At 40.9% G+C, this 60,948-nt stretch overlaps 14 pseudogenes; 7 read left to right on the forward strand and 7 right to left on the reverse strand.

The window, feature by feature from the left end:
• Window positions 1-31,147: 31,147 nt before the first annotated feature.
• On the reverse strand, window positions 31,148-31,266 carry LOC149701547 (5S ribosomal RNA; annotated as a pseudogene).
• Window positions 31,267-31,627: 361 nt separating this feature from the next.
• On the reverse strand, window positions 31,628-31,746 carry LOC149701548 (5S ribosomal RNA; annotated as a pseudogene).
• Window positions 31,747-32,329: 583 nt separating this feature from the next.
• On the reverse strand, window positions 32,330-32,432 carry LOC149701549 (5S ribosomal RNA; annotated as a pseudogene).
• A 133-nt stretch (window positions 32,433-32,565) lies between these two features.
• On the reverse strand, window positions 32,566-32,684 carry LOC149701550 (5S ribosomal RNA; annotated as a pseudogene).
• Window positions 32,685-32,822: 138 nt separating this feature from the next.
• LOC149701551 (5S ribosomal RNA) lies at window positions 32,823-32,941 on the reverse strand (annotated as a pseudogene).
• Window positions 32,942-33,303: 362 nt separating this feature from the next.
• Window positions 33,304-33,422, reverse strand: LOC149701552 (5S ribosomal RNA; annotated as a pseudogene).
• A 123-nt stretch (window positions 33,423-33,545) lies between these two features.
• Window positions 33,546-33,648, reverse strand: LOC149701553 (5S ribosomal RNA; annotated as a pseudogene).
• A 3,965-nt stretch (window positions 33,649-37,613) lies between these two features.
• On the forward strand, window positions 37,614-37,716 carry LOC149701554 (5S ribosomal RNA; annotated as a pseudogene).
• A 123-nt stretch (window positions 37,717-37,839) lies between these two features.
• Window positions 37,840-37,958, forward strand: LOC149701555 (5S ribosomal RNA; annotated as a pseudogene).
• A 362-nt stretch (window positions 37,959-38,320) lies between these two features.
• Window positions 38,321-38,439, forward strand: LOC149701556 (5S ribosomal RNA; annotated as a pseudogene).
• Window positions 38,440-38,577: 138 nt separating this feature from the next.
• Window positions 38,578-38,696, forward strand: LOC149701557 (5S ribosomal RNA; annotated as a pseudogene).
• Window positions 38,697-38,829: 133 nt separating this feature from the next.
• On the forward strand, window positions 38,830-38,932 carry LOC149701558 (5S ribosomal RNA; annotated as a pseudogene).
• A 583-nt stretch (window positions 38,933-39,515) lies between these two features.
• LOC149701559 (5S ribosomal RNA) lies at window positions 39,516-39,634 on the forward strand (annotated as a pseudogene).
• A 361-nt stretch (window positions 39,635-39,995) lies between these two features.
• LOC149701560 (5S ribosomal RNA) lies at window positions 39,996-40,114 on the forward strand (annotated as a pseudogene).
• The last annotated feature ends 20,834 nt before the right edge of the window (window positions 40,115-60,948 follow it).

The following is a 60,948-nucleotide window of genomic DNA, read 5'->3' on the forward strand; positions in this document are numbered from 1 at the left end:
AAATTAAAAACGTTTCACGAAGGCTTGTCCCGTAGCTAAGGCTAGGCAAGCGCTGAAATGGAATGTTACATTTACCTATTTTTTTATTATATTTTTTGCCTTCAATAATCCGTGAGGTGTTTATGTAAAGGATAAAATAGATTAAAAGTAAAATAAGAGTAATTAAAATCGTTATGTTTAGATTTACAGGGAATCTAAGCTGTCAGTCGGAATTTTTGCTTAATTCTCTTATGGCATGTTTTATCTTTATTTCGAGCGTAATTAGAGTCCAAAATAAATATTTTTTTAAAAACATTGTAGAGGAAATTAGGTTAAACGCGTTTCTGATACTCGAAAAACTATCAGTGAATATACATTATTAAATTTAACAACGACGTCTGTATCTACTGCTTGGCCGTTAAAGCCTCCAAAACCCACTTAGTACCCCATACAATTGCACAAGGTTTAAAACTTTCTGCCGTTTACGGATGTTTTTAATAAGTCGATTAAATGTCTGACTTTTAAAGCAACTTCAACTCTGCATGCGAGAACTTCACTCTGCATGCGAGAACTTCCCTCTCTATAAGGGGTGTAGTTCAGCCTAAAAGAACTACACTTCCTGTATTGGGATATGGTTCTGCATGTAAGAACTATCCTCGTTTCAAGTGGCTAAATTAATTTACCCACTTCTCTATATATTTCCCAAGAAAATTCCAAAGATATTACCCAAGAACATTCCAAAGATATTTCCCAAGAGAATTCCAAAGATATTTCCCAAGATAATTCCAAAGATATTTCCCAAGAAGATTCCAAAGATATTTCCCAAGAAAATTCCAAAGATATTTCCCAAGGAAATTCCAAAGATATTTCCCAAGAAAAATCCAAAGATATTTCCCAAGGAAATTCCAAAGATATTTCCCAAGAACATTCCAAAGATATTTCCCAAGGAAATTCCAAAGATATTTCCCAAGAACATTCCAAAGATATTTCCCAAGAAAATTCCAAAGATATTTCCCAAGAAAATTCCAAAGATATTTCCCAAGAAAATTCCAAAGATATTTCCCAAGAAAATTACAAAGATATTTCGCAAGGAAATTCCAAAGATATTTCCCAAGAAAATTCCAAAGATATTTCCCAAGAGAATTCCAAAGATATTTCCCAAGATAATTCCAAAGATATTTCCCAAGAAGATTCCAAAGATATTTCCCAAGAAAATTCCAAAGATATTTCCCAAGGAAATTCCAAAGATATTTCCCAAGAAAAATCCAAAGATATTTCCCAAGGAAATTCCAAAGATATTTCCCAAGAAAATTCCAAAGATATTTCCCAAGAAAATTCCAAAGATATTTCCCAAGAAAATTCCAAAGATATTTCCCAAGAAAATTCCAAAGATATTTCCCAAGAAAATTACAAAGATATTTCGCAAGGAAATTCCAAAGATATTTCCCAAGAAAATTCCAAAGATATTTCCAAAGTAATTTCCAAAGAAAAAGAGGCCAATATTCCCCAATTTCCTAAAGAACGCCTTAAGGATTTCCAAAGAAATTTCCCAAGGAATTTTCTTAAGAGTTCTTAAGAAGATTTTTGTAAGGGAATTAAGCTAAACGTAAACAAACAACCCGTCCAAAGGAAATGCATTAGACTATGCTTTGCAGGCCCATAACTCTGTGTCTACTAGAGATACGGGGATGTCGTTAGGATATGTTATAGTCCAAATTGTCCCCCATCTAACCATACTAAAAACTTTGGGCTACGACAAACAGGGGCCGAGTACTTAAGCAAAACGTAACGAAACAAACCCCCTCCATAGGAAATGCATTAGACTATACTTTGCAGGCTCGTAACTCGGTTTCTACTGGAGATACGGGGATGTCCTTTGAGTATGTTATAGTCCAATTTGTCCCTCATCTAACCATACTAAAAATATTGAGCTACGACAAACAGGGGCCAAGTAATTAAGCTAAACGTAAACAAACAACCCGTCCATAGGACATGCATTAGACTATATTTTGCAGGCCCATAACTCTGTGTCTACTAGAGATACGGAGATGTCCTTAGGATATAATATAGTCCAAATTGTCCCCCATCTAACCATACTAAAAACATTGAGCTACGACAAACAGGGGCCGAGATATTAAGCAAAATGTTCGTCAACTTTGGTATCGTCTCACTTATTTTTATTATGTTACTTATGATTTTTGCACTAAACTTTGGAGGCTCATAACTTTTGTTCTACAAGAGGTACTGGGATCTCCTTTGGATATGTTATAGTACTCTTTGCTCCCCATACAAGGATACTTTAAACTTGAGGCTACCTCAATATCGTCGTCAACTTATTTTTTGTCTCACTTATTGTTAGAAGGTTACTTTTGATTTTTGAAAATAAACTTTGCAGGCTCGTAACTCTGGTTCTACCAGAGATACGGGGATGTAAATAATGTGACCTTGACACAAATGTTCGGATAATTATAAAGGTCTTTGCATGTTCCAAGCAAAAAAAAAAGCTTCGCGGTTTCGAACCTGTGGCCTTCCGGGAGTGAGGCGGATGCGATAACCGCTACACTAAAGATATGTTATTATTTTTAATCGAAAGAACAGGGTCAAGTAATTAAGCAATACGTGAACAAACAAACCCCTCCATAGAAAATGCATTAGACTATACTTTGCAAGGCCCATAACTCTGTGTCTACTAGACATACCGGGATGTCCTTAGGATATGTTATAGTCCAATTTGTCATTCATCTAACCATACTAAAAACTTTGGGCTACGACAAACAGGGGCCGAGTACTTAAGCGAAACGTAAAGAAACAAACCCCCTCCATAGGAAATGAGTTAGACTATACTTTGCAGGCTCGTAACTCTGTTTCCACTGGAGATACGGGGATGTCCTTTGAGTATGTTATAGTCCAATTTGTCCCCCATCTAACCATACTAAAAACATTGAGCTACGAAAAACAGGGGCCGAGTAACCCTTACAAAAATCTTCTTAAGAGTTCTAAAGGAATTTCTTTGGAACCCTACGGAGCCCTTGGGATCATTTTCCAAAGAAACTATTTCCAAAGACTTCCATGGAATTTCCTAAAGAATTCTTGAGATAAATTTCCAAAGAATGGCTTGGGATTATTTTCTAAAGAAAATCTTTAGGAATTCTAAAGATAAATTTCCTAAGAAGGTCTAGGGATTATTTTCTAAAGAAATTCTTTAGGAATTCTAAAGATAAATTTCCTAAGAAGGTCTAGGGATTATTTTCTAAAGAAATTCTTTAGGTATTCTAGAGATAAATTTCCAAAGAATGTCTTGGGATTATTTTCTAAAGAAATTCGTTAGGAATTCTAAAGATAAATTTCCTAAGAAGGTCTAGGGATTATTTTCTAAAGAAATTCTTTAGGAATTCTGGAGATAAATTTCCAAAGAATGTCTTGGGACTATTTTCTAAAGAAATTCTTTAGGAATTCTAAAGATGAATTTCCTAAGAAGGTCTAGGGACTATTTTCTAAAGAAATTCTTTAGGAATTCTAGAGATAAATTTCCTAAGAGGGTCTTGGGATTATTTTCGAAAGAAATTCTTTAGGAATTCTAGAGATAAATTTCCAAAGAATGTCTTGGGATTACTTTCTAAAGAAACTCTTTTGGAAGACTAGAGATAAATTTCCAAAGAATTTCTTGGTATTATTTTGTAACGAAATTATTTAGGAATTCTAGGGATAAATTTCCAAAGTAGGTCTAGGGGTTGTTTTCCAAAGAAGTTCTTTAGAAATGCTTGAGATAAATTTCCAAAGAATGTCTAGGGAATATTTTCCAACGAAATTCTTTAGAATTCTTCAGATCAATTTCCAAAGAAGGTCCATGGTTTATTTCCAAAAGAAATTCGTTAGCATTATTGAGATAAATGTCCAATGAAGCTCTAGGGTTGGTTTTCCAGAGAAGATCTAGGGTTTATCTTCCAACGAAATTCGTTTGGAATTCAAGAGATGAATTTCAAAGGGCCAGATATATTGCAATTATGCTTTACATATAATTATCGCAAAATATTTTTACCCAAATTGTTTAGCTAAAGTTTTCCTAGATAGACATTAACTTGATGGTTAAAAAAATTAAAAACGTTTCACGAAGGCTTGTCCCGTAGCTAAGGCTAGGCAAGCGCTGAAATGGAATGTTACATTTACCTATTTTTTTATTATATTTTTTGCCTTCAATAATCCGTGAGGTGTTTATGTAAAGGATAAAATAGATTAAAAGTAAAATAGGAGTAATTAAAATCGTTATGTTTAGATTTACAGGGAATCTAAGCTGTCAGTCGGAATTTTTGCTTAATTCTCTTATGGCATGTTTTATCTTTATTTCGAGCGTAATTAGAGTCCAAAATAAATATTTTTTTAAAAACATTGTAGAGGAAATTAGGTTAAACGCGTTTCTGATACTCGAAAAACTATCAGTGAATATACATTATTAAATTTAACAACGACGTCTGTATCTACTGCTTGGCCGTTAAAGCCTCCAAAACCCACTTAGTACCCCATACAATTGCACAAGGTTTAAAACTTTCTGCCGTTTACGGATGTTTTTAATAAGTCGATTAAATGTCTGACTTTTAAAGCAACTTCAACTCTGCATGCAAGAACTTCACTCTGCATGCGAGAACTTCCCTCTCTATAAGGGGTGTAGTTCAGCGTAAAAGAACTACACTTCCTGTATTGGGATATGGTTCTGCATGTAAGAACTATCCTCGTTTCAAGTGGCTAAATTAATTTACCCACTTCTCTATATATTTCCCAAGAAAATTCCAAAGATATTACCCAAGAACATTCCAAAGATATTTCCCAAGAGAATTCCAAAGATATTTCCCAAGATAATTCCAAAGATATTTCCCAAGAAGATTCCAAAGATATTTCCCAAGAAAATTCCAAAGATATTTCCCAAGGAAATTCCAAAGATATTTCCCAAGAAAAATCCAAAGATATTTCCCAAGGAAATTCCAAAGATATTTCCCAAGAACATTCCAAAGATATTTCCCAAGGAAATTCCAAAGATATTTCCCAAGAACATTCCAAAGATATTTCCCAAGAAAATTCCAAAGATATTTCCCAAGAAAATTCCAAAGATATTTCCCAAGAAAATTCCAAAGATATTTCCCAAGAAAATTACAAAGATATTTCGCAAGGAAATTCCAAAGATATTTCCCAAGAAAATTCCAAAGATATTTCCAAAGTAATTTCCAAAGAAAAAGAGGCCAATATTCCCCAATTTCCTAAAGAACGCCTTAAGGATTTCCAAAGAAATTTCCCAAGGAATTTTCTTAAGAGTTCTTAAGAAGATTTTTGTAAGGTGCCATTAGCCCTCTCGGGACCGATGAGGTGTAGCTAGGTCCCTTCTGAACCCCTCTCTTAGGGACCATGGGGACGCTACGTGCAATTCAAATCAACTTGCACCATAGTAAGGCGGCCTCTGCGGTACTCTGCAGGAGGTTTGCTATAGAGGGTCTTGATCTGGCCCTCATACAAGAACCGTGGATTTGCCATGGCAAAATCCTCGGTCTTGACGCGGCGGGGTCATTATTCTATGACCAAACTGCTGCTAGACCTAGGGCGTGTATTTTGGTTCGGAGGGATCTTTGTTGTATCTCTCTACCGCTGTACACATCCCAGGACACGGCGGCCGTGAATCTAGTCCTGGCCACTGGGCATGCCAAGTTGACTATCACGGCTGCCTCCGCATACTTTGCCCACGACGCGGACTCTCTCCCGACAATTGAGGTGATCAATTTGGTCAATCAATGTGAAAAGAGAGGGGACAAACTAATCATTGGCTGCGATGCCAATGCTCATCACATCACGTGGGGCAGCTCTGACTGCAACAAGAGGGGTGATGATTTACTAGAATATTTAGTTGGTTGTAAACTCTATATTCTTAATCAAAACAATGAACCTACTTTTGTTACTTCTAATAGAAGGGAGGTCATTGACCTCACGCTAGCCACAGAAAACCTCGTGTCTTCCGTGTCTAACTGGCATGTGTCAAATGAACCGTCTCTGTCGGATCATAGGCACATCTGCTTTACTGTCGCGATTACTTCTGTCCCGGCGGGGACGGAGATACGCAACCCAAAACGGACTAATTGGGCCGGCTATAGGGAAGACCTAATCCTACGCTACGGAGGGGGTCACACTCTTAAACTTACTTCACCTAAGGATCTTGATCGGGCTGCTGGTGATTTACAGTGCTCCATCATGGAGTCGTTCCACCGGAACTGCCCACTTAAGACCGTCAACCGCTCGAGGCTTGTCCCTTGGTGGAACGCGGATCTCAGCCGGCTTCGTAAATACACGCGCAGGCTCTTTAACAAAGCCAAGCGCACGGGTGACTGGGCTGGATACAGGCAGTCCCTTAACGCCTACAACAGGGCCATTAGAGCTGCTAAGAAGGACTCCTGGCGGACCTTCTGTGAGCAAATCTCCAATGTCCCTGCCACGGCTAGGGTCATGAAGATTCTAGCGCACGACAGCACACATCGACTTAATGCTATTAAGCTACGGGAGGGTGTGTACACTAAATCTGGGGCTGAGACTCTCAAGCATATGCTGGAGGTCCATTTTCCTGATTCTACTTTTATTAATCCAACAAACCCTGACTCTCTCTACCCTGTCCTGCACAGGGCTAAGAGGGAAGACTGGCTTGTAGCCAGACAGGTTGTCACGATTCCCAAGCTTCGGTGGGCTGTCAACTGTTTTGAGCCCTACAAGTCTCCGGGACCCGATGGGGTCTTCCCTCTGCTTTTGCAGGAGGGCTTAGACCACATCGCCTCTCCGCTATGCAAGATCTACAGACTTTGCATTGCTCTCGGTCACATACCTCGTGACTGGAAACGCTCTAGGGTCATCTTTATTCCCAAGCCCGGGAAGGCTTCCTATCTCGAGGCGAAAGCATTTAGACCCATATGCCTGACCTCCTTCTTCCTCAAAATTCTGGAGAAGTTGGTGGACAGGTACATCAGAGACGAGGTACTTTCGATAACTCCTCTCTCTTCTTCACAATTTGCCTACCAAAAAGGCAAATCCACTGAGACGGCCCTTCACGGCCTTACGAATTGCCTGGATAGGGCATTCGAGTTTCAGGAAATTTCACTGGCTGTCTTCCTCGATATCGAGGGGGCCTTTGACAAAGTCTCTAGCTCGGTTATTACTGAAGCTGTTGAGAGATTTGGCATCAGCGCCACTCTTGGCCGCTGGATCAAGTCCATGCTTACCGACCGCGAGGTGTCGGCGTCCCTCCTTGGGGACTCTCTAGGGGTGACTACCAGCAGGGGCTGCCCTCAGGGTGGAGTGCTCTCCCCCCTGTTGTGGTGCCTGGTGGTGGACGAGCTCCTGGGGAGGCTCGGGGGTGCTGGGGGCTGTTGCTGCTTCGGGTATGCGGACGATGTAGCGATAGTCTTTACGGGGAAGTTCCCGGATACTGTTACCGCGCTTATGAGATCTGCTCTCTCTAGCGTGGAGCAATGGTGTCAGGCGGTTAACCTCACCGTTAATCCTGATAAAACTGTCCTTGTTCCTTTTACGAGGAAGAATACTAAGGATCTGTTCAATGATATCTCTTTCTTTGGCCAGGTCCTGACAAAGTCCTCCGAGGTGAAATACCTGGGGGTGACTTTTGATTGTAGACTCACATGGAAGCCGCATCTTGATCGGTGTATTAAGAAGGCCAAGATGCTCTTCTGGAGGACCAGGAGCTCTGTCGGCCAGACTTGGGGCCTCAACCCCAAGGCTGTACACTGGCTCTATACTGGGATCATCAGACCCATACTATCTTACGGGGCACTTGTCTGGTGGACAAGGGTCCGGCTTAAGACGGTGCAGGCTGCCCTGCGCAAGCTTCAAAGGCTTGCCTGCATTGGTGTTACGGGGGCCATGAGATCGACCCCAACTGCTTCCCTGGAGGTGCTCCTTGACATGCTTCCTCTTCATCTCTTCATTGAGGAGGAGGCTGTCATGGGAGCCTACAGGCTCAACATTAGTGGCTGTTGGGTTCCAAGACTTTGGGATTACAGCCATACGAAGCTCTTTCGGGAGTACGCCGCACTTGAGCCGTCGCTTACGATGTGCTCTGACAAAACCGTTACCAGTTTTGATTTCACTAAGCCATTCAGTATCCACTTCCCCAGTCGGGCAGAGTGGACTAACCTGCTGCCTCTTGGCACTGGGGGTGAAACCATTTGGTTCACCGATGGCTCCAAGACTGATTCCGGCGCTGGCGCCGGCTATTACTGTCAAACCACAAGGGTCGGCTTTTCTGCTTGCCTGGGCACCTTCGCTAGTGTGTTCCAGGCTGAAATTGCCGCGATCTGTTATTGCGCAGATTACTGTATTAACAAAGGGTATACCGGACGGACTGTGAGAATTTATTCTGACAGTCAGGCTGCCCTGAACGCTCTGAACCAGTGTCAGATTTCTTCTCAACTGGTGCGTAGCTGCCTCGACCTGCTAGCGCGACTGGCATCCTGCAACAGGGTTCTGCTGTACTGGGTGCCAGGGCATAGCGGTTATTATGGCAATGAGCAAGCCGATAGATTTGCGAAAAGGGGTGCGGAGGCCAAGCTCTTGGGGCCGGAGCCGGCCGTCCCCATCCCTTACAGGCACGTCAAACGGTGTCTGCATGACAGGTTGACTGTCATACAAAATCAGCTCTGGCACAGCATGGAGGGCCAGAGACAGACAAAGTTGTTTGTCGATGGTCCCTGCAGGTCTCGTGCTAGGGACCTAATTTCGCTCGGCAGATGGGATATTAGGCTGGCCACCGGTCTTTTGACCGGGCATTGCCGGCTTAATAGGCACCTCCATCTGATGGGTTTTGCCGACGACCCTCTCTGTAGGTCGTGTCAGGAGATGGAAGAAACATCCGCCCACGTACTTTGCGAGTGCGACTACTTCGCCTCGCTTAGATTAGAATATTTTGATTCACACACCCTGGAACCCTCGAGGGTCTCCTCTCTCACGGTGGAGCGAATTCTTCGCTACGCTGCAGCTACAGGCCTATTCAAGGCCTGATTACGAGGATGCACAATATGCCTTTGGCATCGGTGCTAGGGCGCGTACCCTCCTCATAAAAAAAAAAAAAAAAAAAAAAAAAAGGGAATTAAGCTAAACGTAAACAAACAACCCGTCCAAAGGAAATGCATTAGACTATGCTTTGCAGGCCCATAACTCTGTGTTTACTAGAGATACGGGGATGTCCTTAGGATATGTTATAGTCCAAATTGTCCCCCATCTAACCATACTAAAAACATTGAGCTACGACAAACAGGGGCCGAGATATTAAGCAAAATGTTCGTCAACTTTGGTATCGTCTCACTTATTTTTATTATGTTACTTATGATTTTTGCACTAAACTTTGGAGGCTCATAACTCTTGTTCTACAAGAGATACTGGGATCTCCTTTGGATATGTTATAGTACTCTTTGCTCCCCATACAAGGATACTTTAAACTTGAGGCTACCTCAATATCGTCGTCAACTTATTTTTTGTCTCACTTATTGTTAGAAGGTTACTTTTGATTTTTGAAAATAAAGTTTGCAGGCTCGTAACTCTGGTTCAACCAGAGATACGGGGATGTAAATAATGTGACCTTGACACAAATGTTCGGATAATTATAAAGGTCTTTGCATGTTCCAAGCAAAAAAAAAACTTCGCGGTTTCGAACCTGTGGCCTTCCGGGAGTGAGGCGGATGCGATAACCGCTACACTAAAGATATGTTATTATTTTTAACCGAAAGAACAGGTTCAAGTAATTAAGCAATACATGAACAAACAAACCCCTCCATAGAAAATGCATTAGACTATACTTTGCAGGCTCGTAACTCTGTTTCTACTGTAGATACGGCGAGGTCCTTTGAGTATGTTATATTCCAATTTGTCCCCCATCTAACCATACTAAAAACATTGAGCTACGAAAAACAGGGGCCGAGTAATTAAGCTAAACGTAAACAAACAACCCGTCCAAAGGAAATGCATTAGACTATGCTTTGCAGGCCCATAACTCTGTGTTTACTAGAGATACGGGGATGTCCTTAGGATATGTTATAGTCCAAATTGTCCCCCATCTAACCATACTAAAAACATTGAGCTACGACAAACAGGGGCCTAGATATTAAGCAAAATGTTCGTCAACTTTGGTATCGTCTCACTTATTTTTATTATGTTACTTATGATTTTTGCACTAAACTTTGGAGGCTCATAACTCTTGTTCTACAAGAGATACTGGGATCTCCTTTGGATATGTTATAGTACTCTTTGCTCCCCATACAAGGATACTTTAAACTTGAGGCTACCTCAATATCGTCGTCAACTTATTTTTTGTCTCACTTATTGTTAGAAGGTTACTTTTGATTTTTGAAAATAAAGTTTGCAGGCTCGTAACTCTGGTTCTACCAGAGATACGGGGATGTAAATAATGTGACCTTGACACAAATGTTCGGATAATTATAAAGGTCTTTGCATGTTCCAAGCAAAAAAAAAAAACTTCGCGGTTTCGAACCTGTGGCCTTCCGGGAGTGTGGCGGATGCGATAACCGTTACACTAAAGATATGTTATTATTTTTAATCGAAAGAACAGGGTCAAGTAATTAAGCAATACGTGAACAAACAAACCCCTCCATAGAAAATGCATTAGACTATATTTTGCAGGCCCATAACTCTGTGTCTACTAGAGATACCGGGATGTCCTTAGGATATGTTATAGTCCAATTTGTCCTTCATCTAAATATACTAAAAACTTTGGGCTACGACAAACAGGGGCCGAGTACTTAAGCAAAACGTATAGAAACAAACCCCCTCCATAGGAAATGAGTTAGACTATACTTTGCAGGCTCGTAACTCTGTTTCTGCTGGAGATACGGGGATGTCCTTTGAGTATTTTATAGTCCAATTTATCCACCATCTAACCATACTAAAAACATTGATCTACGAAAAACAGGGGCCGAGTAATTAAGCTAAACGTAAACAAACAACCCGTCCAAAGGAAATGCATTAGACTATGCTTTGCAGGCCCATAACTCTGTGTTTACTAGAGATACGGGGATGTCCTTAGGATATGTTATAGTCCAAATTGTCCCCCATCTAACCATACCATAAACATTGAGCTACGACAAACAGGGGCCGAGATATTAAGCAAAATGTTCGTCAACTTTGGTATCGTCTCACTTATTTTTATTATGTTACTTATGATTTTTGCACTAAACTTTGGAGGCTCATAACTCTTGTTCTACAAGAGATACTGGGATCTCCTTTGGATATGTTATAGTACTCTTTGCTCCCCATACAAGGATACTTTAAACTTGAGGCTACCTCAATATCGTCGTCAACTTATTTTTTGTCTCACTTATTGTTAGAAGGTTACTTTTGATTTTTGAAAATAAAGTTTGCAGGCTCGTAACTCTGGTTCTACCAGAGATACGGGGATGTAAATAATGTGACCTTGACACAGATGTTCGGATAATTATAAAGGTCTTTGCATGTTCCAAGCAAAAAAAAAAACTTCGCGGTTTCGAACCTGTGGCCTTCCGGGAGTGTGGCGGATGCGATAACCGTTACACTAAAGATATGTTATTATTTTTAATCGAAAGAACAGGGTCAAGTAATTAAGCAATACGTGAACAAACAAACCCCTCCATAGAAAATGCATTAGACTATATTTTGCAGGCCCATAACTCTGTGTCTACTAGAGATACCGGGATGTCCTTAGGATATGTTATAGTCCAATTTGTCCTTCATCTAAATATACTAAAAACTTTGGGCTACGACAAACAGGGGCCGAGTACTTAAGCAAAACGTAAAGAAACAAACCCCCTCCATAGGAAATGAGTTAGACTATACTTTGCAGGCTCGTAACTCTGTTTCTACTGGAGATACGGGGATGTCCTTTGAGTATTTTATAGTCCAATTTGTCCACCATCTAACCATACTAAAAACATTGATCTACGAAAAACAGGGGCCGAGTAATTAAGCTAAACGTAAACAAACAACCCGTCCAAAGGAAATGCATTAGACTATGCTTTGCAGGCCCATAACTCTGTGTTTACTAGAGATACGGGGATGTCCTTAGGATATGTTATAGTCCAAATTGTCCCCCATCTAACCATACTAAAAACATTGAGCTACGACAAACAGGGGCCTAGATATTAAGCAAAATGTTCGTCAACTTTGGTATCGTCTCACTTATTTTTATTATGTTACTTATGATTTTTGCACTAAACTTTGGAGGCTCATAACTCTTGTTCTACAAGAGATACTGGGATCTCCTTTGGATATGTTATAGTACTCTTTGCTCCCCATACAAGGATACTTTAAACTTGAGGCTACCTCAATATCGTCGTCAACTTATTTTTTGTCTCACTTATTGTTAGAAGGTTACTTTTGATTTTTGAAAATAAAGTTTGCAGGCTCGTAACTCTGGTTCTACCAGAGATACGGGGATGTAAATAATGTGACCTTGACACAAATGTTCGGATAATTATAAAGGTCTTTGCATGTTCCAAGCAAAAAAAAAAAGCTTCGCGGTTTCGAGCCTGTGGCCTTCCGGGAGTGAGGCGGATGCGATAACCGCTACACTAAAGATATGTTATTATTTTTAATCGAAAGAACAGGGTCAAGTAATTAAGCAATACGTGAACAAACAAACCCCTCCATAGAAAATGCATTAGACTATACTTTGCAAGGCCCATAACTCTGTGTCTACTAGACATACCGGGATGTCCTTAGGATATGTTATAGTCCAATTTGTCATTCATCTAACCATACTAAAAACTTTGGGCTACGACAAACAGGGGCCGAGTACTTAAGCAAAACGTAAAGAAACAAACCCCCTCCATAGGAAATGAGTTAGACTATACTTTGCAGGCTCGTAACTCTGTTTCTACTGGAGATACGGGGATGTCCTTTGAGTATTTTATAGTCCAATTTGTCCACCATCTAACCATACTAAAAACATTGAGCTACGACAAACAGGGGCCTAGATATTAAGCAAAATGTTCGTCAACTTTGGTATCGTCTCACTTATTTTTATTATGTTACTTATGATTTTTGCACTAAACTTTGGAGGCTCATAACTCTTGTTCTACAAGAGATACTGGGATCTCCTTTGGATATGTTATAGTACTCTTTGCTTCCCATACAAGGATACTTTAAACTTGAGGCTACCTCAATATCGTCGTCAACTTATATTTTGTCTCACTTATTGTTAGAAGGTTACTTTTGATTTTTGAAAATAAACTTTGCAGGCTCGTAACTCTGGTTCTACTGGAGATACGGGGATGTCCTTTGAGTATGTTATAGACCAATTTGTCCCCCATCTAGCCATACTAAGAATTAGGGCTACGACAAACAGTAGTCGAGTAATTAAGCTAATCGTAAACAAACAAACCCCTCCATAGGAAATACATTAGACTAAATTCTGGAGGCTCGTAACTCTGGTTCTACCAGAGATACGGGGATGTAAATAATGTGACCTTGACACAAATGTTCGGATAATTATAAAGGTCTTTGCATGTTCCAAGCAAAAAAAAACTTCGCGGTTTCGAACGTGTGGCCTTCCGAGAGTGAGGCGGATGCGATAACCGCTACACTAAAGATATGTTATTATTTTTAATCGAAAGAACAGGGTCAAGTAATTAAGCAATACGTGAACAAACAAACCCCTCCATAGAAAATGCATTAGACTATACTTTGCAGGCTCGTAACTCTGTTTCTACTGGAGATACGGGGATGTCCTTTGAGTATGTTATAGTCCAATTTGTCCCCCATCTAACCATACTAAAAACATTGAGCTACGACAAACAGGGGCCGAAAAAATTAAGCTAAACGTAAACAAACAACCCCTCCATAGAAAATGCATTAGACTATACTTTGCAAGGCCCATAACTCTGTGTCTACTAGAGATACCGGGATGTCCTTAGGATATGTTATGGTCCAATTTGTCATTCATCTAACCATACTAAAAACTTTGGGCTACGACAAACAGGGGCCGAGTACTTAAGCAAAACGTAAGTGAGACAAAATATAAGTTGACGACGATATTGAGGTAGCCTCAAGTTTAAAGTATCCTTGTATGGGAAGCAAAGAGTACTATAACATATCCAAAGGAGATCCCAGTATCTCTTGTAGAACAAGAGTTATGAGCCTCCAAAGTTTAGTGCAAAAATCATAAGTAACATAATAAAAATAAGTGAGACGATACCAAAGTTGACGAACATTTTGCTTAATATCTAGGCCCCTGTTTGTCGTAGCTCAATGTTTTTAGTATGGTTAGATGGTGGACAAATTGGACTATAAAATACTCAAAGGACATCCCCGTATCTCCAGTAGAAACAGAGTTACGAGCCTGCAAAGTATAGTCTAACTCATTTCCTATGGAGGGGGTTTGTTTCTTTACGTTTTGCTTAAGTACTCGGCCCCTGTTTGTCGTAGCCCAAAGTTTTTAGTATGGTTAGATGAATGACAAATTGGACTATAACATATCCTAAGGACATCCCGGTATGTCTAGTAGACACAGAGTTATGGGCCTTGCAAAGTATAGTCTAATGCATTTTCTATGGAGGGGTTTGTTTGTTCACGTATTGCTTAATTACTTGACCCTGTTCTTTCGATTAAAAATAATAACATATCTTTAGTGTAGCGGTTATCGCATCCGCCTCACTCCCGGAAGGCCACAGGCTCGAAACCGCGAAGCTTTTTTTTTTTGCTTGGAACATGCAAAGACCTTTATAATTATCCGAACATTTGTGTCAAGGTCACATTATTTACATCCCCGTATCTCTGGTAGAACCAGAGTTACGAGCCTGCAAACTTTATTTTCAAAAATCAAAAGTAACCTTCTAACAATAAGTGAGACAAAAAATAAGTTGACGACGATATTGAGGTAGCCTCAAGTTTAAAGTATCCTTGTATGGGGAGCAAAGAGTACTATAACATATCCAAAGGAGATCCCAGTATCTCTTGTAGAACAAGAGTTATGAGCCTCCAAAGTTTAGTGCAAAAATCATAAGTAACATAATAAAAATAAGTGAGACGATACCAAAGTTGACGAACATTTTGCTTAATATCTAGGCCCCTGTTTGTCGTAGCTCAATGTTTTTAGTATGGTTAGATGGGGGACAATTTGGACTATAACATATCCTAAGGACATCCCCGTATCTCTAGTAAACACAGAGTTATGGGCCTGCAAAGCATAGTCTAATGCATTTCCTTTGGACGGGTTGTTTGTTTACGTTTAGCTTAATTACTCGGCCCCTGTTTTTCGTAGATCAATGTTTTTAGTATGGTTAGATGGTGGACAAATTGGACTATAAAATACTCAAAGGACATCCCCGTATCTCCAGTAGAAACAGAGTTACGAGCCTGCAAAGTATAGTCTAACTCATTTCCTATGGAGGGGGTTTGTTTCTTTACGTTTTGCTTAAGTACTCGGCCCCTGTTTGTCGTAGCCCAAAGTTTTTAGTATATTTAGATGAAGGACAAATTGGACTATAACATATCCTAAGGACATCCCGGTATCTCTAGTAGACACAGAGTTATGGGCCTGCAAAATATAGTCTAATGCATTTTCTATGGAGGGGTTTGTTTGTTCACGTATTGCTTAATTACTTGACCCTGTTCTTTCGATTAAAAATAATAACATATCTTTAGTGTAACGGTTATCGCATCCGCCACACTCCCGGAAGGCCACAGGTTCGAAACCGCGAAGTTTTTTTTTTTGCTTGGAACATGCAAAGACCTTTATAATTATCCGAACATCTGTGTCAAGGTCACATTATTTACATCCCCGTATCTCTGGTAGAACCAGAGTTACGAGCCTGCAAACTTTATTTTCAAAAATCAAAAGTAACCTTCTAACAATAAGTGAGACAAAAAATAAGTTGACGACGATATTGAGGTAGCCTCAAGTTTAAAGTATCCTTGTATGGGGAGCAAAGAGTACTATAACATATCCAAAGGAGATCCCAGTATCTCTTGTAGAACAAGAGTTATGAGCCTCCAAAGTTTAGTGCAAAAATCATAAGTAACATAATAAAAATAAGTGAGACGATACCAAAGTTGACGAACATTTTGCTTAATATCTCGGCCCCTGTTTGTCGTAGCTCAATGTTTATGGTATGGTTAGATGGGGGACAATTTGGACTATAACATATCCTAAGGACATCCCCGTATCTCTAGTAAACACAGAGTTATGGGCCTGCAAAGCATAGTCTAATGCATTTCCTTTGGACGGGTTGTTTGTTTACGTTTAGCTTAATTACTCGGCCCCTGTTTTTCGTAGATCAATGTTTTTAGTATGGTTAGATGGTGGATAAATTGGACTATAAAATACTCAAAGGACATCCCCGTATCTCCAGCAGAAACAGAGTTACGAGCCTGCAAAGTATAGTCTAACTCATTTCCTATGGAGGGGGTTTGTTTCTATACGTTTTGCTTAAGTACTCGGCCCCTGTTTGTCGTAGCCCAAAGTTTTTAGTATATTTAGATGAAGGACAAATTGGACTATAACATATCCTAAGGACATCCCGGTATCTCTAGTAGACACAGAGTTATGGGCCTGCAAAATATAGTCTAATGCATTTTCTATGGAGGGGTTTGTTTGTTCACGTATTGCTTAATTACTTGACCCTGTTCTTTCGATTAAAAATAATAACATATCTTTAGTGTAACGGTTATCGCATCCGCCACACTCCCGGAAGGCCACAGGTTCGAAACCGCGAAGTTTTTTTTTTTTGCTTGGAACATGCAAAGACCTTTATAATTATCCGAACATTTGTGTCAAGGTCACATTATTTACATCCCCGTATCTCTGGTAGAACCAGAGTTACGAGCCTGCAAACTTTATTTTCAAAAATCAAAAGTAACCTTCTAACAATAAGTGAGACAAAAAATAAGTTGACGACGATATTGAGGTAGCCTCAAGTTTAAAGTATCCTTGTATGGGGAGCAAAGAGTACTATAACATATCCAAAGGAGATCCCAGTATCTCTTGTAGAACAAGAGTTATGAGCCTCCAAAGTTTAGTGCAAAAATCATAAGTAACATAATAAAAATAAGTGAGACGATACCAAAGTTGACGAACATTTTGCTTAATATCTAGGCCCCTGTTTGTCGTAGCTCAATGTTTTTAGTATGGTTAGATGGGGGACAATTTGGACTATAACATATCCTAAGGACATCCCCGTATCTCTAGTAAACACAGAGTTATGGGCCTGCAAAGCATAGTCTAATGCATTTCCTTTGGACGGGTTGTTTGTTTACGTTTAGCTTAATTCCCTTTTTTTTTTTTTTTTTTTTTTTATGAGGAGGGTACGCGCCCTAGCACCGATGCCAAAGGCATATTGTGCATCCTCGTAATCAGGCCTTGAATAGGCCTGTAGCTGCAGCGTAGCGAAGAATTCGCTCCACCGTGAGAGAGGAGACCCTCGAGGGTTCCAGGGTGTGTGAATCAAAATATTCTAATCTAAGCGAGGCGAAGTAGTCGCACTCGCAAAGTACGTGGGCGGATGTTTCTTCCATCTCCTGACACGACCTACAGAGAGGGTCGTCGGCAAAACCCATCAGATGGAGGTGCCTATTAAGCCGGCAATGCCCGGTCAAAAGACCGGTGGCCAGCCTAATATCCCATCTGCCGAGCGAAATTAGGTCCCTAGCACGAGACCTGCAGGGACCATCGACAAACAACTTTGTCTGTCTCTGGCCCTCCATGCTGTGCCAGAGCTGATTTTGTATGACAGTCAACCTGTCATGCAGACACCGTTTGACGTGCCTGTAAGGGATGGGGACGGCCGGCTCCGGCCCCAAGAGCTTGGCCTCCGCACCCCTTTTCGCAAATCTATCGGCTTGCTCATTGCCATAATAACCGCTATGCCCTGGCACCCAGTACAGCAGAACCCTGTTGCAGGATGCCAGTCGCGCTAGCAGGTCGAGGCAGCTACGCACCAGTTGAGAAGAAATCTGACACTGGTTCAGAGCGTTCAGGGCAGCCTGACTGTCAGAATAAATTCTCACAGTCCGTCCGGTATACCCTTTGTTAATACAGTAATCTGCGCAATAACAGATCGCGGCAATTTCAGCCTGGAACACACTAGCGAAGGTGCCCAGGCAAGCAGAAAAGCCGACCCTTGTGGTTTGACAGTAATAGCCGGCGCCAGCGCCGGAATCAGTCTTGGAGCCATCGGTGAACCAAATGGTTTCACCCCCAGTGCCAAGAGGCAGCAGGTTAGTCCACTCTGCCCGACTGGGGAAGTGGATACTGAATGGCTTAGTGAAATCAAAACTGGTAACGGTTTTGTCAGAGCACATCGTAAGCGACGGCTCAAGTGCGGCGTACTCCCGAAAGAGCTTCGTATGGCTGTAATCCCAAAGTCTTGGAACCCAACAGCCACTAATGTTGAGCCTGTAGGCTCCCATGACAGCCTCCTCCTCAATGAAGAGATGAAGAGGAAGCATGTCAAGGAGCACCTCCAGGGAAGCAGTTGGGGTCGATCTCATGGCCCCCGTAACACCAATGCAGGCAAGCCTTTGAAGCTTGCGCAGGGCAGCCTGCACCGTCTTAAGCCGGACCCTTGTCCACCAGACAAGTGCCCCGTAAGATAGTATGGGTCTGATGATCCCAGTATAGAGCCAGTGTACAGCCTTGGGGTTGAGGCCCCAAGTCTGGCCGACAGAGCTCCTGGTCCTCCAGAAGAGCATCTTGGCCTTCTTAATACACCGATCAAGATGCGGCTTCCATGTGAGTCTACAATCAAAAGTCACCCCCAGGTATTTCACCTCGGAGGACTTTGTCAGGACCTGGCCAAAGAAAGAGATATCATTGAACAGATCCTTAGTATTCTTCCTCGTAAAAGGAACAAGGACAGTTTTATCAGGATTAACGGTGAGGTTAACCGCCTGACACCATTGCTCCACGCTAGAGAGAGCAGATCTCATAAGCGCGGTAACAGTATCCGGGAACTTCCCCGTAAAGACTATCGCTACATCGTCCGCATACCCGAAGCAGCAACAGCCCCCAGCACCCCCGAGCCTCCCCAGGAGCTCGTCCACCACCAGGCACCACAACAGGGGGGAGAGCACTCCACCCTGAGGGCAGCCCCTGCTGGTAGTCACCCCTAGAGAGTCCCCAAGGAGGGACGCCGACACCTCGCGGTCGGTAAGCATGGACTTGATCCAGCGGCCAAGAGTGGCGCTGATGCCAAATCTCTCAACAGCTTCAGTAATAACCGAGCTAGAGACTTTGTCAAAGGCCCCCTCGATATCGAGGAAGACAGCCAGTGAAATTTCCTGAAACTCGAATGCCCTATCCAGGCAATTCGTAAGGCCGTGAAGGGCCGTCTCAGTGGATTTGCCTTTTTGGTAGGCAAATTGTGAAGAAGAGAGAGGAGTTATCGAAAGTACCTCGTCTCTGATGTACCTGTCCACCAACTTCTCCAGAATTTTGAGGAAGAAGGAGGTCAGGCATATGGGTCTAAATGCTTTCGCCTCGAGATAGGAAGCCTTCCCGGGCTTGGGAATAAAGATGACCCTAGAGCGTTTCCAGTCACGAGGTATGTGACCGAGAGCAATGCAAAGTCTGTAGATCTTGCATAGCGGAGAGGCGATGTGGTCTAAGCCCTCCTGCAAAAGCAGAGGGAAGACCCCATCGGGTCCCGGAGACTTGTAGGGCTCAAAACAGTTGACAGCCCACCGAAGCTTGGGAATCGTGACAACCTGTCTGGCTACAAGCCAGTCTTCCCTCTTAGCCCTGTGCAGGACAGGGTAGAGAGAGTCAGGGTTTGTTGGATTAATAAAAGTAGAATCAGGAAAATGGACCTCCAGCATATGCTTGAGAGTCTCAGCCCCAGATTTAGTGTACACACCCTCCCGTAGCTTAATAGCATTAAGTCGATGTGTGCTGTCGTGCGCTAGAATCTTCATGACCCTAGCCGTGGCAGGGACATTGGAGATTTGCTCACAGAAGGTCCGCCAGGAGTCCTTCTTAGCAGCTCTAATGGCCCTGTTGTAGGCGTTAAGGGACTGCCTGTATCCAGCCCAGTCACCCGTGCGCTTGGCTTTGTTAAAGAGCCTGCGCGTGTATTTACGAAGCCGGCTGAGATCCGCGTTCCACCAAGGGACAAGCCTCGAGCGGTTGACGGTCTTAAGTGGGCAGTTCCGGTGGAACGACTCCATGATGGAGCACTGTAAATCACCAGCAGCCCGATCAAGATCCTTAGGTGAAGTAAGTTTAAGAGTGTGACCCCCTCCGTAGCGTAGGATTAGGTCTTCCCTATAGCCGGCCCAATTAGTCCGTTTTGGGTTGCGTATCTCCGTCCCCGCCGGGACAGAAGTAATCGCGACAGTAAAGCAGATGTGCCTATGATCCGACAGAGACGGTTCATTTGACACATGCCAGTTAGACACGGAAGACACGAGGTTTTCTGTGGCTAGCGTGAGGTCAATGACCTCCCTTCTATTAGAAGTAACAAAAGTAGGTTCATTGTTTTGATTAAGAATATAGAGTTTACAACCAACTAAATATTCTAGTAAATCATCACCCCTCTTGTTGCAGTCAGAGCTGCCCCACGTGATGTGATGAGCATTGGCATCGCAGCCAATGATTAGTTTGTCCCCTCTCTTTTCACATTGATTGACCAAATTGATCACCTCAATTGTCGGGAGAGAGTCCGCGTCGTGGGCAAAGTATGCGGAGGCAGCCGTGATAGTCAACTTGGCATGCCCAGTGGCCAGGACTAGATTCACGGCCGCCGTGTCCTGGGATGTGTACAGCGGTAGAGAGATACAACAAAGATCCCTCCGAACCAAAATACACGCCCTAGGTCTAGCAGCAGTTTGGTCATAGAATAATGACCCCGCCGCGTCAAGACCGAGGATTTTGCCATGGCAAATCCACGGTTCTTGTATGAGGGCCAGATCAAGACCCTCTATAGCAAACCTCCTGCAGAGTACCGCAGAGGCCGCCTTACTATGGTGCAAGTTGATTTGAATTGCACGTAGCGTCCCCATGGTCCCTAAGAGAGGGGTTCAGAAGGGACCTAGCTACACCTCATCGGTCCCGAGAGGGCTAATGGCACCTTACAAAAATCTTCTTAAGAACTCTTAAGAAAATTCCTTGGGAAATTTCTTTGGAAATCCTTAAGGCGTTCTTTAGGAAATTGGGGAATATTGGCCTCTTTTTCTTTGGAAATTACTTTGGAAATATCTTTGGAATTTTCTTGGGAAATATCTTTGGAATTTCCTTGCGAAATATCTTTGTAATTTTCTTGGGAAATATCTTTGGAATTTTCTTGGGAAATATCTTTGGAATTTTCTTGGGAAATATCTTTGGAATTTTCTTGGGAAATATCTTTGGAATGTTCTTGGGAAATATCTTTGGAATTTCCTTGGGAAATATCTTTGGAATGTTCTTGGGAAATATCTTTGGAATTTCCTTGGGAAATATCTTTGGATTTTTCTTGGGAAATATCTTTGGAATTTCCTTGGGAAATATCTTTGGAATTTTCTTGGGAAATATCTTTGGAATCTTCAGAGAAAACCAGAGTTACGAGCCTGCAAAGTTTATTTTCAAAAATCAAAAGTAACCTTCTAACAATAAGTGAGACAAAAAATAAGTTGACGACGATATTGAGGTAGCCTCAAGTTTAAAGAATCCTTGTATGGGGAGCAAAGAGTACTATAACATATCCAAAGGAGATCCCAGTATCTCTTGTAGAACAAGAGTTATGAGCCTCCAAAGTTTAGTGCAAAAATCATAAGTAACATAATAAAAATAAGTGAGACGATACCAAAGTTGACGAACATTTTGCTTAATATCTCGGCCAATGTTTGTCGAAGCTCAATGTTTTTAGTATAATTAGATGGGGGACAATTTGGACTATAACATATCCTAAGGACATCCCCGTATCTCTAGTAGACACAGAGTTATGGGCCTGCAAAATATAGTCTACTGCATTTCCTATGGACGGGTTGTTTGTTTACGTTTAGCTTAATTACTCGGCTCCTGTTGGTCGTAGCTCAATAATTTTAGTATGGTTAGATGGGGGACAAATTGGACTATAAAATACTCAAAGGACATCCCTGTATCTCCAGTAGAAACAGAGTTAGGAGCCTGCAAAGTATAGTCTAATGCATTTTCTATGGAGGGGTTTGTTTTTTCACGTATTGCTTAATTACTTGACCCTGTTCTTTCGATTAAAAATAATAACATATCTTTAGTGTAGCGGTTATCGCATCCGCCTCACTCCCGGAAGGCCACAGGTTCGAAACCGCGAAGTTTTTTTTTATAATTATCCGAACATTTGTGTCAAGGTCACATTATTTACATCCCCGTATCTCTGGTAGAACCAGAGTTACGAGCCTCCAGAATTTAGTCTAATGTATTTCCTATGGAGGGGGTTTGTTTGTTTACGATTAGCTTAATTACTCGACTACTGTTTGTCGTAGCCCTAATACTTGGAATGGCTAGATGAAGGACAAATTGGTCTATAACATACTCAAAGGACATCCCCGTATCTCCAGTAGAAACAGAGTTACGAGCTTGCAAAATTTATTTTCAAAAATCAAAAGTAACCTTCTAACAATAAGTGAGACAAAAAATAAGTTGACGACGATATTGCGGTAGCCTCAAGTTTAAAGTATCCTTGTATGGGGAGCAAAGAGTACTATAACATATCCAAAGGAGATCCCAGTATCTCTTGTAGAACAAGAGTTATGAGCCTCCAAAGTTTAGTGCAAAAATCATAAGTAACATAATAAAAATAAGTGAGACGATACCAAAGTTGACGAACATTTTGCTTAATATCTCGGCTCTACGACAAACAGGGGCCGAACCACCAACCTATTGGTTAACAGCCGAACGCGCTAACCATTGCGCCACGGAAGCCCAAAAATTAAATGCTCGTCAGGTATTGTGTAAAAACCTTGACTTTTTACGTCACATCTGAGACCTCACAACACCGTTCCCGGATGGGCTCGAACCACTAACCTATTGGTTAACAGCCGAACGCGCTAACCATTGAGCCACGGAAGCTCAGAAATTAAATGGTTGTCACGTATTGTGGAAAAGTTATGACCTTTTACGCTACATCTGAGACCCCACAACACCTCTCCCGGGTGGGCTCGTACCACCAACCTTTCGATTAACAGCTGATCGCGCTAATCATTGCGCACGGAAGCCCAAAAATTCAATGTTCGACAGGTATTGTGGAAAAACTCTGACATTTTATGTTACATTTGAGACGTCACAACACCGCTCCCGGGAGGGCTCAAACCACCAGTCTTTTGAATAGCAGCTGAACGCGCTAATCATTGCGCCACGGAAGCCCAAAAATTAAATGGTCGTCATGTATTTTGGAAAAACCTTGACTTTTAACGTCACATCTGAGACGTCAATATACCGCTCCCGGATGGGCTCTAACCACCAACCTATTGGTTAACAGCTGAACGCGCTAACCATTGAGCCACGGAAGCTCAGAAATTAAATGGTTGTCACGTATTGTGGAAAAGTTTTGACTTTTTACGCTACATCTGAGACCCCACAACACCTCTCCCGGGTGGGCTCGAACCTTCAACCTTTCGATTAACAGCTGAACGCGCTAATCATTGCGTCACGGAAACCCAAAAATTAAATGTTCGTCAGGTATTGTGGAAAAACTCTGACATTTTACGTTACATCTGAGACCTCACAACACCGCTCCCGGATGGGGTCGAACCACCAACCTATTGGTTAACAGCCGAACGCGCTAACCATTGAGCCACGGAAGCCCAAAGTTAAATGCTCGTCAGGTATTGTGTAAAAAGCTTGACTTTTTACGTCACATCTGAGACCTCACAACACCGCTCCCGGATGGGCTCGAACCACCAACCTATTGGTTAACAGCCGAACGCGCTAACCATTGAGCCACGGAAGCTCAGAAATTAAATGGTTGTCACGTATTGTGGAAAAGTTTTGACTTTTTACGCTATATCTGAGACCCCACAACACCTCTCCCGGGTGGGCTCGAACCTTCAACCTTTCGATTAACAGCTGAACGCGCTAATCATTGCGCCACGGAAGCCCAAAAATTAAATGTTCGTCAGGTATTGTGAAAAACTCTGACATTTTACGTTACATCTGAGACCTCACAACACCGCATCCCGGATGGGCTCGAACCACAAATCTATTGGTTAACAGCCGAACGCGATAACCATTGAGCCACGGAAGCTCAGAAATTAAATGGTTGTCAGGTATTGTGGATATGTTATGACTTATTACGTTATATCTGATACCCTACAACACCTCTCCCGGTTGGCATCGAACCACCAACCTTTCGGTTAACAGCCGAACGAGCTAACCATTGCCCCAAGGAACCCCAAAAATTAAATGTTCGTCAGGTATTGTGGAAAAACCTTGAATTTTTACGTTACATTTGAGATCCCACAACACCGCTCCCGGGTGGGCTCGAACCACCAACCTATTGGTTAACAGCCGAACGCGCTAATCATTGAGCCACGGAAGCTCAGAAATTAAATGGTTGTCACGTGTTGTGGAAAAGTTTTGACTTTTTACGCTACATCTGAGACCCCACAACACCTCTCCCGGGGGGGCTCGTACCACCAACCTTTCGATTAACAGCTGAACGCGCTAACCATTGCGCCACGGAAGCCCAAAAATTCAATGTTCGACAGGTATTGTGGAAAAACTCTGACATTTTATGTTACATTTGAGACGTCACAACACCGCTCCCGGGAGGGCTCAAACCACCAGTTTTTTGAATAGCAGCTGAACGCGATAACCATTGCGCCACGGAAGCTCAGAAATTAAATGGTTGTCACGTATTGTGGAAAAGTTTTGACTTTTTACGCTACATCTGAGACGTCACAACACCGCTCCCGGATGGGCTCGAACCACCAACCTATTGGTTAACAGCCGAACGCGCTAACCATTGAGCCACGGAAGCCCAAAGTTAAATGCTCGTCAGGTATTGTGTAAAAACCTTGACTTTTTACGTCACATCTGAGACCTCACAACACCGCTCCCGGATGGGCTCGAACCACCAACCTATTGGTTAACAGCCGAACGCGCTAACCATTGAGCCACGGAAGCTCAGAAATTAAATGGTTGTCACGTATTGTGGAAAAGTTTTGACTTTTTACGCTACATCTGAGACCCCACAACACCCCTCCCGGGTGGGCTCGAACCTTCAACCTTTCGATTAACAGCTGAACGCGCTAATCATTGCGCCACGGAAGCCCAAAAATTAAATGTTCGTCAGGTATTGTGGAAAAACTCTGACATTTTACGTTACATCTGAGACCTCACAACACCGCTCCCGGATGGGCTCGAACCACCAACCTATTGGTTAACAGCCGAACGCGCTAACCATTGCGCCACGGAAGCCCAAAAATTAAATGGTCGTCAGGTGTTGTGGAAAAAACCTTGACTTTTTACGTCACATCTGAGACGTCACAACACCGCTCCCGGATGGGCTCGAGCCACACACCTAATGGTTAACAGCCGAACGCGCTAACCTTTGAGCCACGGAAGCTCAGAAATTAAATGGTTGTCAGGTATTGTGGATAAGTTATGACTTTTTACGTTACATCTTAGACCCTACAACACCTCTTCCGGTTGGGCTCGAACCACCAACCTTTCGGTTAACAGCCGAACGCGCTAACCATTGCGCCAAGGAAGCCCAAAAATTTAATGGTCGTCAGGTATTGTGGCAAAACTTTGGCTTTCTACGTTACATTTGAGATCCTACACCAACCGCTCCCGGGTGGGCTCGAACCACCAACCTATTGGTTAACAGCCGAACGCGCTAACCATTGAGCCACGGAAGCTCAGAAATTAAATGGTTGTCACGTATTGTGGATAAGTTTTGACTTTTTACGCTACATCTGAGACCCCACAACACCTCTTCCGGGTGCGCTTGAACCACCAGCCTTTCGATTAACAGTTGAACGCGCTAATAATAGCGCCACGGAAGCCCAAAAATTAAATGTTCGTCAGGTATTGTGGAAAAACTCTGACATTTTACGTTACATCTGAGACGTCACAACACCGCTCCCGGATGGGCTCGAACCACCAACCTTTCGGTTAACAGCTGAACGCGCTGACCATTGCGCCACGGAAGCCCAAAAATTAAATGGTCGTCAGTTATTGTGGAAAAATTTTGGCTTTCAACGTTACATTTGAGATCCCAAAACACCGCTCCCGGGTGGGCTCGAACCACCAACCTATTTGTTAGCAGCCGAATTCGCTAACCATTGAGCCACGGAAGCTCAGAATTTAAATGGTCGTCAGGTGTTGTGGAAAAAACCTTGACTTTTTACGTCACATCTGAGACGTCTCAACACCGCTCCCGGATGGGCTCGAACCACACACCTATTGGTTAACAGCCGAACGCGCTAACCTTTGAGCCACGGAAGCTCAGAAATTAAATGGTTGTCAGGTATTGTTGATAAGTTATGACTTTTTACGTTACATCTGAGACCCTACAACACCTCTCCCGGGTGGGCTCGAACCTTCAACCTTTCGATTAACAGCTGAACGCGCTAATCATTGCGCCACGGAAGCCCAAAAATTAAATGTTCGTCAGGTATTGTGGAAAAACTCTGACATTTTACGTTACAACTGAGACCTCACAACACCGCTCCCGGATGGGCTCGAACCACCAACCTATTGGTTAACAGCCGAACGCGCTAACCATTGCGCCACGGAAGCCCAAAATTTAAATGGTCGTCAGATGTTGTGGAAAAAACCTTGACTTTTTACGTCACATCTGAGACGTCACAACACCGCTCCCGGATGGGCTCGAACCACACACCTATTGGTTAACAGCCGAACGCGCTAACCTTTGAGCCACGGAAGCTCAGAAATTAAATGGTTGTCAGGTATTGTAGATAAGTTATGACTTTTTACGTTACATCTGAGACCCTACAACACCTCTTCCGGTTGGGCTCGAACCACCAACCTTTCGGTTAACAGCCGAACGCACTAACAATTGCGCCAAGGAAGCCCAAAAATTTAATGGTCGTCAGGTATTGTGGCAAAACTTTGGCTTTCTACGTTACATTTGAGATCCCACACCACCGCTTCCGGGTGGGCTCGAACCACCAACCTATTGGTTAACAGCCGAACGCGCTAACCATTGAGCCACGAAAGCTCAGAAATTAAATGGTTGTCACGTATTGTGGATAAGTTTTGACTTTTTACGCTACATCTGAGACCCCACAACACCTCTTCCGGGTGGGCTTGAACCACCAGCCTTTCGATTAACAGTTGAACGCGCTAATAATTGCGCCAAGGAAGCCCAAAAATTAAATGTTCGTCGGGTATTGTGGAAAAGCTCTGACATTTTACGTTACATCTGAGACGTCACAACACCGCTCCCGGATGGGCTCGAACCACCAACCTTTCGGTTAACAGCCGAACGCGCTAACCATTGCGCCAAGGAAGCCCAAAAATTAAATGTTCGTCAGGTATTGTGGAAAAACCTTGACTTTTTACGTCACTTCTGAGACCTGACAACACCGCTCCCGGATGGGCTCGAACCACCAACCTATTGGTTAACAGCCGAACGCGCTAACCATTGAGCCACGGAAGCTCAGAAATTAAATGGTCGTCACGTATTGTGGAAAAACTTTGGCTTTCTACGTTACATTTGAGATCCCACAACACCGCTCCCGGATGGGCTCGAACCACCAACCTATTGGTTAACAGCCGAACGCGCTAACCATTGCGCCACGGAAGCACAAAAGCTAAATGCCCGTCAGGTATTGTGCAAAAACCATGACTTTTTACGTCACATCTGAGACCTCACAACACCGCTCCCGGATGGGCTCGAACCACCAACCTATTGGTTAACAGCCGAACGCGCTAACCATTGCGCCACGGAAGCCCAGAAGTTAAATGCTCGTCAGGTATTGTGTAAAAACCTTGACTTTTTACGTCACATCTGAGACCTCACAACACCTCTCCCGGATGGGCTCGAACCACCAACCTATTGGTTAACAGCCGAACGCGCTAACCATTGCGCCACGGAAGCCCAAAAGTTAAATGCTCGTCAGGTATTGTGTAAAAACCTTGACTTTTTACGTCACATCTGAGACCTCACAACACCGCTCCCGGATGGGCTCGAACCACCAACCTATTGGTTAACAGCCGAACGCGCTAACCATTGCGCCACGGAAGCCCAAAAGTTAAACGCTCGTCAGGTTATATGTAAAAACCTTGATTTTTTACGTCACATCTGAGACCTCACAACACCGCTCCCGGATGGGGTCGAACCACCAACCTATTGGTTAACAGCCGAACGCGCTAACCATTGCGCCACGGAAGCCCAAAAGTTAAAGGCTCGTCAGGTATTGTGTAAAAACCTTGACTTTTTACGTCACATCTGAGACCTCACAACACCTATCCCGGATGGGCTCGAACCACCAACCTATTGGTTAACAGCCGAACGCGCTAACCATTGTGCCACGGAAGCCCAAAAGTTAAATGCTCGTCAGGTATTGTGTAAAAACCTTGACTTTTTACGTCACATCTGAGACCTCACAACACCGCTCCCGGATGGGCTCGAACCACCAACCTATTGGTTAACAGCCGAACGCGCTAACCATTGCGCCACGGAAGCCCAAAAGTTAAACGCTCGTCAGGTATTATGTAAAAACCTTGATTTTTTACGTCACATCTGAGACCTCACAACACCGCTCCCGGATGGGGTCGAACCACCACCCTATGGGTTAACAGCCGAACGCGCTAACCATTGCGCCACGGAAGCCAAAAAATTAAATGTTCGTCAGGGATTGTGGAAAAACTCTGACATTTTACGTTACATCTGAGACGTCACAACACCGCTCCCGGGAGGGCTCAACGATTTTGAAAATGTTATTAAAAATCGAGGTACATTTTTAATTATTGTTCAATCGAGATGAAATCACTTTCAATGAGTGTTTTATAGGGAATTAAGCTGAATTCGGTCAAACATTTCTCCAGAAAAAAATGCATTCAAAAGTGTACCGAAAAAATCGCATGTTTTTCTTCTTCAAGATACAAAATCCGTCACAACGATTTCTTATTGAAAAATTGAATTTTAACAGTTTTTTGAATGAATATCGTTACATTTGCTTGAATTAAAGCAAAAAGTATAAAAATAATGGTTTCAGTGGTTATATTTGAAAATAGTGAAGAAATACTCAAAATATGCTTCTTTGGCCGTGAAACGTCGATTTTGAAAATGTTATTAAAAATCGAGGTACATTTTTATTTATTGTTCAATCGAGATGAAATCACTTTTAATGAGTGTTTTATAGGGAATTAAGCTGAATTCGGTCAAAAATTTCTCCAGAAAAAAATGCATTCAAAAAAGTACCGAAAAAATCGCATGTTTTTCTTCTTCAAGATACAAAATCCGTGACAACGATTTCTTATTGAAAAATTTAATTTTAACAGTTTTTTGATTGAATATCGTTACATTTGCTTGAATTAAAGCAAAAAGTATAAAAATAATGGTTTCAGTGAATATATTTGAAAATAGTGAAGAAATACTCAAAATATGCTTCGTTGGCGGTGAAACGTCGATTTTGAAAATGTTATTAAAAATCGAGGTACATTTTTAATTATTGTTCAATCGAGATGAAATCACTTTTATTGAGTGTTTTAGAGGGAATTAAGCTGAATTCGGTCAAACATTTCTCCAGAAAAAAATGCATTTAAAAGTGTACCGAAAAAATCGCATGTTTTTTCTCTTCAAGATACAAAATCCGTGACAACGATTTCTTATTTAAAATTGAATTTTAACAGGTTGTTGAATGAATATCGTTACATTTGCTTGAATTAACGCAAAAATTACAAAAATAATGGTTTCAGTGGTTATATTTGAAAATAGTGAAGAAATACTCAAAATGTTTTTCTTTGGCCGAGTTACGTCGATTTTGAAAATGTTATTAAAAATCGAGGTACATTTTTATTTATTGTTCAATCGAGATGAAATCACTTTTAATGAGTGTTTTATAGGGAATTAAGCTGAATTCGGTCAAAAATTTCTCCAGAAAAAAATGCATTCAAAAAAGTACCGAAAAAATCGCATGTTTTTCTTCTTCAAGAGACAAAATCCGTGACAACGATTTCTTATTGAAAAATTTAATTTTAACAGTTTTTTGATTGAATATCGTTACATTTGCTTGAATTAAAGCAAAAAGTATAAAAATAATGGTTTCAGTGAACATATTTGAAAATAGTGAAGAAATACTCAAAATGTTTTTCTTTGGCCGAGTTACGTCGATTTTGAAAAGTTATTAAAAATCGAGGTACATTTTTATTTATTGTTCAATCGAGATGAAATCACTTTTAATGAGTGTTTTATAGGGAATTAAGCTGAATTCGGTCAAAAATTTCTCCAGAAAAAAATGCATTCAAAAAAGTACCGAAAAAATCGCATGTTTTTCTTCTTCAAGACACAAAATCCGTGAATACGATTTCTTATTGAAAATTGAATTTTAACAGTTTTTTGAATGAATATCGTTACATTGCTTGAATTAAAGCAAAAAGTATAAAAATAATGGATTCAATGAATAAATTTGAAAATAGAGAAGAACTACTCAAAATATGCTTCTTTGGCCGTGAAACGCCGATTTTGAAAATGTTATTAAAAATCGAGGTAAATTTTTAATTATGTTCAATCGAGATGAAATCACTTTTAATGAGTGTTTTATAGGGAATTAAGCTGAATTCGGTCAAACATTTCTCCAGAAAAAAATGCATTCAAAAGTGTACCGAAAAAATCGCATGTTTTTCTTCTTCAAGATACAAAATCCGTGACAACGATTTCTTATTGAAAAATTTAATTTTAACAGTTTTTTAATGAATATCGTTACATTTGCTTGAATTAAAGCAAAAGGTATAAAAATAATGGTTTCAGTGGTTATATTTGAAAATAGTGAAGAAATACTCAAAGTGGTCTCCCTCCCAAGGACTGACTGCGCTCGACGCTTCTTAACTTCGGTTATCGGACGAGAACCGGTGTATTCAGCGTGTTATGGCCGTTTCTCGAGAGTGCTAGTTAATAATTTGAATTAAATTAACTTTCATCTTTATAAAACAATAACAAAAAGAAGATATGTTTGCTTTTTTCGTATTTGGTGGAATTTGAAAGAGGAAACAAAAGTGAAAAACCAACGGCACGCAGTGTTCCTAAGTGGTCTCCCTCCCAAGTAGTGACTGCGCTCGACGCTGCTTAACTTCGGTTATCGGACGAGAACCGGTGTATTCACCGTGATATGGCCGTTGCCGAGAGTGCTAGTTAGTAATTTGAATTTAATTAACTTTCATCTTTATAAAACAATAACAAAATGAAGATATGTGTGCTTTTTTCAAATCGGGTGGAATTTAAAAGAGGAAACAAAAGTGAAAAACCAACGGCACGCAATATTCCCAAGTACTGACTGCGCTCGACGCTGCTAACGTCGGCGATCGGACGAGAACCGGTGTTCTCAGCGTGATATGGCCGTTGCCGAGAGTGCTAGTTAAAAATTCGAATTTAAATTAAGTGAGACAAATTAACCCTCATCTTTCTAAAACAATAACAAAATGAAGATATGTTTGCTTTTTTCATATCTATTGGAATTTAAAAGAGGAAAAAAAAAGTGAAAAAGCTAACGGCACGCAGTGTTCCTAAGTGGTCGCCCTCCCAAATACTGACTGCGCTCGACGCTGCTTAACTTCGGTTATCGTACGAGAACCGGTGTATTCAGCGTGTTATGGCCGTTGCCGATAGTGCTAGTTAATAATTTGAATTAAATTAACTTTCATCTTTATAAAACAATAACAAAAAGAAGATATGTGTGCTTTTTTCAATTCGGGTGGAATTTAAAAGAGGAAACAAAAGTGAAAAACCAACGGCACGCAGTATTCCCAAGTACTGACTGCGCTCGACGCTGCTACCAGGGCGATCGGACGAGAACCGGTGTTCTCAACGTGATATGGCCGTTGCCGAGAGTGCTAGTTAAAAATTCGAATTTAAATTAAGTGAGACAAATTAACCTTCATCTTTATAAAACATTAACAAAAAGAAAATATGTTTGCTTTTTTCATATCGGGTGGAATTTAAAAGAGGAAACAAAAGTGAAAAAGCCAACGGCACGCAGTATTCCCAAGTACTGACTGCGCTCGACGCTGCTAACGTCGGCGATCGGACGAGAACCGGTGTTCTCAGCGTGATATGGCCGTTGCCGAGAGTGCTAGTTAATAATTTGAATTAAATTAACTTTCATCTTTATAAAACAATAACAAAAAGAAGATATGTTTGCTTTTTTCATATCTGGTGGAATTTGAAAGAGGAAATAAAAGTGAAAAAGCCAACGGCACGCAGTATTCCCAAGTACTGTATGCGCTCGACGCTGCTTAACTTCGGTGATCGGACGAGAACCGGTGTTTTCAGCGTGATATGGCCGTTGCCGAGAGTGCTAGTTAATAATTCGAATTTAAATTAAGTGAGACAAATTAACCTTCATCATTTTAAAACAATAACAAAAAAACATGTTTGCTTTTTTCATATCTATTAAAATTTAAAAGAGGAAAAAAAGTGAATAAGCCAACGGCACGCAGTGTTCCTAAGTGGTCTCCCTCCCAAGTACTGACTGCGCTCGACGCTGCTTAACTTCGGTGATCGGACGAGAACCGCTGTATTCAGCGTGATATGGTCGTTGCCGAGAGTGCTAGTTAATAATTCGAATTTAAATTAAGTGAGACAAATTAACCTTCATCATTTTAAAACAATAACAAAATGAAAACATGTTTGCTTTTTTCATATCTATTAAAATTTAAAAGAGGAAAAAAAAAGTGAAAAAGCCAACGGCACGCAGTGTTCCTAAGTGGTCTCCCTCCCAAGTAGTGACTGCGCTCGACGCTGCTTAACATCGGTTATCGGACGAGAACCGCTGTATTCAGCGTGATATGGCCGTTGCCGAGAGTGCTGGTTAATAATTTTAATTTAATTAACTTTCATCTTTATAAAACAATAACAAAAAGAAGATATGTTTGCTTTTGTCATATCGGGTGGAATTTAAAAGAGGAAACAAAAGTGAAAAAGCCAACGGCACGCAGTATTCCCAAGTACTGACTGCGCTCGACGCTGCTAACGTCGGCGATCGGACGAGAACCGTTGTTCTCAGCGTGATATGGCCGTTGCCGAGAGTGCTAGATAATAATTCGAATTTAAATTAAGTGAGACAAATTAACCTTCATCTTTTTAAAACAATAACAAAAAGAAAATATGTTTGCTTTTTTCATATCTATTGGAATTTAAAAGAGGAAAAAAAAAGTGAAAAAGCTAACGGCACGCAGTGTTCCTAAGTGGTCGCCCTCCCAAATACTGACTGCGCACGACGCTGCTTAACTTCGGTTATCGTACGAGAACCGGTGTATTCAGCGTGTTATGGCCGTTGCCGATAGTGCTAGTTAATAATTTGATTTAAATTAACTTTCATCTTTATAAAACAATAACAGAAAGAAGATATGTTTGCTTTTTTTCATATCTGGTGGAATTTGAAAGAGGAAACAAAAGTGAAAAAGCCAACGGCACGCAGTATTCCCAAGTACTGTATGCGTTCGACGCTGCTTAACTTCGGTGATCGCACGAGAACCGGTGTTTTCAGCGTGATATGGCCGTTGCCGAGAGTGCTAGTTAATAATTCGAATTTAAATTAAGTGAGACAAATTAACCTTCATAATTTTAAAACAATAACAAAAAAAACATGTTTGCTTTTTTCATATCTATTAAAATTTAAAAGAGGAAAAAAAGTGAAAAACCCAACGGCACGCAGTGTTCCTTAGTGGTCTCCCTCCCAAGTTGTGACTGCGCTCGACGCTGCTTAACATCGGTTATCGGACGAGAACCGCTGTATTCAGCGTGATATGGCCGTTGCCGAGAGTGCTGGTTAATAATTTTAATTTAATTAACTTTCATCTTTATAAAACAATAACAAAAAGAAGATATGATTGCTTTTGTCATATCGGGTGGAATTTAAAAGAGGAAACAAAAGTGAAAAAGCCAACGGCACGCAGTATTCCCAAGTACTGACTGCGCTCGACGCTGCTAACGTCGGCGATCGGACGAGAACCGTTGTTCTCAGCGTGATATGGCCGTTGCCGAGAGTGCTAGATAATAATTCGAATTTAAATTAAGTGAGACAAATTAACCTTCATCTTTTTAAAACAATAACAAAAAGAAAATATGTTTGCTTTTTTAATATCTATTGGAATTTAAAAGAGGAAAAAAAAGTGAAAAAGCTAACGGCACGCAGTGTTCCTAAGTGGTCGCCATACTAAAAACATTGAGCTACGACAAACATTGGCCGAGATATTAAGCAAAATGTTCGTCAACTTTGGTATCGTCTCACTTATTTTTATTATGTTACTTATGATTTTTGCACTAAACTTTGGAGGCTCATAACTCTTGTTCTACAAGAGATACTGGAATCTCCTTTGGATATGTTATAGTACTCTTTGCTCCCCATACAAGGATACTTTAAACTTGAGGCTACCTCAATATCGTCGTCAACTTATTTTTTGTCTCACTTATTGTTAGAAGGTTACTTTTGATTTTTGAAAATAAACTTTGCAGGCTCGTAACTCTGGTTCTACCAGAGATACGGGGATGTAAATAATGTGACCTTGACACAAATGTTCGGATAATTATAAAGGTCTTTGCATGTTCCAAGCAAAAAAAAACTTCGCGGTTTCGAACCTGTGGCCTTCCGAGAGTGAGGCGGATGCGATAACCGCTACACTAAAGATATGTTATTATTTTTAATCGAAAGAACAGGGTCAAGTAATTAAGCAATACGTGAACAAACAAACCCCTCCATAGAAAATGCATTAGACTATACTTTGCAGGCTCGTAACTCTGTTTCTACTGGAGATACGGGGATGTCCTTTGAGTATGTTATAGTCCAATTTGTCCCCCATCTAACCATACTAAAAACATTGAGCTACGACCAACAGGGGCCGAGTAATTAAGCTAAACGTAAACAAACAACCCGTCCATAGGAAATGCAGTAGACTATATTTTGCAGGCCCATAACTCTGTGTCTACTAGAGATACGGGGATGTCCTTAGGATATGTTATAGTCCAAATTGTCCCCCATCTAACCATACTAAAAACATTGAGCTACGACAAACTCAAAGGACATCCCCGTATCTCCAATAGAAACAGAGTTACGAGCCTGCAAACTATAGTCTAATGCATTTCCTATGCAGGGGGTTTGTTTCGTTACGTTTTGCTTAAGTACTCGGCCCCTGTTTGTCGTAGCCCAACGTTTTTAGTATGGTTAGATGGGGGACAATTTGGACTATAACATATCCTAAGGACATCCCCGTATCTCTAGTAGACACAGAGTTATGGGCCTGCAAAGTATAGTCTAATGCATTTCCTATGGAGGGGTTTGTTTGTTTACGATTAGCTTAATTACTCGACTGCTGTTTGTCGTAGCTCAATGTTTTTAGTATGGTTAGATGGGGGACAAATTGGACTATAACATACTCAAAGGACATCCCCGTATCTCCAGTAGAAACAGAGTTACGAGCCTGCAAAGTATAGTCTAATGCATTTTCTATGGAGGGGTTTGTTTGTTCACGTATTGCTTAATTACTTGACCCTGTTCTTTCGATTAAAAATAATAACATATCTTTAGGGTAGCGGTTATCGCATCCGCCTCACTCTCGGAAGGCCACAGGTTCGAAACCGCGAAGTTTTTTTTTGCTTGGAACATGCAAAGACCTTTATAATTATCCGAACATTTGTGTCAAGGTCACATTATTTACATCCCCGTATCTCTGGTAGAACCAGAGTTACGTGCCTGCAAAGTTTATTTTCAAAAATCAAAAGTAACCTTCTAACAATAAGTGAGACAAAAAATAAGTTGACGACGATATTGAGGTAGCCTCAAGTTTAAAGAATCCTTGTATGGGGAGCAAAGAGTACTATAACATATCCAAAGGAGATCCCAGTATCTCTTGTAGAACAAGAGTTATGAGCCTCCAAAGTTTAGTGCAAAAATCATAAGTAACATAATAAAAATAAGTGAGACGATACCAAAGTTGACGAACATTTTGCTTAATATCTCGGCCAATGTTTGTCGAAGCTCAATGTTTTTAGTATAATTAGATGGGGGACAATTTGGACTATAACATATCCTAAGGACATCCCCGTATCTCTAGTAGACACAGAGTTATGGGCCTGCAAAATATAGTCTACTGCATTTCCTATGGACGGGTTGTTTGTTTACGTTTAGCTTAATGACTCGGCCCCTGTTGGTCGTAGCTCAATATTTTTAGTATGGTTAGATGGGGGACAAATTGGACTATAACATACTCAAAGGACATCCCCGTATCTCCAGTAGAAACAGAGTTAGGAGCCTGCAAAGTATAGTCTAATGCATTTTCTATGGAGGGGTTTGTTTTTTCACGTATTGCTTAATTACTTGACCCTGTTCTTTCGATTAAAAATAATAACATATCTTTAGGGTAGCGGTTATCGTATCCGCCTCACTCTCGGAAGGCCACAGGTTCGAAACCGCGAAGTTTTTTTTTTGCTTGGAACATGCAAAGACCTTTATAATTATCCGAACATTTGTGTCAAGGTCACATTATTTACATCCCCGTATCTCTGGTAGAACCAGAGTTACGTGCCTGCAAAGTTTATTTTCAAAAATCAAAGTAACCTTCTAACAATAAGTGAGACAAAAAATAAGTTGACGACGATATTGAGGTAGCCTCAAGTTTAAAGAATCCTTGTATGGGGAGCAAAGAGTACTATAACATATCCAAAGGAGATCCCAGTATCTCTTGTAGAACAAGAGTTATGAGCCTCCAAAGTTTAGTGCAAAAATCATAAGTAACATAATAAAAATAAGTGAGACGATACCAAAGTTGACGAACATTTTGCTTAATATCTCGGCCAATGTTTGTCGTAGCTCAATGTTTTTAGTATGGCGACCACTTAGGAACACTGCGTGCCGTTAGCTTTTTCACTTTTTTTTCCTCTTTTAAATTCCAATAGATATTAAAAAAGCAAACATATTTTCTTTTTGTTATTGTTTTAAAAAGATGAAGGTTAATTTGTCTCACTTAATTTAAATTCGAATTATTATCTAGCACTCTCGGCAACGGCCATATCACGCTGAGAACAACGGTTCTCGTCCGATCGCCGACGTTAGCAGCGTCGAGCGCAGTCAGTACTTGGGAATACTGCGTGCCGTTGGCTTTTTCACTTTTGTTTCCTCTTTTAAATTCCACCCGATATGACAAAAGCAATCATATCTTCTTTTTGTTATTGTTTTATAAAGATGAAAGTTAATTAAATTAAAATTATTAACCAGCACTCTCGGCAACGGCCATATCACGCTGAATACAGCGGTTCTCGTCCGATAACCGATGTTAAGCAGCGTCGAGCGCAGTCACAACTTGGGAGGGAGACCACTAAGGAACACTGCGTGCCGTTGGGTTTTTCACTTTTTTTCCTCTTTTAAATTTTAATAGATATGAAAAAAGCAAACATGTTTTTTTTGTTATTGTTTTAAAATTATGAAGGTTAATTTGTCTCACTTAATTTAAATTCGAATTATTAACTAGCACTCTCGGCAACGGCCATATCACGCTGAAAACACCGGTTCTCGTGCGATCACCGAAGTTAAGCAGCGTCGAACGCATACAGTACTTGGGAATACTGCGTGCCGTTGGCTTTTTCACTTTTGTTTCCTCTTTCAAATTCCACCAGATATGAAAAAAAGCAAACATATCTTCTTTCTGTTATTGTTTTATAAAGATGAAAGTTAATTTAAATCAAATTATTAACTAGCACTATCGGCAACGGCCATAACACGCTGAATACACCGGTTCTCGTACGATAACCGAAGTTAAGCAGCGTCGTGCGCAGTCAGTATTTGGGAGGGCGACCACTTAGGAACACTGCGTGCCGTTAGCTTTTTCACTTTTTTTTTCCTCTTTTAAATTCCAATAGATATGAAAAAAGCAAACATATTTTCTTTTTGTTATTGTTTTAAAAAGATGAAGGTTAATTTGTCTCACTTAATTTAAATTCGAATTATTATCTAGCACTCTCGGCAACGGCCATATCACGCTGAGAACAACGGTTCTCGTCCGATCGCCGACGTTAGCAGCGTCGAGCGCAGTCAGTACTTGGGAATACTGCGTGCCGTTGGCTTTTTCACTTTTGTTTCCTCTTTTAAATTCCACCCGATATGACAAAAGCAAACATATCTTCTTTTTGTTATTGTTTTATAAAGATGAAAGTTAATTAAATTAAAATTATTAACCAGCACTCTCGGCAACGGCCATATCACGCTGAATACAGCGGTTCTCGTCCGATAACCGATGTTAAGCAGCGTCGAGCGCAGTCACTACTTGGGAGGGAGACCACTTAGGAACACTGCGTGCCGTTGGCTTTTTCACTTTTTTTTTCCTCTTTTAAATTTTAATAGATATGAAAAAAGCAAACATGTTTTCATTTTGTTATTGTTTTAAAATGATGAAGGTTAATTTGTCTCACTTAATTTAAATTCGAATTATTAACTAGCACTCTCGGCAACGACCATATCACGCTGAATACAGCGGTTCTCGTCCGATCACCGAAGTTAAGCAGCGTCGAGCGCAGTCAGTACTTGGGAGGGAGACCACTTAGGAACACTGCGTGCCGTTGGCTTATTCACTTTTTTTCCTCTTTTAAATTTTAATAGATATGAAAAAAGCAAACATGTTTTTTTGTTATTGTTTTAAAATGATGAAGGTTAATTTGTCTCACTTAATTTAAATTCGAATTATTAACTAGCACTCTCGGCAACGGCCATATCACGCTGAAAACACCGGTTCTCGTCCGATCACCGAAGTTAAGCAGCGTCGAGCGCATACAGTACTTGGGAATACTGCGTGCCGTTGGCTTTTTCACTTTTATTTCCTCTTTCAAATTCCACCAGATATGAAAAAAGCAAACATATCTTCTTTTTGTTATTGTTTTATAAAGATGAAAGTTAATTTAATTCAAATTATTAACTAGCACTCTCGGCAACGGCCATATCACGCTGAGAACACCGGTTCTCGTCCGATCGCCGACGTTAGCAGCGTCGAGCGCAGTCAGTACTTGGGAATACTGCGTGCCGTTGGCTTTTTCACTTTTGTTTCCTCTTTTAAATTCCACCCGATATGAAAAAAGCAAACATATTTTCTTTTTGTTAATGTTTTATAAAGATGAAGGTTAATTTGTCTCACTTAATTTAAATTCGAATTTTTAACTAGCACTCTCGGCAACGGCCATATCACGTTGAGAACACCGGTTCTCGTCCGATCGCCCTGGTAGCAGCGTCGAGCGCAGTCAGTACTTGGGAATACTGCGTGCCGTTGGTTTTTCACTTTTGTTTCCTCTTTTAAATTCCACCCGAATTGAAAAAAGCACACATATCTTCTTTTTGTTATTGTTTTATAAAGATGAAAGTTAATTTAATTCAAATTATTAACTAGCACTATCGGCAACGGCCATAACACGCTGAATACACCGGTTCTCGTACGATAACCGAAGTTAAGCAGCGTCGAGCGCAGTCAGTATTTGGGAGGGCGACCACTTAGGAACACTGCGTGCCGTTAGCTTTTTCACTTTTTTTTTCCTCTTTTAAATTCCAATAGATATGAAAAAAGCAAACATATCTTCATTTTGTTATTGTTTTAGAAAGATGAGGGTTAATTTGTCTCACTTAATTTAAATTCGAATTTTTAACTAGCACTCTCGGCAACGGCCATATCACGCTGAGAACACCGGTTCTCGTCCGATCGCCGACGTTAGCAGCGTCGAGCGCAGTCAGTACTTGGGAATATTGCGTGCCGTTGGTTTTTCACTTTTGTTTCCTCTTTTAAATTCCACCCGATTTGAAAAAAGCACACATATCTTCATTTTGTTATTGTTTTATAAAGATGAAAGTTAATTAAATTCAAATTACTAACTAGCACTCTCGGCAACGGCCATATCACGGTGAATACACCGGTTCTCGTCCGATAACCGAAGTTAAGCAGCGTCGAGCGCAGTCACTACTTGGGAGGGAGACCACTTAGGAACACTGCGTGCCGTTGGTTTTTCACTTTTGTTTCCTCTTTCAAATTCCACCAAATACGAAAAAAGCAAACATATCTTCTTTTTGTTATTGTTTTATAAAGATGAAAGTTAATTTAATTCAAATTATTAACTAGCACTCTCGAGAAACGGCCATAACACGCTGAATACACCGGTTCTCGTCCGATAACCGAAGTTAAGAAGCGTCGAGCGCAGTCAGTCCTTGGGAGGGAGACCACTTTGAGTATTTCTTCACTATTTTCAAATATAACCACTGAAACCATTATTTTTATACCTTTTGCTTTAATTCAAGCAAATGTAACGATATTCATTAAAAAACTGTTAAAATTAAATTTTTCAATAAGAAATCGTTGTCACGGATTTTGTATCTTGAAGAAGAAAAACATGCGATTTTTTCGGTACACTTTTGAATGCATTTTTTTCTGGAGAAATGTTTGACCGAATTCAGCTTAATTCCCTATAAAACACCCATAAAAAGTGATTTCATCTCGATTGAACATAATTAAAAATTTACCTCGATTTTTAATAACATTTTCAAAATCGGCGTTTCACGGCCAAAGAAGCATATTTTGAGTAGTTCTTCTCTATTTTCAAATTTATTCATTGAATCCATTATTTTTATACTTTTTGCTTTAATTCAAGCAATGTAACGATATTCATTCAAAAAACTGTTAAAATTCAATTTTCAATAAGAAATCGTATTCACGGATTTTGTGTCTTGAAGAAGAAAAACATGCGATTTTTTCGGTACTTTTTTGAATGCATTTTTTTCTGGAGAAATTTTTGACCGAATTCAGCTTAATTCCCTATAAAACACTCATTAAAAGTGATTTCATCTCGATTGAACAATAAATAAAAATGTACCTCGATTTTTAATAACTTTTCAAAATCGACGTAACTCGGCCAAAGAAAAACATTTTGAGTATTTCTTCACTATTTTCAAATATGTTCACTGAAACCATTATTTTTATACTTTTTGCTTTAATTCAAGCAAATGTAACGATATTCAATCAAAAAACTGTTAAAATTAAATTTTTCAATAAGAAATCGTTGTCACGGATTTTGTCTCTTGAAGAAGAAAAACATGCGATTTTTTCGGTACTTTTTTGAATGCATTTTTTTCTGGAGAAATTTTTGACCGAATTCAGCTTAATTCCCTATAAAACACTCATTAAAAGTGATTTCATCTCGATTGAACAATAAATAAAAATGTACCTTGATTTTTAATAACATTTTCAAAATCGACGTAACTCGGCCAAAGAAAAACATTTTGAGTATTTCTTCACTATTTTCAAATATAACCACTGAAACCATTATTTTTGTAATTTTTGCGTTAATTCAAGCAAATGTAACGATATTCATTCAACAACCTGTTAAAATTCAATTTTAAATAAGAAATCGTTGTCACGGATTTTGTATCTTGAAGAGAAAAAACATGCGATTTTTTCGGTACACTTTTAAATGCATTTTTTTCTGGAGAAATGTTTGACCGAATTCAGCTTAATTCCCTCTAAAACACTCAATAAAAGTGATTTCATCTCGATTGAACAATAATTAAAAATGTACCTCGATTTTTAATAACATTTTCAAAATCGACGTTTCACCGCCAACGAAGCATATTTTGAGTATTTCTTCACTATTTACAAATATATTCACTGAAACCATTATTTTTATACTTTTTGCTTTAATTCAAGCAAATGTAACGATATTCAATCAAAAAACTGTTAAAATTAAATTTTTCAATAGGAAATCGTTGTCACGGATTTTGTATCTTGAAGAAGAAAAACATGCGATTTTTTCGGTACTTTTTTGAATGCATTTTTTTCTGGAGAAATTTTTGACCGAATTCTGTTTAATTCCCTATAAAACACTCATTGAAAGTGATTTCATCTCGATTGAACAATAATTAAAAATTTACCTCGATTTTTAATAACATTTTCAAAATCGACATTTCACGGCTAAAGAAGCATACTTTGAGTATTTCTTCACTATTTTCAAATATGTTCACTGAAACCATTATTTTTATACTTTTTGCTTTAATTCAAGCAAATGTAACGATATTCAATCAAAAAACTGTTAAAATTAAATTTTTCAATAAGAAATCGTTGTCACGGATTTTGTATCTTGAAGAAGAAAAACATGCGATTTTTTCGGTACTTTTTTGAATGCATTTTTTTCTGGAGAAATTTTTGACCGAATTCAGCTTAATTCCCTATAAAACACTCATTAAAAGTGATTTCATCTCGATTGAACAATAAATAAAAATGTACCTCGATTTTTAATAACATTTTCAAAATCGACGTAACTCGGCCAAAGAAAAACATTTTGAGTATTTCTTCACTATTTTCAAATATAACCACTGAAACCATTATTTTTGTAATTTTTGCGTTAATTCAAGCAAATGTAACGATATTCATTCAACAACCTGTTAAAATTCAATTTTAAATAAGAAATCGTTGTCACGGATTTTGTATCTTGAAGAGAAAAAACATGCGATTTTTTCGGTACACTTTTAAATGCATTTTTTTCTGGAGAAATGTTTGACCGAATTCAGCTTAATTCCCTCTAAAACACTCAATAAAAGTGATTTCATCTCGATTGAACAATAATTAAAAATGTACCTCGATTTTTAATAACATTTTCAAAATCGACGTTTCACCGCCAACGAAGCATATTTTGAGTATTTCTTCACTATTTTCAAATATATTCACTGAAACCATTATTTTTATACTTTTTGCTTTAATTCAAGCAAATGTAACGATATTCAATCAAAAAACTGTTAAAATTAAATTTTTCAATAAGAAATCGTTGTCACGGATTTTGTATCTTGAAGAAGAAAAACATGCGATTTTTTCGGTACTTTTTTGAATGCATTTTTTTCTGGAGAAATTTTTGACCGAATTCAGCTTAATTCCCTATAAAACACTCATTAAAAGTGATTTCATCTCGATTGAACAATAAATAAAAATGTACCTCGATTTTTAATAACATTTTCAAAATCGACGTTTCACGGCCAAAGAAGCATATTTTGAGTATTTCTTCACTATTTTCAAATATAACCACTGAAACCATTATTTTTATACTTTTTGCTTTAATTCAAGCAAATGTAACGATATTCATTCAAAAAACTGTTAAAATTCAATTTTTCAATAAGAAATCGTTGTGACGGATTTTGTATCTTGAAGAAGAAAAACATGCGATTTTTTCGGTACACTTTTGAATGCATTTTTTTCTGGAGAAATGTTTGACCGAATTCAGCTTAATTCCCTATAAAACACTCATTGAAAGTGATTTCATCTCGATTGAACAATAATTAAAAATGTACCTCGATTTTTAATAACATTTTCAAAATCGTTGAGCCCTCCCGGGAGCGGTGTTGTGACGTCTCAGATGTAACGTAAAATGTCAGAGTTTTTCCACAATCCCTGACGAACATTTAATTTTTTGGCTTCCGTGGCGCAATGGTTAGCGCGTTCGGCTGTTAACCCATAGGGTGGTGGTTCGACCCCATCCGGGAGCGGTGTTGTGAGGTCTCAGATGTGACGTAAAAAATCAAGGTTTTTACATAATACCTGACGAGCGTTTAACTTTTGGGCTTCCGTGGCGCAATGGTTAGCGCGTTCGGCTGTTAACCAATAGGTTGGTGGTTCGAGCCCATCCGGGAGCGGTGTTGTGAGGTCTCAGATGTGACGTAAAAAGTCAAGGTTTTTACACAATACCTGACGAGCATTTAACTTTTGGGCTTCCGTGGCACAATGGTTAGCGCGTTCGGCTGTTAACCAATAGGTTGGTGGTTCGAGCCCATCCGGGATAGGTGTTGTGAGGTCTCAGATGTGACGTAAAAAGTCAAGGTTTTTACACAATACCTGACGAGCCTTTAACTTTTGGGCTTCCGTGGCGCAATGGTTAGCGCGTTCGGCTGTTAACCAATAGGTTGGTGGTTCGACCCCATCCGGGAGCGGTGTTGTGAGGTCTCAGATGTGACGTAAAAAATCAAGGTTTTTACATATAACCTGACGAGCGTTTAACTTTTGGGCTTCCGTGGCGCAATGGTTAGCGCGTTCGGCTGTTAACCAATAGGTTGGTGGTTCGAGCCCATCCGGGAGCGGTGTTGTGAGGTCTCAGATGTGACGTAAAAAGTCAAGGTTTTTACACAATACCTGACGAGCATTTAACTTTTGGGCTTCCGTGGCGCAATGGTTAGCGCGTTCGGCTGTTAACCAATAGGTTGGTGGTTCGAGCCCATCCGGGAGAGGTGTTGTGAGGTCTCAGATGTGACGTAAAAAGTCAAGGTTTTTACACAATACCTGACGAGCATTTAACTTCTGGGCTTCCGTGGCGCAATGGTTAGCGCGTTCGGCTGTTAACCAATAGGTTGGTGGTTCGAGCCCATCCGGGAGCGGTGTTGTGAGGTCTCAGATGTGACGTAAAAAGTCATGGTTTTTGCACAATACCTGACGGGCATTTAGCTTTTGTGCTTCCGTGGCGCAATGGTTAGCGCGTTCGGCTGTTAACCAATAGGTTGGTGGTTCGAGCCCATCCGGGAGCGGTGTTGTGGGATCTCAAATGTAACGTAGAAAGCCAAAGTTTTTCCACAATACGTGACGACCATTTAATTTCTGAGCTTCCGTGGCTCAATGGTTAGCGCGTTCGGCTGTTAACCAATAGGTTGGTGGTTCGAGCCCATCCGGGAGCGGTGTTGTCAGGTCTCAGAAGTGACGTAAAAAGTCAAGGTTTTTCCACAATACCTGACGAACATTTAATTTTTGGGCTTCCTTGGCGCAATGGTTAGCGCGTTCGGCTGTTAACCGAAAGGTTGGTGGTTCGAGCCCATCCGGGAGCGGTGTTGTGACGTCTCAGATGTAACGTAAAATGTCAGAGCTTTTCCACAATACCCGACGAACATTTAATTTTTGGGCTTCCTTGGCGCAATTATTAGCGCGTTCAACTGTTAATCGAAAGGCTGGTGGTTCAAGCCCACCCGGAAGAGGTGTTGTGGGGTCTCAGATGTAGCGTAAAAAGTCAAAACTTATCCACAATACGTGACAACCATTTAATTTCTGAGCTTTCGTGGCTCAATGGTTAGCGCGTTCGGCTGTTAACCAATAGGTTGGTGGTTCGAGCCCACCCGGAAGCGGTGGTGTGGGATCTCAAATGTAACGTAGAAAGCCAAAGTTTTGCCACAATACCTGACGACCATTAAATTTTTGGGCTTCCTTGGCGCAATTGTTAGTGCGTTCGGCTGTTAACCGAAAGGTTGGTGGTTCGAGCCCAACCGGAAGAGGTGTTGTAGGGTCTCAGATGTAACGTAAAAAGTCATAACTTATCTACAATACCTGACAACCATTTAATTTCTGAGCTTCCGTGGCTCAAAGGTTAGCGCGTTCGGCTGTTAACCAATAGGTGTGTGGTTCGAGCCCATCCGGGAGCGGTGTTGTGACGTCTCAGATGTGACGTAAAAAGTCAAGGTTTTTTCCACAACATCTGACGACCATTTAAATTTTGGGCTTCCGTGGCGCAATGGTTAGCGCGTTCGGCTGTTAACCAATAGGTTGGTGGTTCGAGCCCATCCGGGAGCGGTGTTGTGAGGTCTCAGTTGTAACGTAAAATGTCAGAGTTTTTCCACAATACCTGACGAACATTTAATTTTTGGGCTTCCGTGGCGCAATGATTAGCGCGTTCAGCTGTTAATCGAAAGGTTGAAGGTTCGAGCCCACCCGGGAGAGGTGTTGTAGGGTCTCAGATGTAACGTAAAAAGTCATAACTTATCAACAATACCTGACAACCATTTAATTTCTGAGCTTCCGTGGCTCAAAGGTTAGCGCGTTCGGCTGTTAACCAATAGGTGTGTGGTTCGAGCCCATCCGGGAGCGGTGTTGAGACGTCTCAGATGTGACGTAAAAAGTCAAGGTTTTTTCCACAACACCTGACGACCATTTAAATTCTGAGCTTCCGTGGCTCAATGGTTAGCGAATTCGGCTGCTAACAAATAGGTTGGTGGTTCGAGCCCACCCGGGAGCGGTGTTTTGGGATCTCAAATGTAACGTTGAAAGCCAAAATTTTTCCACAATAACTGACGACCATTTAATTTTTGGGCTTCCGTGGCGCAATGGTCAGCGCGTTCAGCTGTTAACCGAAAGGTTGGTGGTTCGAGCCCATCCGGGAGCGGTGTTGTGACGTCTCAGATGTAACGTAAAATGTCAGAGTTTTTCCACAATACCTGACGAACATTTAATTTTTGGGCTTCCGTGGCGCTATTATTAGCGCGTTCAACTGTTAATCGAAAGGCTGGTGGTTCAAGCGCACCCGGAAGAGGTGTTGTGGGGTCTCAGATGTAGCGTAAAAAGTCAAAACTTATCCACAATACGTGACAACCATTTAATTTCTGAGCTTCCGTGGCTCAATGGTTAGCGCGTTCGGCTGTTAACCAATAGGTTGGTGGTTCGAGCCCACCCGGGAGCGGTTGGTGTAGGATCTCAAATGTAACGTAGAAAGCCAAAGTTTTGCCACAATACCTGACGACCATTAAATTTTTGGGCTTCCTTGGCGCAATGGTTAGCGCGTTCGGCTGTTAACCGAAAGGTTGGTGGTTCGAGCCCAACCGGAAGAGGTGTTGTAGGGTCTAAGATGTAACGTAAAAAGTCATAACTTATCCACAATACCTGACAACCATTTAATTTCTGAGCTTCCGTGGCTCAAAGGTTAGCGCGTTCGGCTGTTAACCAATAGGTGTGTGGCTCGAGCCCATCCGGGAGCGGTGTTGTGACGTCTCAGATGTGACGTAAAAAGTCAAGGTTTTTTCCACAACACCTGACGACCATTTAATTTTTGGGCTTCCGTGGCGCAATGGTTAGCGCGTTCGGCTGTTAACCAATAGGTTGGTGGTTCGAGCCCATCCGGGAGCGGTGTTGTGAGGTCTCAGATGTAACGTAAAATGTCAGAGTTTTTCCACAATACCTGACGAACATTTAATTTTTGGGCTTCCGTGGCGCAATGATTAGCGCGTTCAGCTGTTAATCGAAAGGTTGAAGGTTCGAGCCCACCCGGGAGGGGTGTTGTGGGGTCTCAGATGTAGCGTAAAAAGTCAAAACTTTTCCACAATACGTGACAACCATTTAATTTCTGAGCTTCCGTGGCTCAATGGTTAGCGCGTTCGGCTGTTAACCAATAGGTTGGTGGTTCGAGCCCATCCGGGAGCGGTGTTGTGAGGTCTCAGATGTGACGTAAAAAGTCAAGGTTTTTACACAATACCTGACGAGCATTTAACTTTGGGCTTCCGTGGCTCAATGGTTAGCGCGTTCGGCTGTTAACCAATAGGTTGGTGGTTCGAGCCCATCCGGGAGCGGTGTTGTGACGTCTCAGATGTAGCGTAAAAAGTCAAAACTTTTCCACAATACGTGACAACCATTTAATTTCTGAGCTTCCGTGGCGCAATGGTTATCGCGTTCAGCTGCTATTCAAAAAACTGGTGGTTTGAGCCCTCCCGGGAGCGGTGTTGTGACGTCTCAAATGTAACATAAAATGTCAGAGTTTTTCCACAATACCTGTCGAACATTGAATTTTTGGGCTTCCGTGGCGCAATGGTTAGCGCGTTCAGCTGTTAATCGAAAGGTTGGTGGTACGAGCCCCCCCGGGAGAGGTGTTGTGGGGTCTCAGATGTAGCGTAAAAAGTCAAAACTTTTCCACAACACGTGACAACCATTTAATTTCTGAGCTTCCGTGGCTCAATGATTAGCGCGTTCGGCTGTTAACCAATAGGTTGGTGGTTCGAGCCCACCCGGGAGCGGTGTTGTGGGATCTCAAATGTAACGTAAAAATTCAAGGTTTTTCCACAATACCTGACGAACATTTAATTTTTGGGGTTCCTTGGGGCAATGGTTAGCTCGTTCGGCTGTTAACCGAAAGGTTGGTGGTTCGATGCCAACCGGGAGAGGTGTTGTAGGGTATCAGATATAACGTAATAAGTCATAACATATCCACAATACCTGACAACCATTTAATTTCTGAGCTTCCGTGGCTCAATGGTTATCGCGTTCGGCTGTTAACCAATAGATTTGTGGTTCGAGCCCATCCGGGATGCGGTGTTGTGAGGTCTCAGATGTAACGTAAAATGTCAGAGTTTTTCACAATACCTGACGAACATTTAATTTTTGGGCTTCCGTGGCGCAATGATTAGCGCGTTCAGCTGTTAATCGAAAGGTTGAAGGTTCGAGCCCACCCGGGAGAGGTGTTGTGGGGTCTCAGATATAGCGTAAAAAGTCAAAACTTTTCCACAATACGTGACAACCATTTAATTTCTGAGCTTCCGTGGCTCAATGGTTAGCGCGTTCGGCTGTTAACCAATAGGTTGGTGGTTCGAGCCCATCCGGGAGCGGTGTTGTGAGGTCTCAGATGTGACGTAAAAAGTCAAGCTTTTTACACAATACCTGACGAGCATTTAACTTTGGGCTTCCGTGGCTCAATGGTTAGCGCGTTCGGCTGTTAACCAATAGGTTGGTGGTTCGACCCCATCCGGGAGCGGTGTTGTGAGGTCTCAGATGTAACGTAAAATGTCAGAGTTTTTCCACAATACCTGACGAACATTTAATTTTTGGGTTTCCGTGACGCAATGATTAGCGCGTTCAGCTGTTAATCGAAAGGTTGAAGGTTCGAGCCCACCCGGGAGAGGTGTTGTGGGGTCTCAGATGTAGCGTAAAAAGTCAAAACTTTTCCACAATACGTGACAACCATTTAATTTCTGAGCTTCCGTGGCTCAATGGTTAGCGCGTTCAGCTGTTAACCAATAGGTTGGTGGTTAGAGCCCATCCGGGAGCGGTATATTGACGTCTCAGATGTGACGTTAAAAGTCAAGGTTTTTCCAAAATACATGACGACCATTTAATTTTTGGGCTTCCGTGGCGCAATGATTAGCGCGTTCAGCTGCTATTCAAAAGACTGGTGGTTTGAGCCCTCCCGGGAGCGGTGTTGTGACGTCTCAAATGTAACATAAAATGTCAGAGTTTTTCCACAATACCTGTCGAACATTGAATTTTTGGGCTTCCGTGCGCAATGATTAGCGCGATCAGCTGTTAATCGAAAGGTTGGTGGTACGAGCCCACCCGGGAGAGGTGTTGTGGGGTCTCAGATGTAGCGTAAAAGGTCATAACTTTTCCACAATACGTGACAACCATTTAATTTCTGAGCTTCCGTGGCTCAATGGTTAGCGCGTTCGGCTGTTAACCAATAGGTTAGTGGTTCGAGCCCATCCGGGAACGGTGTTGTGAGGTCTCAGATGTGACGTAAAAAGTCAAGGTTTTTACACAATACCTGACGAGCATTTAATTTTTGGGCTTCCGTGGCGCAATGGTTAGCGCGTTCGGCTGTTAACCAATAGGTTGGTGGTTCGGCCCCTGTTTGTCGTAGAGCCGAGATATTAAGCAAAATGTTCGTCAACTTTGGTATCGTCTCACTTATTTTTATTATGTTACTTATGATTTTTGCACTAAACTTTGGAGGCTCATAACTCTTGTTCTACAAGAGATACTGGGATCTCCTTTGGATATGTTATAGTACTCTTTGCTCCCCATACAAGGATACTTTAAACTTGAGGCTACCGCAATATCGTCGTCAACTTATTTTTTGTCTCACTTATTGTTAGAAGGTTACTTTTGATTTTTGAAAATAAATTTTGCAAGCTCGTAACTCTGTTTCTACTGGAGATACGGGGATGTCCTTTGAGTATGTTATAGACCAATTTGTCCTTCATCTAGCCATTCCAAGTATTAGGGCTACGACAAACAGTAGTCGAGTAATTAAGCTAATCGTAAACAAACAAACCCCCTCCATAGGAAATACATTAGACTAAATTCTGGAGGCTCGTAACTCTGGTTCTACCAGAGATACGGGGATGTAAATAATGTGACCTTGACACAAATGTTCGGATAATTATAAAAAAAAACTTCGCGGTTTCGAACCTGTGGCCTTCCGGGAGTGAGGCGGATGCGATAACCGCTACACTAAAGATATGTTATTATTTTTAATCGAAAGAACAGGGTCAAGTAATTAAGCAATACGTGAAAAAACAAACCCCTCCATAGAAAATGCATTAGACTATACTTTGCAGGCTCCTAACTCTGTTTCTACTGGAGATACAGGGATGTCCTTTGAGTATTTTATAGTCCAATTTGTCCCCCATCTAACCATACTAAAATTATTGAGCTACGACCAACAGGAGCCGAGTAATTAAGCTAAACGTAAACAAACAACCCGTCCATAGGAAATGCAGTAGACTATATTTTGCAGGCCCATAACTCTGTGTCTACTAGAGATACGGGGATGTCCTTAGGATATGTTATAGTCCAAATTGTCCCCCATCTAATTATACTAAAAACATTGAGCTTCGACAAACATTGGCCGAGATATTAAGCAAAATGTTCGTCAACTTTGGTATCGTCTCACTTATTTTTATTATGTTACTTATGATTTTTGCACTAAACTTTGGAGGCTCATAACTCTTGTTCTACAAGAGATACTGGGATCTCCTTTGGATATGTTATAGTACTCTTTGCTCCCCATACAAGGATTCTTTAAACTTGAGGCTACCTCAATATCGTCGTCAACTTATTTTTTGTCTCACTTATTGTTAGAAGGTTACTTTTGATTTTTGAAAATAAACTTTGCAGGCTCGTAACTCTGGTTCTACCAGAGATACGGGGATGTAAATAATGTGACCTTGACACAAATGTTCGGATAATTATAAAGGTCTTTGCATGTTCCAAGCAAAAAAAAAACTTCGCGGTTTCGAACCTGTGGCCTTCCGAGAGTGAGGCGGATGCGATAACCGCTACACTAAAGATATGTTATTATTTTTAATCGAAAGAACAGGGTCAAGTAATTAAGCAATACGTGAACAAACAAACCCCTCCATAGAAAATGCATTAGACTATACTTTGCAGGCTCGTAACTCTGTTTCTACTGGAGATACGGGGATGTCCTTTGAGTATGTTATAGTCCAATTTGTCCCCCATCTAACCATACTAAAAACATTGAGCTACGACAAACAGCAGTCGAGTAATTAAGCTAATCGTAAACAAACAAACCCCTCCATAGGAAATGCATTAGACTATACTTTGCAGGCCCATAACTCTGTGTCTACTAGAGATACGGGGATGTCCTTAGGATATGTTATAGTCCAAATTGTCCCCCATCTAACCATACTTAAAACTTTGGGCTACGACAAACAGGGGCCGAGTACTTAAGCAAAACGTAACGAAACAAACCCCCTGCATAGGAAATGCATTAGACTATAGTTTGCAGGCTCGTAACTCTGTTTCTATTGGAGATACGGGTATGTCCTTTGAGTTTGTCGTAGCTCAATGTTTTTAGTATGGTTAGATGGGGGACAATTTGGACTATAACATATCCTAAGGACATCCCCGTATCTCTAGTAGACACAGAGTTATGGGCCTGCAAAATATAGTCTACTGCATTTCCTATGGACGGGTTGTTTGTTTACGTTTAGCTTAATTACTCGACTGCTGTTTGTCGTAGCTCAATGTTTTTAGTATAGTTAGATGGGGGACAAATTGGACTATAACATACTCAAAGGACATCCCCGTATCTCCAGTAGAAACAGAGTTACGAGCCTGCAAAGTATAGTCTAATGCATTTTCTATGGAGGGGTTTGTTTGTTCACGTATTGCTTAATTACTTGACCCTGTTCTTTCGATTAAAAATAATAACATATCTTTAGTGTAGCGGTTATCGCATCCGCCTCACTCCCGGAAGGCCACAGGTTCGAAACCGCGAAGTTTTTTTTTATAATTATCCGAACATTTGTGTCAAGGTCACATTATTTACATCCCCGTATCTCTGGTAGAACCAGAGTTACGAGCCTCCAGAATTTAGTCTAATGTATTTCCTATGGAGGGGGTTTGTTTGTTTACGATTAGCTTAATTACTCGACTACTGTTTGTCGTAGCCCTAATACTTGGTATGGCTAGATGAAGGACAAATTGGTCTATAACATACTCAAAGGACATCCCCGTATCTCCAGTAGAAACAGAGTTACGAGCCTGCAAAATTTATTTTCAAAAATCAAAAGTAACCTTCTAACAATAAGTGAGACAAAAAATAAGTTGACGACGATATTGCGGTAGCCTCAAGTTTAAAGTATCCTTGTATGGGGAGCAAAGAGTACTATAACATATCCAAAGGAGATCCCAGTATCTCTTGTAGAACAAGAGTTATGAGCCTCCAAAGTTTAGTGCAAAAATCATAAGTAACATAATAAAAATAAGTGAGACGATACCAAAGTTGACGAACATTTTGCTTAATATCTCGGCTCTACGACAAACAGGGGCCGAACCACCAACCTATTGGTTAACAGCCGAACGCGCTAACCATTGCGCCACGGAAGCCCAAAAATTAAATGCTCGTCAGGTATTGTGTAAAAACCTTGACTTTTTACGTCACATCTGAGACCTCACAACACCGTTCCCGGATGGGCTCGAACCACTAACCTATTGGTTAACAGCCGAACGCGCTAACCATTGAGCCACGGAAGCTCAGAAATTAAATGGTTGTCACGTATTGTGGAAAAGTTATGACCTTTTACGCTACATCTGAGACCCCACAACACCTCTCCCGTGTGGGCTCGTACCACCAACCTTTCGATTAACAGCTGATCGCGCTAATCATTGCGCACGGAAGCCCAAAAATTCAATGTTCGACAGGTATTGTGGAAAAACTCTGACATTTTATGTTACATTTGAGACGTCACAACACCGCTCCCGGGAGGGCTCAAACCACCAGTCTTTTGAATAGCAGCTGAACGCGCTAACCATTGCGCCACGGAAGCCCAAAAATTAAATGGTCGTCATGTATTTTGGAAAAACCTTGACTTTTTACGTCACATCTGAGACCTCACAACACCGTTCCCGGATGGGCTCGAACCACTAACCTATTGGTTAACAGCTGAACGCGCTAACCATTGAGCCACGGAAGCTCAGAAATTAAATGGTTGTCACGTCTTGTGGAAAAGTTTTGACTTTTTACGCTACATCTGAGACCCCACAACACCTCTCCCGGGTGGGCTCGAACCTTCAACCTTTCGATTAACAGCTGAACGCGCTAATCATTGCGTCACGGAAACCCAAAAATTAAATGTTCGTCAGGTATTGTGGAAAAACTCTGACATTTTACGTTACATCTGAGACCTCACAACACCGCTCCCGGATGGGGTCGAACCACCAACCTATTGGTTAACAGCCGAACGCGCTAACCATTGAGCCACGGAAGCCCAAAGTTAAATGCTCGTCAGGTATTGTGTAAAAACCTTGACTTTTTACGTCACATCTGAGACCTCACAACACCGCTCCCGGATGGGCTCGAACCACCAACCTATTGGTTAACAGCCGAACGCGCTAACCATTGAGCCACGGAAGCTCAGAAATTAAATGGTTGTCACGTATTGTGGAAAAGTTTTGACTTTTTACGCTACATCTGAGACCCCACAACACCTCTCCCGGGTGGGCTCGAACCTTCAACCTTTCGATTAACAGCTGAACGCGCTAATCATTGCGCCACGGAAGCCCAAAAATTAAATGTTCGTCAGGTATTGTGAAAAACTCTGACATTTTACGTTACATCTGAGACCTCACAACACCGCATCCCGGATGGGCTCGAACCACAAATCTATTGGTTAACAGCCGAACGCGATAACCATTGAGCCACGGAAGCTCAGAAATTAAATGGTTGTCAGGTATTGTGGATAAGTTATGACTTATTACGTTATATCTGATACCCTACAACACCGCTCCCGGATGGGCTCGAACCACCAACCTTTCGGTTAACAGCCGAACGCGCCAACCATTGCGCCATGGAAGCTAGAAACTTATATGGTCGTCAGGTATTGTGGAAAAACTTTGACTTTTTACGTCACATCTGAGACCTCACAACACCTCTCCCGGGTGGGCTCGAACCACCAAACTTTCGGTTAACAGCTGTACGAGCTAACCATTGAGCCACGGAAATTCAGAAATTAAATGTTTGTCCCGTATTGTGGAAAAGTTTTGACTTTTTACGCTACAACTGAGACCCCACAACGCCTCTCCTGGGTGGGCTCGAAACACCAACCTTTCGGTTAACTGCTGAACGCGCTAACCATTGCTCCACGGAAGCCCAAATGTTAAATGTTCGTCAGTTATTGTGGAAAAACTATGACATTTTACGTTACATCTGAGACCTCACAACACCGCTTTCGGGTGGGCTCGAACCACTAACCTTTCGGTGAACAGCCGAACGCGCTAACCATTGCGCCACGGAAGCCCAAATATTAAATGGTCGTCAGGTATTGTGAAAAAACCTCGACTTTTTACGTCACATCTGAGACATCACAACACCACTCCCGGGTACGCTCGAACCACCAACCTTTTGAATAACAGTTGAGCGCGCTAACCATTGCGCCACGGAAGCCCAAATATTAAATGTTTGTCAGGTATTGTGGAAAAACTCTGACTTTTTACGTCACTTCTGAGACCTCACAACACCGCTCCCGGATGGGCACGAACCACCAACCTTTCGGTTCATAGCCGAAAGCGCTAACCAATGCTGCACGGAAACCCAAAAATTAAATGGTTGTCAGGTATTGTGGAAAAACTTTGGTTTTTACGTTACATTTGAGATCCCACAACACCGGTCCCGGGTGGGCTCGAACCACCACTTTCAATGAGTGTTTTATAGGGAATTAAGCTGAATTCGGTCAAAAATTCCTCCAAAAAAAAATGCATTCAAAAAAGTACCGAAAAAATCGCAGGTTTTCCTTCTTCAAGACACAAAATCCGTGAATACGATTTCTTATTGAAAATTGAATTTTAAGTTTTTTGAATGAATATCGTTACATTGCTTGAATTAAAGCAAAAAGTATAAAAATAATGGTTTCAATGAATATATTTGAAAATAGTGAAGAAATACTCAAAGTATGATTCTTTGGCCGTGAAACGTCGATTTTGAAAATGTTATTAAAAATCGAGGTACATTTTTATTTATTGTTCAATCGAGATGAAATCACTTTTATTGAGTGTTTTATAGGGAATTAAGCTGAATTCGGTCAAACATTTCTCCAGAAAAAATGCATTCAAAAGTGTACCGAAAAAATCGCATGTTTTTCTTCTTCAAGATACAAAATCCGTGACAACGATTTCTTATTGAAAAATTGAATTTTAACAGTTTTTTGAATGAATATCGTTATATTTGCTTGAATTAAAGCAAAAAGTATAAAAATAATGGTTTCAGTGGTTATATTTGAAAATAGTGAAGAAATACTCAAAATATGCTTCTTTGGCCGTGAAACGTCGATTTTGAAAATGTTATTAAAAATCGAGGTACATTTTTATTTATTGTTCAATCGAGATGAAATCACTTTAAATGAGTGTTTTATAGGGAATTAAGCTGAATTGGGTCAAAAATTTCTCCAGAAAAAAATGCATTCAAAAGTGTACCGAAAAAATCGCATGTTTTTCTTCTTCAAGATACAAAATCCGTGACAACGATTTCTTATTGAAAAATTGAATTTTAACAGTTTTTTTGATTGAATATCGTTACATTTGCTTGAATTAAAGCAAAAAGTATAAAAATAATGGTTTCAGTGAACATATTTGAAAATAGTGAAGAAATACTACAGTCACTGGTAACAAGATCTAACTGCATTCTCGACGCTCCCACTACCGTGATTATTGCTATTTTTCTGTTGTGCCCTACTTGTGAGAAGTCAGTTCGCTTTCGCTCGTGATCGATTAGTTTTGTTGCCAAATCCGGCCCCATCAAAAACGAGAAACTAGCAAACCGTGTTAAAAAATCTTCTGTTATTGCGTCGCAACCTAAAAAAAATGGCGTGTAAATTCAAGACCAACGTACTTTCGTGAAACATTCAACGCCCGCTATATAAAAATAAAATCGAATATCTCTTATTTTATCAGCAACCGACGAAAAATTTGGAATCTCAATTTTTCACTCTTCAGAGCACCAGCCACTGTGAACAAGGACTAACTGTATTCTATCTTTCAGGTATGAATGATCACCTTTAACGTATTCAACGTCTCGCCTTCCACTGTGATCGCTACCGTCGGCTTAGCTACTTGCAAATCGTCGTAAGTCATCCCGCTTTTGCTGGTGGACAGCTTTCTCCAAGACCCGTATTTGCCTCGTGATAAGTACCATTAACGCATAACTTACAATCCGTGCTGAAACAAAAAACATCCGTTCTTGCGTCGCTTAAAAAAGACCTGGCGTGCAAAGCCAAGAGCATCGGTCTTCTTAAAAAAATCAAAGCCCGCTTCTAAAAAAAAAGAAAGGAACTACTCTCGCTTATCTCATCTACAACCGAGGATTTAAATTGTGATCTCAACGCTTTGGAGCTTCAGTCACTGGTAACAAGATCTAACTGCATTCTCGACGCTCCCACTACCGTGATTATTGCTATCTTTCTGTTGTGCCCTACTTGTGAGAAGTCAGTTCGCTTTCGCTCGTGATCGATTAGTTTTGTTGCCAAATCCGGCCCCATCAAAAACGAGTAACTAGCAAACCGTGTTAAAAAATCTTCTGTTATTGCGTCGCAACCTAAAAAAACTGGCGTGTAAATTCAAGACCAACGTACTTTCGTGAAACATTCAACGCCCGCTATATAAAAAATAAAATCGAATATCTCTTATTTTATCAGCAACCGACGAAAAATTTGGAATCTCAATTTTTCACACTTCAGAGCACCAGCCACTGTGAACAAGGAGGGGTTTGTTTGTTCATGTATTGCTTAATTACTTGAACCTGTTCTTTCAATTAAAAATAATAACATATCTTTAGTGTAGCGGTTATCGCATCCGCCTCACTCCCGGAAGGCCACAGGTTCGAAACCGCGAAGTTTTTTTTTTTTGCTTGGAACATGCAAAGACCTTTATAATTATCCGAACATTTGTGTCAAGGTCACATTATTTACATCCCCGTATCTCTGGTAGAACCAGAGTTACGAGCCTGCAAACTTTATTTTCAAAAATCAAAAGTAACCTTCTAACAATAAGTGAGACAAAAAATAAGTTGACGACGATATTGAGGTAGCCACAAGTTTAAAGTATCCTTGTATGGGGAGCAAAGAGTACTATAACATTTCCAAAGGAGATCCCAGTATCTCTTGTAGAACAAGAGTTATGAGCCTCCAAAGTTTAGTGCAAAAATCATAAGTAACATAATAAAAATAAGTGAGACGATACCAAAGTTGACGAACATTTTGCTTAATATCTCGGCCCTTGTTTGTCGTAGCTCAATGTTTTTAGTATGGTTAGATGGGGGACAATTTGGACTATAACATATCCTAAGGACATCCCCGTATCTCTAGTAGACACAGAGTTATGGGCCTGCAAAGTATAGTCTAATGCATTTCCTAAGGACGGGTTGTTTGTTTACGTTTAGCTTAATTACTCGGCCCCTGTTTGTCGTAGCTCAATGTTTTTAGTATGGTTAGATGGGGGACAAATTGGACTATAACATACTCAAAGGACATCCCCGTATCTCCAGTGGAAACAGAGTTACGAGCCTGCAAAGTATAGTCTAACTCATTTCCTATGGAGGGGGTTTGTTTCTTTACGTTTCGCTTAAGTACTCGGCCCCTGTTTGTCGTAGCCCAAAGTTTTTAGTATGGTTAGATGAATGACAAATTGGACTATAACATATCCTAAGGACATCCCGGTATCTCTAGTAGACACAGAGTTATGGGCCTTGCAAAGTATAGTCTAATGCATTTTCTATGGAGGGGTTTGTTTGTTCACGTATTGCTTAATTACTTGACCCTGTTCTTTCGATTAAAAATAATAACATATCTTTAGTGTAGCGGTTATCGCATCCGCCTCACTCCCGGAAGGCCACAGGTTCGAAACCGCGAAGCTTTTTTTTTTGCTTGGAACATGCAAAGACCTTTATAATTATCCGAACATTTGTGTCAAGGTCACATTATTTACATCCCCGTATCTCTGGTAGAACCAGAGTTACGAGCCTGCAAAGTTTATTTTCAAAAATCAAAAGTAACCTTCTAACAATAAGTGAGACAAAAAATAAGTTGACGACGATATTGAGGTAGCCTCAAGTTTAAAGTATCCTTGTATGGGGAGCAAAGAGTACTATAACATATCCAAAGGAGATCCCAGTACCTCTTGTAGAACAAGAGTTATGAGCCTCCAAAGTTTAGTGCAAAAATCATAAGTAACATTATAAAAATAAGTGAGACGATACCAAAGTTGACGAACATTTTGCTTAATATCTCGGCCCCTGTTTGTCGTAGCTCAATGTTTTTAGTATGGTTAGATGGGGGACAATTTGGACTATATCATATCCTAAGGACATCCCCGTATCTCTAGTAGACACAGAGTTATGGGCCTGCAAAATATAGTCTAATGCATTTCCTATGGACGGGTTGTTTGTTTACGTTTAGCTTAATTACTCGGCCCCTGTTTGTCGTAGCTCAATGTTTTTAGTATGGTTAGATGGGGGACAATTTGGACTATAACATATCCTAAGGACATCCCCGTATCTCTAGTAGACACAGAGTTATGGGCCTGCAAAGTATAGTCTAATGCATTTCCTAAGGACGGGTTGTTTGTTTACGTTTAGCTTAATTACTCGGCCCCTGTTTGTCGTAGCTCAATGTTTTTAGTATGGTTAGATGGGGGACAAATTGGACTATAACATACTCAAAGGACATCCCCGTATCTCCAGTAGATACAGAGTTACGAGCCTGCAAAGTATAGTCTAATGCATTTTCTATGGAGGGGTTTGTTTGTTCATGTATTGCTTAATTACTTGACCCTGTTCTTTCGATTAAAAATAATAACATATCTTTAGTGTAGCGGTTATCGCATCCGCCTCACTCTCGGAAGGCCACAGGTTCGAAACCGCGAAGTTTTTTTTTGCTTGGAACATGCAAAGACCTTTATAATTATCCGAACATTTGTGTCAAGGTCACATTATTTACATCCCCGTATCTCTGGTAGAACCAGAGTTACGAGCCTCCAGAATTTAGTCTAATGTATTTCCTATGGAGGGGTTTGTTTGTTTACGATTAGCTTAATTACTCGACTACTGTTTGTCGTAGCCCTAATTCTTAGTGTGGCTAGATGGGGGACAAATTGGTCTATAACATACTCTAAGGACATCCCCGTATCTCTGGTAGAACCAGAGTTACGAGCCTGCAAAGTATATTTTCAAAAATCAAAAGTAACCCTCTAACAATAAGTGAGACAAAAAGTAAGTTGACGACGATATTGAGGTAGCCTCAAGTTTAAAGTATCCTTGTATGGGGAGCAAAGAGTACTATAACATATCCAAAGGAGATCCCAGTACCTCTTGTAGAACAAGAGTTATGAGCCTCCAAAGTTTAGTGCAAAAATCATAAGTAACATGATAAAAATAAGTGAGACGATACCAAAGTTGACGAACATTTTGCTTAATATCTCGGCCCCTGTTTGTCGTAGCTCAATGTTTTTAGTATGGTTAGATGGGGGACAATTTGGACTATATCATATCCTAAGGACATCCCCGTATCTCTAGTAGACACAGAGTTATGGGCCTGCAAAATATAGTCTAATGCATTTCCTATGGACGGGTTGTTTGTTTACGTTTAGCTTAATTACTCGGCCCCTGTTTGTCGTAGCTCAATATTTTTAGTATGGTTAGATGGGGGACAAATTGGACTATAACATACTCAAAGGACATCCCCGTATCTCCAGTAGAAACAGAGTTACGAGCCTGCAAAGTATAGTCTAATGCATTTCCTATGGAGGGGGTTTGTTTCGTTACGTTTTGCCTAAGTACTCGGCCCCTGTTTGTCGTAGCCCAAAGTTTTTAGTATGGTTAGATGGGGGACAATTTGGACTATAACATATCCTAAGGACATCCCCGTATCTCTAGTAGACACAGAGTTATGGGCCTGCAAAGTATAGTCTAATGCATTTCCTATGGAGGGGTTTGATTGTTTACGATTAGCTTAATTACTCGACTACTGTTTGTCGTAGCTCAATGTTTTTAGTATGGTTAGATGGGGGACAAATTGGACTATAACATACTCAAAGGACATCCCCGTATCTCCAGTAGAAACAGAGTTACGAGCCTGCAAAGTATAGTCTAATGCATTTCCTATGGAGGGGGTTTGTTTCTTTACGTTTTGCTTAAGTACTCGGCCCCTGTTTGTCGTAGCCCAAAGTTTTTAGTATGGTTAGATGAAGGACAAATTGGACCATAACATATCCTAAGGACATCCCCGTATCTCCAGTAGAAACAGAGTTACGAGCTTGCAAAGTATAGTCTAATGCATTTTCTATGGAGGGGTTTGTTTGTTCACGTATTGCTTAATTACTTGACCCTGTTCTTTCGATTAAAAATAATAACATATCTTTAGTGTAGCGGTTATCGCATCCGCCTCACTCTCGGAAGGCCACACGTTCGAAACCGCGAAGTTTTTTTTTGCTTGGAACATGCAAAGACCTTTATAATTATCCGAACATTTGTGTCAAGGTCACATTATTTACATCCCCGTATCTCTGGTAGAACCAGAGTTACGAGCCTCCAGAATTTAGTCTAATGTATTTCCTATGGAGGGGTTTGTTTGTTTACGATTAGCTTAATTACTCGACTACTGTTTGTCATAGCCCTAATTCTTAGTATGGCTAGATGGGGGACAAATTGGTCTATAACATACTCAAAGGACATCCCCGTATCTCCAGTAGAACCAGAGTTACGAGCCTGCAAACTTTATTTTCAAAAATCAAAAGTAACCTTCTAACAATAAGTGAGACAAAAAATAAGTTGACGACGATAT

This window comes from Phalangium opilio, unplaced genomic scaffold (genome assembly GCF_054372755.1).
Source record: "Phalangium opilio isolate 3A_F unplaced genomic scaffold, DU_Popi_V2 ptg000019l_1, whole genome shotgun sequence".
In the NCBI taxonomy this organism is placed as follows: Eukaryota; Metazoa; Arthropoda; class Arachnida; order Opiliones; family Phalangiidae; genus Phalangium; species Phalangium opilio.